General features: G+C 37.7%; 2 protein-coding genes and 2 long non-coding RNA genes across 5 annotated transcripts; 2 read left to right on the top strand and 2 right to left on the bottom strand.

Annotated features, from left to right (window-relative positions):
- Window positions 1-4,229: 4,229 nt before the first annotated feature.
- Window positions 4,230-9,261, top strand: LOC140925000 (ficolin-2-like). Its single transcript, XM_073374962.1, has 5 exons — window positions 4,230-4,296; window positions 4,877-5,215; window positions 5,905-5,949; window positions 7,320-7,724; window positions 8,684-9,261. The coding sequence occupies exons 1-5, from the start codon at window positions 4,230-4,232 to the stop codon at window positions 8,914-8,916; spliced, it is 1,089 nt and encodes a 362-aa protein (XP_073231063.1). The 3' UTR covers window positions 8,917-9,261.
- A 10,585-nt stretch (window positions 9,262-19,846) lies between these two features.
- Window positions 19,847-22,034, top strand: LOC140924401 (uncharacterized). Of its 2 annotated transcripts, none has more exons than XR_012164274.1 (3): window positions 19,847-20,593; window positions 21,018-21,132; window positions 22,016-22,034. It is a non-coding gene; the product is annotated as an uncharacterized lncRNA (long non-coding RNA). The 2 variants fall into 2 exon arrangements; XR_012164273.1 differs by lacking the exon at window positions 22,016-22,034 and adding an exon at window positions 21,571-21,589.
- Window positions 22,035-36,739: 14,705 nt separating this feature from the next.
- LOC140924106 (uncharacterized) lies at window positions 36,740-39,305 on the bottom strand. The gene is made up of 3 exons (XR_012164198.1): window positions 39,193-39,305; window positions 37,498-37,621; window positions 36,740-37,069 (listed from the first exon to the last, which is right to left on the bottom strand). It is a non-coding gene; the product is annotated as an uncharacterized lncRNA (long non-coding RNA).
- A 4,894-nt stretch (window positions 39,306-44,199) lies between these two features.
- LOC140924217 (ectonucleoside triphosphate diphosphohydrolase 5-like) lies at window positions 44,200-57,347 on the bottom strand. Its single transcript, XM_073374253.1, has 13 exons — window positions 56,965-57,347; window positions 55,642-55,721; window positions 54,452-54,595; window positions 53,591-53,705; window positions 52,810-52,898; window positions 52,278-52,357; window positions 51,746-51,813; window positions 51,158-51,245; window positions 50,263-50,342; window positions 49,096-49,167; window positions 48,182-48,238; window positions 46,871-46,977; window positions 44,200-45,192 (listed from the first exon to the last, which is right to left on the bottom strand). Exons 1-13 carry the CDS (start codon window positions 57,323-57,325, stop codon window positions 45,115-45,117), a joined length of 1,419 nt encoding a protein of 472 aa, XP_073230354.1. The 5' UTR covers window positions 57,326-57,347; the 3' UTR covers window positions 44,200-45,114.
- Between the last annotated feature and the right edge of the window lie 2,364 nt (window positions 57,348-59,711).

The raw sequence follows: 59,711 nt of genomic DNA, 5'->3' as shown, positions 1-59,711 counted from the left end.
GATTTATTGTGAAGTGGTTTACTTTAGCTGACTTTTTGTACGCTCGAAGCTATGTTTACCACTACAGAGGAAAACGAGGTCGCTTTGTCACTGTTTTGTGATTTCGGGATTTTCTCGCAAGACCAATTTTGCCTATAAATAGAAGTTAATTTATGGAGAAGAGAGGAGGACAAATATTTTCGAAAATTGTACGTGCCAGCAAGTTAACAAGGCAAAGAACTTTGGAGATAATCAATGCTCACCTTGATCGCAGCCGCTGTTGACAGCATTTGCAAGAAGCGACGAAGAAAACTTTCTCATTCACGGTGAGTTGACAGAAACAAATAAAGCTCTAGATACTTTTCTTCTCAGAATTGGGTAGTAATTTAAATTTTCGGCGTTTTCTTTTAAACCGTTGATGCTAAAGCTTACAAAACTCGATACAAAAGGATGAAAACTATCATTTGCCATGTTTGAAGATACTGTAAAGATCTAACTTTTGCGCATGCACCGTTTACGGCTTCGTGTTCACGCATGAATTCACCCGTCAATCAAACTAATCGTTTTTTAATGGTTTCCTTTCTGATTCTGTTGAGATCACTTCGTGTGAATATACTAAAACAATTATTCACCTCAGGCTCAGTTAATACTGTTGAATAATCCCCTCGACTTCGTCTCGGGGATTATTCAACAATATTAACTTCGCCTTCGGCGAATAATTGTTAAATATTACTAGTGAGATTGAGTGTTCCCTTTTGTCATCGTCAAAGGTCTCCACTCGTATGGGGCAATCACGATGGTCGGTTGCTAAGGAAAATGCTCCCATAAACAAACCTAGGTCACGTGACGACGCGGTATCAAGCATCAGTGTTTGTAGCGCCGGAATATATACAAACCATGTGTAGTCACTTCTCTATCCCCTCCCTCCATGAAAAAACAATTCCCTAGCCTCCCATAGGCAAAACCAATAAAAAGGGGGCCTTGACCACTATCAGGACGGTCGGGCTACCGCGAAACGATTCTTGTTTTGCCAAAATTTTCATTTCAATTGAGGCACTATTTTCGTCATTTTGGAGTTTAAACTCACACTGAGATTGTTTTGAGCAGCATGTTTTTGTTTTGAAGGAAAAAGAAGGTAAAATAAAAGATCTGAATTCGGAAGTCTTCACTTCTTTTGTGCGCTTTACGCTAAAAATGCTCAAAATGGCCGTTTTCACCGTCCCCTAGTGCAATTTCTTCCAGTATCTTCTTGCTTCCCCCTGAAACCAAGGCAGTCCCGAATTCAAATCAAAGTTCATTCATCATGGCGTCCGCTTCGGGAGAACAATGCAGTGAAACAAGGTAAAAAAACGATGTTTAAACCCCCTTTTTGATCGGCAGTCATGCACAGGACGCCATGTTGGATCTTCCCTTTCTAGACCGTTAATTTTCTTTGAATGGATTGCCTTCGATGTTCTATTTTTCACCGTTTTAGTTCGACTCGTCTGTGTGCGAAAAGTAGGAAATGCAGCAAGAAGTACAACCACAGTGGAAGATGCGACTCAAATCGAACTGTTACAAACAGGTTTTGGGTGAATTCTAGGTCACAAGTCTTGAATAAATTGAAGCGTGACTTTAGGGAAAAGGCTGAAAAGAAAGAAGAGGTAATAGCGGAAAAATTTGCCCGCATAAACGAGAAAGAAGAGGATCTTAAAGTAAAAGAAGAGGATCTTAAAGAAAAAGAAGAGGATCTTAATGACAAAGAAAGAGAAGCGACGGAGAAACTATCTCGTATGGAAACTTCATCCGAGGAAATAGGTAAGACTCTCTATCATTTGACAGGGTTGCAATTATGTCATATATATTAAACTGTGCGTTTGGCACAGTATTTTTATTTAGCAATTTGAAAAAGAATCGATTTAAATTAATGGTGTTTACATTAAAAAAAGATTGGCGGCCGGGGGAAGCAGAAATGTGAAACATTTCAAAAAAATAATGATGTATTTTTGATTTACATTAACAGCACAAAAATTGGAGGAAACAAAAGGTCAACAAGAACAGTTGACCAAAGAGATGGAAGAGAAGCAAAAGGCTCTGGATGAGATTAACAGAAAATATGAAAAGCTTAAGGTTTTATTGGAACAGAGAGGATATGCAAGAACAAGAAGGCAGAACGTTGAGACTACTTTTGGAATGATAAATAACAGAACCTCTACTACCAGATTTAGACGTAAACTAGAGACTAAAAATATTCTGCAGTTTATTCATGCTGGGGAAGAAGGCTCACTATATGGTGCTTGGGACTACCTTAGATCTCATGCATCCTCTGAATTAATGGATAAACTTATAAGTGGGTACAAAAGGGGCAAATATTTACAAGGTGTTTTTGGTAGAGCTACAGATAATTTTAATAAATCTGAAGATGCTTTGAAGCAAGCTGTTGCTATGAAATATCATAATCATCTTTCTAGACGAAAATTTGATTTAGTTTGCAAAACACAAAGTTCTGTTTTTGATCCGAAACAAGAGACATGGTTACCCAGGTGTATTAAACATAAAGATGTAGTTATTTCATTACCTAAAATAGTTAGTGATGCTAAAGCATCCAGAGGGGCAATTATTGATCCTAAGCAACTGTCTGTCAAGGACTTAAAAAAAGAGTTGGCGCAAAGGGGGTTACTTGTGACCGGAAGCAAAGATATATTGATTAAAAGGCTTGAAACTGCCCTGAATAAGGAATTATAGTTAAAAAACTTTGCAGACCACACATCATTTCATAAAAAAAAATTAATTTTATTTCAATGTAAGTAATGAGCATATGTTGAAAATCTACTGCTCAAACCAGTGTTAATTCTGTAAATTATATATTCTTAACTTTCATCACTTGACAAATCTGATTTAACAAAAACTATATCCTTATACTGCTGAACACATGGCACAGAAAATTATTTATGTGAAAAAATATTTTTCATATCTACATTTCATGTAAGTGAATCCTTAAACTGCCTTTTCAAAAAAAAATTCTGTAATTAGTTTTACCAAACCAAAATATGTTTTGAATATTACTGTCTTATGTATTGTATATCAATGGGTGAGATTTATGGTAGCACCCCAACCTCCTCCTTTTCCTCACAATATATAAAAATAAAGTGAAATCACATAGCATGATTTACACAGCAGTGGAAATGACCTTTGCATTTTTTGAAATAAAGTAATTAACTAAAGGTACCATATAGTGAGCCTCTTACTGCTGGTTATATTATTGGATTGTATGATTCTGATGATAAACTACTACTTATACTTCTTTTTTTTTACAGATTTAGTAGCATTTCTTAATTATGCAACTGTAAAGGAAATAATCCTGCATGTGCTAATAAAAAGGAAAATTGTTCTTCAAATTTTTGTCTTAAGCTTACTAATCTTAGTTTTTCATTCATTTAATTTGCAAGGTCACAGTCACATTATACTGAATTGTGTCCAGGATTTAATAGGAGAAATAAGATTCATTCTATCCCAAAAAGTCTTATTTACTACCCACCTTGCATTTTATAAAACTCACTGACTCATAAGACTTTGTAGGCTAGAGTCAATCACAAAGTCCTGTGCTGTGTACCGCTGAATGTAGAATGTGACAGTGACCTTTTGATTTTTAAGATTATAATCAAAACAAAAAGGAGTTGTTTGGGAAATAGCCACAGCCGATCTGCCTTTGTAAACAGATCTCATTGTACCGTTATTGTCAGGTTGGCGACTGAAATGTCGCTTCCTTAGGACATCTTGTCCTTCAAAACGAGCTGGCGAAAATATCTTTTCCGCCGTTTCAAGAAGGTTGAACGTAGAGATCACCTTCGATTTTCGATTATCGAAGGTCACTTCAGCGCCGTATCCTCTAAACAGCACTGTAATGTGGCGAAATACAGGCCAAGGTACAAAAAGGATAACAGGGCTAGCCAGAGATGTTGCCTTTGATCGAGTTAACTTCGCAGATACTTGATTACCGATCTCCAAAAGGTAACTGTCAATTAACGGGCCGGTCAGCTCAAGCTTGTTCCCACATATTTCCTCCAGTCCACTATTCATGTTTCCCATGCCGTTCGCTCTCCTGATCGCCTTTATTCCACTCCCGCTCGAAAGTAGATTTATTTCCACCTCGTTTACATTCCAAAACTTTTTCTCCCTTTCCGTATTTTCAGTATTTCCTCTCAAATCGATAACAATTTCTCGAAGATCAGCCGCCATGTTTTTTACTGCTTCTTAGGCAGAGTTCGACAATGGTAATTACCGCTGACGATTTTGCGCCCGCACAAACGGGAGCATTTTCCTTAGCAACTGACCATCGTGAATTGTTATTGTTTATTTTTACTTTTTTTACTACTTTTATAAAACAACGAGTAGTATGCATTATACAGATTAATTCTTTTAAGAGAATCATCATGTAAACTTCGTTTATTCATTGATATATTTGTATTGTCCTTAGCCCAGCCAGTAGAATGTTTAAGCGATGCCGATTTAGACGGTTTTTTTTTTTAAGACAAGAGCACCCGATTGTGTAGTATAGGCCATGGATATATGAAGCTAAAACAATGTGGTGTACAACCAAAAGGACCTTATAACTGAATTATGCTACTAGTTCTTCTCCCTCGCTCTCTCTCTCTTTTTTTTATTAAAACGAACTTAAAATAGCATTAGGGGCTAAATCGAAAACCTCACAGTTCCTTTAGTCTCTAGGCTCCAAATAATTAATTACTATTTCTTGTTGTCCCATTGTCAATTTGTAACTATGTATATAACATGTTTCTTGTAATAATTCTAAGTGTGAGTCAATGAAAGATTGTTATAGTTATTGTTGTTATTATTGTTATTGCTACGTAGACAAAGATACACCTAGGCCTTAATACTCTCTATATCTTGTTTGCAGATCCATATTGCACTGGAACTCAGACTATTCAGCCATCTCCTTCGGTCTGTTCAGTTCTACCTACAACTGACAGTAGCGGCAGCACCAGCAGCAGCAGAAGCAGGAGTAGCACGACTACCACCAGCATCAGTAGCAGTAGTACCAGCAACAGCGGTAGCACCATTACGAGAAGCAGTAGCAGTAGCAGTGGTATCAGCAGTGGTAGCACCATTACCACTAGCAGCAGTACCAGCAGCAGTACCAGCAGCAGTAGCAGTCGCAACAGCATTAGTAGCAGTAGCATCAGCAGCAGTAACAGCTTAAGCCCGACAAGCACAATGCTTCCTTTGCCATGTTCAGGTATCTTCACTCTCACTTTCTTTTCTTTTCTTCACATTCCGGTTCTTTATATTATTTTAGGGAATGTAATCTTTTTGCTATTAAACATACCATGACAGAGATTGGAAAGATTTTACTTTCCTTTGACTTAAGAAAAGTCGTTCCCATTCTATAGTTTGACCTGTGATGTTTGGACAAAGGGGTTCCACTGAGACTTTGAAACCCTGACTGCTTTAGGGCAATTTACAAAGTGCACTCTATATACCATTTCCTTACGAGAACTTTGTACCCCGTTTAGGACTGGTCCACAATTAAATTGTATTCTCTGTGTGAGGTGAGCTGTCCGATTTCTGAGTCCGTTTAGGGCTAACTCACATAAGATTGCATGTCTGACCCCGTTTAGGACTAGCCCACATACAATCCGTATTCCCTACATGGGTGATGTGCGATGCACGCTGGCAATTTTCGACGTGTGGCTCCACGCAGTAATAGCCGACATAAAATTGTATTTTCCGATCAAAATAGATAATTCTCCAAACGGGCCAAAACACACGTGTCCCTTCTCTTCCCTGTACCGAATTTCCAATAATCATCCAGGTGTCAACCCCTCACTCCCTCAATTCGAAAGCTGCCCCTGGGTTTTACAAATTGTAAGCACAGGGCAAACAAATGAACTGAACTTCGTTATCGTTGTGTCTTTTGCCTAACAGCATCCATTCCGGACACATACATGAACGTGAAATCAGGAATACCAGGTAAGAAAAAACCCACAGTCGTAGATTTATGTACTATTTTTCCTTATCTTTACTTATGTCACACTAGTGTCGAGTAGTCAACACTGGTTACTGGATGCGCTGGCTGCTTCATACGGGTCGACATTTTAAGTTTAATGGAGGTAAAAATGACAACTACTCAATCTCTGACGACGTTGTACTGGGAATTACTTATATGCGCTATAGAGGTATGCGCTCAAACAGGGACGGACCCAAGTCAGTTTTTTAAGAGGAGGTCGGTAAAACCAATCGGCCAGGAAACAAAACTGGTTTATTTTAATTTGTCCTATGGCTTTCCTAAAAAGCTGCAATTGAGAAATGATAAATAAGAACGCGTAACAAGGAACATTCTTACAACGCTACAAAATAGAAGAAATACTACAACCCTAAAACCGTGTACTCTTACTACTGAGTACGCATTATCACGCACTGACATGAAAAAAAGGTGCAAACGTTAAAATTTTCTAACAACAAATTACTAGGTTAAAAAGAAGGTTGAATATCCACCGATTCTACCTCCTGTGTATCTCCCCCCCTCTCTCTGGCAAATAAAAGTATAATTTTTTGACCCCCTTTTGGCCTGAAATTAGATGTCCGATGTCTGATGTCCGATGTCTGATGTCCGATGACTGATGTCGTATGTCAGATGTCTGATGTCTGAAGTCTGATGTCTAATGTCCAATGTCCGATGCCTAATATCAGATTTCTATGTCTTATATCTGATGTCGGATGTCTGACGTCCGATGTCCCATATCCAATGTCTACGGTGTAATGTCCGATGTCTGATGTCTTATGTCTTATGTCTTATGTCTTATGTCTGATGTCTGATGCCCGATGTCTGATGTCTGATGTCTGATGTCTGATGTCTGATGTCCGATGTGTGATGTCGGATGTCTGATGTCCGATGTCCGATGTCTGATGTCTGATGTCCGATATCTGATATCCGGTGTCCAATGTCTGATACCGGTGTCCAAAGTCGATATCTGATTCAAATTTCAGTCCGAAACGCCACAAGGAACCACTGATTTTTCCAGGGTTAGTGAAGCATTGAATTAAGTAACTCTCAATAAGTTTATGTCCCTTTTAGTGAATTGTCCGTCTGTTAGAGGCTCTTATTAAGTAAACTGTAAAGTAGGTTTTAGGAAATTTATTTAGAATTCTTGGGGACTAATGTGCTGAGCAACGATTTTAAATAGTTCGAATAGTTGCCTATTTTTTGTGGTTTCAATATAAATTTATATCCCCTATTTCTATTTGAAAAAGAAAAAATTAGAGAAACGAAAATATATAATACTAAAAATATTATAATCTGACTTTCCGGCCCCTTTATGTTTTTATTCTTGCTTCCAAAGTACTTAAAAACTGCAAAGAGCTTCTAGATGCAAATTACGTGGAGAGTGGCAGCTATCGTGTCCATCCTACACCCGACCTTGCGCAGGAAAACGATGAAATGGGTCCCTTTCGCGCATACTGCGACCAAGAGACCGCTGGTGGCGGTTGGACTGTCATAATGCGTCGATTCGACGGCTTTGTGAACTTTTTTCGAAAATACCTCACCTATGTGGAAGGATTCGGAAGTATATCTGGTGAATTTTGGATTGGACTGAAAAAGTTATGGCAACTTTGCGGACAATTTCCCGTCAATCTCAGGGTCGATTTTGAAGCTGAGGACGGCGTACTTACCTATGCGGAGTACAGTGGTTGTTCGATAGGCGATTGGACTACGAAATACAAGCTTATTGTTGGACAATTTATTGGTAAGAGGATTGTAAAATAAATACCACTAGAGCATTGTCCTTGGATCACGGGATGCACTAGGGATTTTAGGTTTCTGGGAAAACTGCCCACCTACCCCTCCCCTAAGCAAACATTAACACTTATTTCTATGTAAGGTCAAATTGTTGGTTTAGGGGAGGGGTAGGTTGGCAGTTTCCAAGAAACCTAAATTGGGCCATGTACTTTTCCAATTTTTTAAGGGATATTTTAGTGGTTCCTACAGCAATTCAATATTTTTATGTCTGAAAGGGCGTCATTCTTCTCATATTCTGGGGAGGGGTGTGCAGATAGATTAAAGCATTCTTAGAAATTATCAGTGATAGGCATTACCCAGTTTTCCTTATTTTTTACTCCGGTGCTAAGACGCTTCCAGTTAGGAGTAGAATCGGGACTTCACTCCCATTTTTTAAATACAGTTGTCTATTATCGGACAAAAACAGCTCAGGTGCTAACGGGGAAATCTTTGGTGGATCTTCCGAAAATTTTCATTATGTAATGTATTGCAATGTAATGTAACATAACGCGATGTTACATAATGTCATGTCATGTCATGTAACGTCGTGTAACATCATGTAATGTAATGTTTTATTCCCGGACGGGGCACTCCGCATATGAAAGGGGTGGGGATGCTCATCGGAAATTTTGAATTAAACTCCTAAAGAAGACCTATCTGGGCGTGGCCCAAGCTTTTTTTGAACCCCTAAATGAGACCATGTTAAAACACAGACAATATAGATATTTATATATTTTTCAGCGTGGAACCCTAAACGAGACCTTCCCGGCTAAATATGATGGCGTTTTGCCCCTAAGTGAGACCAAAATCCGAAATTTATACTCCTAAGCGAGACGACGAGCATCCCCACCCCTTTAATATGCGGAGTCCCCCCCGGGGTTTTACTGTCAGTAATAGACATGAAGCTGTACGTAAATGATTTTTCAGGGGGTGGTGCAGGAGATGCGTTGTCAGCCCTTAATAATGTCAAGTTTGCGGCTCATGACAAACCTAATAATATAGGCTGCTTTTCACAATTACGAGGTGCTTGGTGGGTTAGCAGTTGCGATCAAGACGCGTTTCCAACCGGAAGAGATGCGAATGGTAACTATACGATTCGCTGGGGTACTTGGAATGGTGCTAATCTGACCAAGGTGGAAATAAAGGTAAAGCCAACATAACAGTCAAAGAAATACAGAGAACATCTTCAATTCGCATGTTCGGATGCCCTAGGGATCACTGTTAAGTCTAGCAGTCCGCCTGGATGGAGAGATGAATGGATTTACCCTGCTCCCTGTTTGCCGTCTTCCCAGGCCTTCTCGGTCAATGGCCACGAAATATCTCAGAATAGTGAGGCATGGGTACTAGGCAAGAGTAGTTGCCGGCAAACGAGTAAAAATCGACCATTTATATCTGAGAAAAAGATTCTTTATTCCCATCACGATTTTCATGCCCTATCACGGAGAGCTGGCTCGACTTAACTCAATGACGTTGAGAGATTTTGAGTTACGTTTAGGACAAACGCCAGACGGCAGACTCAAGTTAAGGAATTCTCCCCCCGGGAGTCTTCCAGGGGAATTCTCAAAATTGAATATGGCAGCTAAAACAGTCTAAAACAATTCTTATGTATAAAAATAATGTGAAACTACATATTTTTCAGTGTGGACGTAAAGAAAGGTTAAAGATAAGTTAAGGGAAAACTTGGTCACTCGGCACAAATTCACGTTTGCCATTTGCCGTAAACCGATGCAAATTGAACTGAAAGACTTAGAGTGAGATTCCAAATAAAAATAACCAACCTCTTCTCTGTTTTGTGCCATTTACTGTCTTCTAGCTTCTAAAGCAATTTGAATTGGGAGCAGATCATAATTAAAACTCGCCATAAAGACTCTGCGGGTAAACCCCTTTGGAAAAATTCAAACTTGGAGACTACCGTATTTCCTCGAATAATAGCCAGGGTCGATTATTCGAGGGAGGCGATTATTTCAACTTTTGCTCACTGGAAGTCGTGCCCTAAATATTTTGTTTATTTTCCCCAGTAAATCAAACATTAATCACATCAAATAAACTGAACATGGGCTTTTTAAGTGTTCCAAATTTAATTCCTTGATTAATTTTCAGAGCTTGAATCGTCACTGACCAGTTTTGCTGGATCACATTGCACTTCAAGTTGACAAGGAGGTTAGAAAAGGAAGAGAAGATGGAGAAAGGGTTGGGGGGGGGGCGATTATTCGAGGGAGGCGATTATTATTTCCGTTAAAGGAAATTCGAGGGAGGTGATTAATCGGTGATTAATCGATTAAGGTGATTAATCGAGGGACCGCTATTATTCGAGGAAATACGGTATATCCAAGCGATATTTTTTCATCTAGAAATGCTTCTTTCCATTTGAAACATATCTGAACATTCTTCTATACCTTTTTGCCCAAAAACAAACAATGAAAAAATTCAAGAGTTTTGACCAAAATCAAGGGCTAACCTCTCGCAAAAATTCAAATTTAGCAACTACATAAAATCGCTGAAATCTTTATAGTCTAGAAAGGCTCCTTCCTATATAAAACATCTATGTATATTACACCCGTAAAACAAGCAATGAAAAAACTCAACGTTTTCGACCAAAATTGTCTACCCCTCAAATACCCTTGATAGAATCCTACGTCAAAGAAATGCCGATTAATATTGACCGTCAAAAAGTACCAAGGTATCTCAAATCTCACTATTTCAGCTGATCTTCACGGGCGTCAGGCTCCCGCAGAATCTCTAAACTGGAAAACTCAGTTCCCACGTTCTCAAAAACACACTCAACTTGCTTTATATTTGAAAATACAGTATTTCGAAATTTTCGTAGCAAAAGGCCAGGACAACCTCCAAAACACAAAAGTTAATATTAACTTAAAGTAGACAAATTAAATTCTGCAAGCATAACACTGCAATGCTGATCGTACTACGTGAAAATTAACTCTGCAAGACATCAACACGACACCGAAAGAACTCAAAACAGAGCGGGATTGTAGCCATAGACAGCTGTTGATATTTTCTTAAACTCTGAAACTAAATTTCCACTTAATAATCGTCAACCGTCAAAAGCTCTAAAATTTTAAAATCGTCTCCCGTGAAATTGGAAAAAATTAACCCTTAACCGTCAAAGTTACCACCCCCCATCGAGACCCTCAACCCCTCCCCTCCCCTCGACTAACTCTATGCTGCCTCGACCTCCTGCAGGAAGTTAAGGCTGAGCTGCCGCAGCCTCCTCCTCAGGCGCTTCGTTTTTAGCACGGCAGAGGCGAGCGCGAAACGAGTGACTGGTGATGAACCGCAAGGAACCATGGGAAGGGTCATTCCTTCCCGCCTTCCTTTGCGCGCACATTTTCATCAAAAGAGAGACGTCTGGGTACGAGGCCAGAGCTGCCGCACATGTAGCTACATTTTTTCAGATTTAGGACAAGAACGGATAAGAAGACATCATCATTCACTGATTCTTGTTTTTTTTCGCCTATCAAACGGTAAGAATGCACACGGAATCTGTTGCCGAACGTTTTGAAAGTATTTTGCTGGATGGACTGAGTTTTAATTGCATTTTCCCCGCGAAATTTGATTTTGACAGATATTTGACAGTGACAGGTAAAGAAAACTCCATTCGTGAAGTACCAGAACCCCAACGAGGTAAGCCTTTATACACTGGTTGTCTTAACACTAGGCTGTTAAGTAAGACGTAAGAGCTGCTAAGTTTTACTTAACCAAAAATGCGTGTGTGAAGGCCTAAGTAAAATCGCAAGTAACTTTACTTTGCATCTCATTAAAGTCGGAACGTTGAAACGATTCAAGAGAGTTTCAGGTGACTTGAAAACCATTCTTAAAACCGACTTAGCGAACTTGCGCTTTCTAAGCTTTGAGAAGAGCGAAGCATGTCAATCAATCTTAATTATGTTGCGTGGGAAAATAGGCTTAAGTAAACCTGAAGTAAAAAATATAGGTTATGCGTGAAGCTTTTTTTTACTTGAAGAATTTAAAATTTACTTGTCTTGAAATATTTCTTAGCTTCTTTGGGCTCTAGTGTAAAGACTACCACTTTTAGGTAGTGAAACCTATAAATATGAGCTTTTCATTACGACCATGGCCCTTAATGTGCGGACCATAAGCACTCATTGGCACTTCTGCAAAGCCTTGGATAAACTTAACCTGGATAGTTTTTCCCAATGATTCAGTGTCCAGTGACACACTAACCTGAGATCAGGCATTATTATTATTATTTTTTTGCTTCTTTGCTTCTTTGGCTCGAGAGGGAAAAAAAATAGCACCTGATACATTCATTTAACAAGCCATCAACCACCCCCTAATTTGCATAATCTAACGTTTGCTGGACCTGTCATGTTATTAGCCAATCAGCATTTATTTAATACCAGACGGGAATCAAATTTTGGCGGGAATATTGTCTCTTTCGAAATCAGTTGCAGGAAAAAGGAAATTTTTCAGTACGTTCAGATGGCGGTTCCTAAAAAAAATTTTTAACGTTTTTCTTTTGTGATAAAATACTGCTAGCTGGAGCTGCCGTACCTTTATTGAACAGGTACAAGTAATAAAGAATTTACTGATAAAAGCTTGTTGACTTCGTTCTGTGCCGAAAGCAGTGGGCTGAAGCACCATATTTCATGAACTGAAAAGTGTTGTGGAAGTGAAGATCGCTCAGATTAATTCTCAGGTTTCAGAAGGAGGAATTACAGTCAAACCAGGTCAAGATTCCATTCATGAATTGATTATTTGAAAAGTGAACCCATTTGTCGCTTCTGTAACTTGTAGCCAGTATCAAATTGCATTCAAATGATCGGTGAATTTTTGACTGCATTTTTTAGTATACGATGAAATGGAAAATATTTCAAAGGAGGCCGTGTGTAAAAACAACATATCGCTAATTAAATTAATTGTCAATCGAAATTTATGTCTCTTAATTTTCCCTTAAATAAATTAGGGGATGTCAATAGCCGCACCACCAGAGTCAAGCTCTTCCATAACACACTTCTGCTGTAAGAAATACTTCTTTTATAAAATTCAGTACGGGGTTGTGGAACAGTGAGCTTGTATTCATTCTTTCTAAGGTTATAACTAGTTAAATCACAGCGACTAACAAAAGGCAAAGTCATCATTATTGCTTTATTAACTGCGCGTTGATGAACAAGTTTCGACCACTTTAAATTTTGAAATAATTCACCAGTACTGCTGTCATAATTAGAGAAAGTTAGAATGGAGCAATTTAGAAGATAGGTTGTTAGAACAGTTTCCCCATACTACATTACAGTAATCAAAGTGTGGCTGTACCAGAGAATTGTATACGTTAAGTAGAATCTCAAAAGGGAGAAAATACCTAATACGCTTATTCGCACTTATGCCAGAAGCAATCTTCTCAGCGATTTCGTTAACGTGACACTCTCAAGAAAGATTTCCATCGATGTGAACACCTAGGGATTTTGAAGTCGACACTTGTTTAATCAGAAACTGGTTAATTTCAATTATGGGATTCCTTTCTAGCATTGGCAGTCTTTGCCTAGACCCAATTAATAAAAATTCTGTCTTAGTCGTGTTTAGTGTAAGTGTGTTCGCTGCAAGCCATATACGAATTCTATCTAAATCTATGTTAACACAACGCTCTATTTCTTCAACATCATTGCTTGCATAGGTGATACTAGTATCGTCAGCATACATTCTAGGTTGTGAATGCATGAGGCAATTCTGAAGCTCATTTATATTATAGTAAAAACAAAAGAGGCCCCAAAATCATTCCCTGCGGGACACCACAGGGTAGGTACGTTTCAGATGACTTGTTGCAATTAACAAGACACATTTGCATAGGAATGCTCAAATAAGAACAGAACCATTGATTAGCTGGATCATGGATACCATACGCTTGAAGTTTTGAAAGAAGAACAGCATGGTTTACCGTGTCGATGAAGTGAAATGAGATTTGGTTATACACCAGTCAATGTAAATTAACCCTCCCCCCCCCCCACCTCCCCACCCCCAAACCCGAGTTTAGGAAGGGACAAAAACTGTAGGCTGGAGAAAGTGAGTTATGTCTTCACTTGTCCCCACCTTCCAAGGAAATGGCTAACTGCACTAGGGAAGACAGGTCACTCATATTCACTGGTTTGGAAACCTTTGAAAACCTTTTACACAAGGCACTTAAGAGAAGATATCTTTCAGAGATTTTACATTTACAACTTGTACTAAAGGTGGATTTTCTTTTCAGTGCTTGTAGCTCTTTTGTAGTGGACAAGAAATGACTAGGTACAGTCTATTTATATTGGCAAAATGTGTTTGTAATTTTAGCACCTTTTGTAACAGACAATTTGTTCAGGTCAGCGTATTTCTGTCCAGTTGGTTGTCGGTTTTTCTCGTCTGAAAATGGCGTTTAATGAATTTAATAGTCTTCAAAAAACCTTCAATATTAAAATCATGACTTTTCTCCTAGCATCAGAAACATTAGGTCGCAATGGCATGAAGTAAGAACTGACAAAAAGGAGCGATCCTTGGAAAAGCAAGAGGTTTCAAATTGGATGTGACATTACTTTTGCCAGTTTGTAGCATTTTCTATCTTGCTACAAACATAAATGGTACACTCGGAGGTTTCTTTTATTATCTACGCCACCCTAATTTTTGCTGTACGTTTTGTAGTATCTTTTGAAAGGCTCGCAAAAACATTACAGGTTTTGAAAATGATTTGCGGCAGCTGTTCAAGATCATATTTCAATCTCTTTTTAATTTACGCGGTCGTGCATGACACACGTAAATACAAACCTTCACAAATATAAAAAAACAGTTTTGACTTTTCAAAAGATAAACTTGATACAAAAATATTGAGTCATGTTAACCTACAACTTAATTATAGAAATTGCAGTTGCCCGCTGGGGCTACAAGGATCCTAAACTTAGTTACCCGGATGAAATTTTTAGCTACCCTGGGCAAGCAGGCAGCCGTTAATGTCAAGCCCTGAATGGTCGAGAGGATTGTAAATAAGATACTTAATAGGCCTTTACTTTGGTCCAATTTGATTTTTTTTTTTTCAATTGTGCTCATGTCTCTTAGTTGGGTCCCATGTTTCATGCCGGAAAAATTATTTTCTAACTTCAGTGTGTTATAAGGAAGTGTCCAAACTTGTTGCCTGCTTTTGTTAGTTACACATGATTATTATTTATGAAGCAGCTTGCAAAGAGATGCAATTTTTCTTGACCGCAGTGTTTTAAATGTGCAACATGGCTGATCAGAGCTGCTCATGAGCTGGGTTGTAAACTAGTGTTTTGCTGCAAGTTTTGAGGCAAGTCAAGGTAACTTCACAGTACAGAGCTTTCAGCAATAGTTGTGCTTTGTTTACAAGGAACTTTGAATTTAAGTTGTTGAACTGACTGTAATATTTAAACAAAGGGCAACGTTATGATATGTGAATCTGTTTATTCAGGTATGAATGGTCATATTTACAAGCTCAATTGAATAGATTAGTTTAGTTAAATTTGACACTTTCTCCTGTTAATAAATAATGACAACTTATGTTCTCACTTGGCAAAAGTGGTGTTAGTAAGTAACTTTATTTATCGTTGTCTCCAGAGCCATGGAGCTCATGTATAAAATGCTCAAACAAAGGGGAAAAAAAGAATTAAAACAACTAACAGTGTCACCTTACTTGGTTTATTCTTCAGTGTATATTGTTGGTTGAGATTTTATAAGTTACAGTTTTTGTGACGGTCCCTTGTAATTTCAGTACCAAAGAACCAAATAATAGCGGAGCTCCACGCGCCGCGCATGGGCGGAGCCCCATAGCTAAGGAAATGTGGTAATCTACCCATCCGAGAAAATTTGGTAATCACATGACCGTACACCAACCGACCGTCCGTCCGCACCACAGGCATACCGAAAAATAACTCAATCAACAGGTATGGCGACCCAAATGCAACTCAAGGTTTTATTTGGAAGGAAATCACATGGCCGCCCGGATTTTTAGAAAGAAAAAAACAACAACAAAGTCATGTTTTTTTCGGCGTTATTTTTTATGTTTACACGAACGTGGATAACAGAGAAAGAGCTAGAGCGAGCTATTGAAAACAAAGGAGACGAATTTTGTAGGAAGAAAAACATGGAAATTCAAAGCGGTGGTGAGAAAATGAGCGGCCAGCAAGGTGAAAATGAGGGGCAGTGAAAAATTAATTAAAGTGAACATGAAAACAGGAAACAAAACATTGGGTAAGCACATACGACAATTCCTCCATAAAAATAATGTGTAACTAGGAAGTTTGACGTTTTAGTTGTACAAAACAAAGTTGTAGTCGTGCAAAACAATGGTAAGGAAAAGACAAAAAGGCATGCTGCACGTGCAAATTTGTTTTTTGCTAATTAGAAGAAAAAGTGTGCTGCACGTGCATGCAATTTGGTTTTTTGCTAATTGGATCTATTAGTCTTGAAGCCATTTTCATTGTCGTCCCCTTTTAGCATTACACAATTTAATTTTTTTTACACGTATTATTAACCAGAGCTTCGCTTTTAGCCCTGCCTAAATCTATATATTAAAAAATGGGACAAAAACAGAAAAGAAGGTTTGATGATATTTTTATTTATTTCTTTGCTTCGCCTGTGATTTCTACAAATTATGAGACTGGCAAATATATTGCAATTATTCACTGACCACCACACAATGTGACTACTTTGCTGGTGACGTGTGAACATCCTTTCTCTGTTGCAGACCATTTGAAAGGCAAAACAGTTCTTCCCTCCTCTGGTGCTGTCCCTTGACGTGGTGGGGAGGCTTGCGTGACCTTGTGTCTCCAAGAGCTATGACGGTGGGAGCCTATTGCCCCTGGCTTGTTCAACTGTGCCAGAGGACCTAAGTGCCGCTCATTTGGAAAGAATCAAGTGAGTGAGTTGAAGATCCTCTGTAAAATGAGATTGAAACTAAAGCAACAACAAATAACCACACATGAGAAATTTCCATTCTCTGTGCAGCTGACAAAAAAAACATGTCACAACTACATGTAACTAACAAAAGATTACATACATGTAAGAACTGAATGCAGACAGGAGATCAGAAATGGTTCTACATATTCTACATGTACATGCCTGCCCATTTTGCTGTGGTTTCAACCTGCAAATCAAAGGAACCTGCCATCCAAAACCAGGAAATCCTAGCATACTCAACACACCTACTCAGTCAGTACTCATACTGACTGTTCCTCTACTTTTGTTGTGATCATGGATCCACAACTGCATCCCTGATACCTGCCCCATACATTCCAGATATCTGACTTGAAACTTGTGGAAGGTACTACTTGTATGAAACTGGATTCCTAACAGTGTGAGTGGCTGGATGCTTTTGTATGGCTGGATTCCAATGAAAGCTGAACTTGTGAACGGTGTAGTGGTGTTTGGCGGACGAACTGTTATGGTAGAAGCCGTTGTCACTTACGGTGCCTTCCTTTGGGATGATCAGGATTAGGATCAGAGATCTGAGATCACTCGGATCATGGTAAATCAAATAAAGCGATGAATTTTTGTCCAGAGTGGAGTCATCAGTTCATTTGATCTACTATGATCCAAGTGATCTCAGATCACTTATCCTCATCCAGGTCATCTCAAATGAACCCACTCTTAATCTACATCTCACGAGAGATCAGCTAACATAGAAGCAGTCAACCAATAAACCAGTAAGTATGGAAAACAGAAACTCATACTGATTAGGGTTAAGCCCTGAGAATAGTGATTGGGGTTAAGTACTGACTTGGAAAACGGTGAACTTTTATTTAGGGTTAGGGTTGTTGCTATATAGCTCCAAATCAAACCAGCGGTCGTCAGCAAATTATAGAAAGTTCAAAAATTTCAGCTCGGCCAGATTCTAGCATGACATTTCTCAACAAAGCTGGCAAAATTTATGGGATTATGATCGCCCAAATGCTATGTGGGATGTTCTTAGAATGTATTGAAAAGCATGCCCCTTTACGTACTAAATGCATTTGCTCAAGCAATTCATAATGGATGTATCGAATATGAATTATCGAATGCCTTTAACAATCACTTTTCTGATATTAGCCCCAGGCTAGCAAATGAGATTAACTTGAGTGAAAACAGTCCTTCTCATGTGGATTATTTGTGTGGGATTACGGGGGGTGACAGCTCTAACAAGGGCTGTTTTGGGAGAAAAACAAATTTATTCTGGGAATCTGGAGATTTTGCCGGGAATCGGGAAACATGGGAAATTTTTCGGGAAATATGAGATATTTTCGGGACAGTGAGCAAAGATTTGATATTACATGTTATCAAACAATATACATGCAGTGATATGCACCCAGTGTATGCGCTGTATTCTATGTATTTTGACACTTGAAAATGGCTGAACTCCCATGATATGAAAAGACCAATCAGCAACGTTTCCAACTAAAATAGCATGAAGTTCGAGTGCGATTGGCCACGTCCAATCCCCAGCGGATTGACTCAAGAACCGTACCGGTGCAAGGCACATACTATCAGTTCACACCAGATCCCATCATTTATTAGTTCAGGGGTATTTTATGCTGCACGTTAACGAGTTTTAAGAGCACATTCCACTGATTGCATACTGGAAAACTTGAAAGAAGTACGTAAGAAGTATGTAAGAAAAAAACGAAACTTATTTAACCTTGTTAAACACAAATGAGGCCATAAAAAGTAGTATGTCTGTGAAGACTCTTTAACTATCCTGATCTCGTCGGGGTCCTTCCGATTTTGCTCAAAAATCCCGAATCTCGATCAATATGCGTTAAGGATAGGAAAATTTCAGATTTTGACAGTTGTTCTGAAATTTTCAAATGAATTCTTATGATACTCCTACAATGACACCACACAGAGTATACTTAGCTGAAAATGATATCCAGAGCAATTTCAAAAACCGCACAACTTGTATAAAATAAAATTGACTACTTCTACGCGAAGTCACACCAGTAAAAATAAGCATAAAAAGGACAATTGATTTAGAGAACATTTTGGACAGAATTTGTCCTCTCAGAACACTAGAAATGGCATTTCAGAGCACTAAGATTTCAAAATTTTCTGGGGGAGCATGCCCCCAGACCCCGGCCCCCTAGTGGTTGGCCCCTTCACTGCTCGCCTGATTCATCAGTGATTGAAAGACAAAAAAATACGATTTTATATACTTAAAAAGTTTGACAGTCTTTCTGTGTTAACATGATACCCTCTAAACGAAAAAATAACGAAGGTTAGATAATTAACAGGTTACATAATTAACAAGAAGCTGCAAAAAATCTCTAATCAAAATTTTAATTATAATTGTTAAAAAAAATTTGGGAAGTTAAACATTTATGGGGAATGCCACCGAAAAATTCGGGAGGGTCGACGAAATTTCCGGGAGGACATAAAGTTATTCATAGGACTGCCCAAACAGCCTTTGTTAGAGTTGTCACCCCCCTTTGGGATTTATGACTGCATATTCGAACTGAAAACTACATGTGTTATCCACAGTTTTCTTGCTTTTATTATAAACTATCCAAAACAAAGCAACAGGTTTGGGCAACATATCTTCAAGTCATACAGGATTGCATTTATCTAATTGCCAGTCCTCTGTGTGTAATCTTCCATCAGTCTATCATTTCTGGTGTCTTTCCAGTTGAATGGAAACTATCAAAGTTATACCTTTGCTCACATGTGCTTTAAACATGGCAAACGCTTTAATTTAATCTACTATCATTTTATTTCGATTGTTCCAGTCGTAGCTAAAGTTTTCAAGAAAATCCTTTACAACCAACTCTATAGTTATATTACAGAATATTACCTTATTTCGAGTTGTCAGTCAGGTTTTAGATCACTTCATTCTACTGCTGCCACTTTGCTTGAAGCTACAGACAACTGGGCATACAATTAATATTGATCAAGGCAATAAAGGTCTTAAGATAAGAAAGCTTTTGACATCATCTATCACAATATTCTCTTATCAAAGTTGAATTTCTATGGTATTGATGCTGTTTCACATACCGGTAGCTGGTTTATATCTTGCTTAGATTGTTGATTGATCAAATTGTTTATACTCAATCCAAAGGTAGGGTGAAAGACTGTAAAGCTTTAAAAAAAACTTCCCTCCCCTGGTGCTGTGCCTTGTCGTGGCGGGGAGGCTTGCGTGCCCTTGTGACCCTGAGAGCTATGATGGCGGGAGCTTATGCTCCTGGCATGTTAGACTATGCCAGATTGCTCTATGGACAAAGGGCCAGACTAAACAGCACCCTGGTGCTCCAGGCTGGAGCACCACATTAGGCACAAGATGATCAGCTGAAGACTGAGCTACAGACGCAGCAACAAAGCTCCACCACTCTCATTGAACAGGCAACCAAGTAATTAAACACACGTGAGGAATGGTGGATATTCGATACCTCTACTCAGTCATTACTCATACTGACTGTTCCTCTTCACTTGTTGTGATCATGGATCCACAACTGCATCCCTGATGCCTGCCCCATACATTCCAGATATCTGACTGGAAACTTGTGGAAGATACTACTTGTATGAAATTGGATTCCTTATGGTGGCTGGATGCTTGTGTATGGCCGGATTCCAATGAAAGCTGAACTTGTGGATATGGTGTAGTGGTGTTTGGCTGATGAACTGTTTCGGCAGAAACCAGTGTCACTGGGGGTGGGTTGACCTTTGGAATGATAAGGATTTACTAGGATCGGAGATCCCAGACCACTTGGATCTTGGTAGATCAATTCGTTTGATCTATCATGATCCGAGTGATCTCAGACCACTTATCCTCATTCAGATCGTCTCAAAGAGCCCACTCTTAATAATCTACATGCCATGAGAGATCAGCAAACATAGAACCGGTCAACCTATAAACCAGTAAGTATGGAAACCAGAAACTCATACTAACTGTTCTTCCCTATTTGTAGTGTTCAACTACAAAGGCATCCCTTGTGCTTGCCCTTATTGCTGTGGTGTGGACCTGGTAAAGCCAGGATACCCAAATAAGTTGGTACTCAAACTGACCGTTTCTCTACTCCTGTTGTGACTGTTGTCACTGCATGACCATTTACCTGTCTTTCTTTTGATTATGGCTATCATTATCACTCTTGCACAAATCCTTGAAGGAACACAGTTTGCAGCAGTCAAGATACAGCATATTTATAAGTGGGATTAAGAGACTCTTGATCAATGGCAGCTGTTGTTTTTTCAAATTCAGTACACTTTATGCCATGAAACATTGATTTGAATTTAAATATTGACTCTTTGTACTTGTTATCATATTTCATATATCATTTCTTAGAAGGAGTGTGGTGGCAAGATTTCTCGCCTGTCATGTGGAAGAAAGCAGAGCTGGCATGGAGGCCGAGCTGCTGTTGATTTTTCCCTCCACCATGTACCCTGGATTTGTTGATCAGGTATGTGACTTAATTCAAGTTTTTGGATTAATAACTGTCTAATACCTTTCCTTGAGAATTAACATTACGTGGTTTTCAATTTGAAAAGGCACAAAGAATAAAAAGAGTGACTTGTTAAACAAGTAATTGGTGATACATTGTGATGCTGATTGCTCTCAGCTGGACCTCCTAAACACCTGATTTGATAAAAGTAGCTTCTTTTTTTTCATTTTATCATCTAAAAAAGTCGATTTTGAGATCTCTGGACCTGCTAAACACCTGATTTGATAAAAATACTATTTATCATCTAAAAAAGCCAATTTTGAGCTCTCTGGACCTCCTAAACACCTGATTTAATAACACGCCCACTCAGTCAGTTCTCATACTGACTGTTCCTCTTTACTTGTTGTTATCATGGATCCACAACTGCATCCCTGATGCCTGCCCCATGCATTCCAGATATCTGACTGGAAACTTGTGGAAGATACTACTTGTATGAAACTGGATTCTTTATCGTGGCTGGATGCTTGTGTATGACCGGATTCCAATGAAAGCTGAACTTGTGGAAGGTGTAGTGGTGTTATGTGGCCGATGAACTGTTTCGGCAGAAGCCGGTGTCACTTAATCTACATAACACAAGAGATCAGAGATCATAGAACCGGTCAACCAATAAACCAGTAAGTATGGAAACCAGAAACTCATACTAACTGTTCTTCCCTATATTTTATCATCTGTTTATCATCTAAAAACATCGAAAAAAGCCAATTTTGAGCTCTCTGGACCTCCTAAACACCTGATTTAGTAACACATCCACTCAGTCAGTTCTCATACTGACTGTTCCTCTTCACTTATTGTGATCATGGATATACAACTGCGTCCCTGATGCCTGCCCCATGCATTCCAGATATCTGACTGGAAACTTGTGGAAGATACTACTTGTATGAAACTGGATTCTTTATGGTGGCTGGATGCTTGTGTTTGACCGGATTCCAATGAAAGCTGAACTTGTGGAAGGTGTAGTGGTGTTATGTGGCCGATGAACTGTTTCGGCAGAAACCGGTGTCACTTAATCTACATAACACAAGAGATCAGAGATCATAGAACCGGTCAACCAATAAACCAGTAAGTATGGAAACCAGAAACTCATACTAACTGTTCTTCCCTATATTTTATCATCTGTTTATCATCTAAAAACATCGAAAAGAGCCAATTTTGAGCTCTCTGGACCTCCTAAACACCTGATTTAGTAACACATCCACTCAGTCAGTTCTCATGCTGACTGTTCCTCTTCACTTATTGTGATCATGGATCCACAACTGCATCCCTGATGCCTGCCCCATGCCTTCCAGATATCTGACTGGAAACTTGTGGAAGATACTACTTGTATGAAACTGGATTCTTTATAGTGGCTGGATGCTTGTGTTTGACCGGATTCCAATGAAAGCGGAACTTGTGGAAGGTGTAGTGGTGTTATGTGGCCGATGAACTGTTTCGGCAGAAGCCGGTGTCACTTAATCTACATAACACAAGAGATCAGAGATCATAGAACCGGTCAACCAATAAACCAGCAAGTATGGAAACCAGAAACTCATACTAACTGTTCTTCCCTATATTTTATCATCTGTTTATCATCTAAAAACATCGAAAAAAGCCAATTTTGAGCTCTCTGGACCTCCTAAACACCTGATTTAGTAACACATCCACTCAGTCAGTTCTCATACTGACTGTTCCTCTTCACTTATTGTGATCATGGATCCACAACTGCATCCCTGATGCCTGCCCCATACATTCCAGATATCTGACTGGAAACTTGTGGAAGATACTACTTGTATGAAATTGGACTCCTTACGGTGGCTGGATGCTTGTGTATGACCGGATTCCAATGAAAGCTGAACTTGTGGAAGGTGTAGTGGTGTTATGTGGCCGATGAACTGTTTCGGCAGAAGCCGGTGTCACTTAATCTACATAACACAAGAGATCAGAGATCATAGAACCGGTCAACCAATAAACCAGTAAGTATGGTAACCAGAAACTCATACTAACTGTTCTTCCCTATATTTTATCATCTGTTTATCATCTAAAAACATCGAAAAAAGCCAATTTTGAGCTCTCTGGACCTCCTAAACACCTGATTTAGTAACACATCCACTCAGTCAGTTCTCATACTGACTGTTCCTCTTCACTTATTGTGATCATGGATCCACAACTGCATCCCTGATACCTGCCCCATACATTCCAGATATCTGACTGGAAACTTGTGGAAGATACTACTTGTATGAAATTGGACTCCTTACGGTGGCTGGATGCTTGTGTATGACCGGATTCCAATGAAAGCTGAACTTGTGGAAGGTGTAGTGGTGTTATGTGGCCGATGAACTGTTTCGGCAGAAACCGGTGTCACTTAATCTACATAACACAAGAGATCAGAGATCATAGAACCGGTCAACCAATAAACCAGTAAGTATGGTAACCAGAAACTCATACTAACTGTTCTTCCCTATTTATGATCTGTTTATCATCTAAAAAAGCCAATTTTGAAATCTCTGGACCTCCTAAACACCTAATTTAATAACACGTCCACTCAGTCAGTTCTTATACTGACTGTTCCTCTTCACTTATTGTGATCATGGATCCACAACTGCATCCCTGATGCCTACCCTATACATTCCAGATATCTGACTGGAAACTTGTGGAAGGTACTACTTGTATGGATTTGGATTCCTTATGGTGGCTGGATGCTTGTGTATGACCGGATTCCAATGAAAGCTGAACTTGTGGAAGGTGTAGTGGTGTTATGTGGCCGATGAACTGTTTCGGCAGAAGCCGGTGTCACTTAATCTACATAACACAAGAGATCAGAGATCATAGAATCAGTCAACCAATAAACCAGTAAGTATGGAAACCAGAAACTCGTACTAACTGTTCTTCCCTATTTGTAGTGTTCAACTACAAAGGCATCCCTTGTGCTTGCCCTTATTGCTGTGGTGTGGACCTGGTAAAGCCAGGATATCCAAATAAGTTGGTGCTCAAACTGACCGTTTCTCTACTCCTGTTGTGACTGTGGTCACTGCATGACCATTTACCTGTCTTTATTTGATTATGGCTATCATTATCACTCTTGCACAAATCGTTGAGTGAACACAGTTTCTACAGCAGTCAACATACTGCAGATTTATAAGTGGGATTAAGGGACTCTTGATCAATGGCGGTTTCTTGTGATATATGTTTTGTCAATTTTATTGCACTTTATGCAATGAAACATTGACTTGAATTTAAATAGTGGCTCTTTGTTCTTGCTATCATATTTTATATCTTTCAGTTAGAAGGAGTGTGCTGGCAAACTTTCTCGTCTGTCATGACGATGAGAGCAGAGCTGGCATGGAGGCCGAGCCATCCTGTACACTGGATTTGTCGATCAGGTATGTGACTTAATTCAATTTTTTGGATTAATAACTGTCTTATACCTTTCCTTGAGAATTAACATTACGTGATTTTAAGTTGAAAAAAGCACAGCATAACAAGAGTGACTTGTTTAACAAGTATTTGGTGATACATTGTGATGCTGATTTTATCAAACTTGTCATTTCAGGTCTTGATCTGCCGAACCTGTCGGACATTATTCTGCCACATCACTTTTAATTGGAGTTACCTCACCTGATAATTGAATACAAAGACAGAAAATCCTGCCAAGTTTCCATTTTACCGAATTCTTTTGGTGGAATCTACCTTGTGCTGGCCAGAGCAGCTTTCAGAGAAGGATGTTTTAGTAGGTGAACGGAGTTCATATCGCCAGAAATCCTCAGACGGGACACTATAATTTTAAAGTTAAACGATGTACCAAGTACGAGAGAAACATGAAAAGAGTTCAAGATCCATAAAAGTTTGAAGGATTCATTGAATCAAGCAAATAGGCCAACGTACTGATGCAGCATCTAAATTACAACAGGGGCACCCAACGAGAATATAGTTCAAAACCACTTAAACATAGCATTGTTAAGCGTGTTTTAGTATTTAAACGGTGAATATGGGCATATTTTTATCCCCTATAAATTTTTCATCTGTTCGGATTTCCTAGCTGAAAGTCTAGTGATCCGAAAATTATAGGGATCACAACTTACCTGTTCGAAAATTTCAGCCAGAAAAAAGGCTCCCGAAAATTCTAGGTGACCTTTTTAGTGTAAAAATCCGTCAAGAAAATGGGCAATTTTACCATTTTTTAGATGTTCGAAAATCCTAGGAGAGGCAGGCAAGCAAGTAATTTTACAACAAATGTTCCGAAAACTCTAGATCTCAAATCGTCTTCCGAACAGATATTTTTCCGAAAATTGTCGTTGGGTGCCCCTGCTACAACACAAGTTGTTATTTGCTGCGGTTCTAAGAATAGCAGCAAATTATCTCTTTCACGGTTCCAACATATTGATAGCTGTCATGGAGACTCGAGTATAAAAAGGCGGGATTTTACTGAGGTGATCATTCTAAGCTGACATCGCTGCATGAGTTTCGTTTGTCAATGCTTTTTTCTCTTTGTTTCATTTGAATTGATTGTAGTTCGTCGTTGATGTACTCATAATTTTGTATTCTAGTTCAACCTCTCTCCCTCGAGGTTCCTGTTAGGTGTCTGGCTCTGCTTTCGGGAGGGTCCAGGTTTCCTCCTCCGCTAAGGGGGTTTTTCCTGACGGGCAGCAGACACTATATCATTTTTATTACATTATCGATCAAACAACTTTACTTAGAGCTTGTTACATTTTTGCTGGTTCACTACCTTTGCAGTACTTAAGTGTTTTATTTGTATAAATAAACGGGGACTTATGTTCGCATTACGCTGGGCTTTTATTCAGTGCAGCAGGGAGTTTTTCTATTTTTATTTTCACTGTTCACCGTTTCAACAATAGGGAATAGGGAAAACCCAACAAACAACAAAAGTTAAAAGAAATTACAATCCGACTACCTAAAAACGACAACAGCAATGAACGAACGTTGATTGTATACAATCAGTCACTTATATTTACTTAAATACAAGATTTACAATTCTTTCAATTTCTTGGTATTTGACCGTCAGGGGAAAGGAAACAATCGATATCAAGAGCTGTATTAAGAGCTATCTGTAAGAAGTTCCATTTTTTTAATATAATAGATAGATATAATTTTTCAATATAATAGATCTTGAATTAACTAGGCATAGAAAATTTGCAAAATTAGGCGATATTTCATCCATTTTGGCTTGCCAAATATGAAACCGCGCTAACAGGAGACAATAGTTTAATTGACACGAGTATTCTGTAGAATGAGGCTCCTGTCTCAAGCCCAGTGCAGTAATGTTCAGTAAGTTGTATTTACCGATTAACGGAACAGCGTTTTGAAACTAGGAAGTCAGTTACACTTTTTCAAAATGACGATGTAACATGGCAAGACCAAAAAAGATGAATTAGCGTCTCTGAGGAATGTTGCAAAAGGGACAGTTGTCATTTACTTTTCGTCCTGTTTTAAGTAAGAAGTCATTGGTTAGTATGCGCCTAGTTATAGTTTAAATTGGAACTCTATCAGTTTGGTTCTTTTCCTACACCATTGCGCCATAAGATAGGCAAGTTCCCAATAGGCCACCTGCACTAAGAGGTCACGTGACCAATGCTTCCTTCAAACAATGAGTTGGAATCCTGCTGATGCCAAAAATTGACAGAGCACATAAAAATTATCTTGCACCCGAAATTTGAGAGGAAAAGCATTTAAGGGCGATATTTTATGGCACTTTGATTTTTCAACAAAGTGGTATGATTTGTATTGGCCGCCATGTTAGAGGGCATACTCTTGCCCTCCAACATGGCGGCCAAAACTACTTTTTGCTTACATCTTGTAAAACTGTTGATAGTTACGTTTAGATGTGCTGTAAACGTTACCACATCATTTTTTCAACATTTTCCTTAAAGTTTAAGTGCAAAATTTTTGTTCAGAAAGAGGTAATTCGTAATTTTCAAAATCACATTTTCAGGTGACCAGCCACGAACTTACTCATTTTAAGAAAATGTTGCGGGTTTGAAAAACAAAATCACTTTTATTTTGTTTAGGATATGACTCGCTAATCGTTTTTCGAAGGCAAAATCATATAACTTTCATTTTCATAAAAACGATGTCACATGACTTCTTAGTGCAAATGGCCTATTAATTGTTCTTTCTTCGTCTGAGAAATTACAGTCTTAAAGCCATTTTAGTTGGCTTTTATGTGGGGTTAAACTTTTGGTTCTGATCAGTTTTTGGTAAATTAATGGACCTGTCTTTTCCCTCCTAACAAGACGAAGAGAAATTTCTTATCTCCAAGCGGCCATGTAATGTTCTATTTATTACATAAACACCATTGAAATACCAAACCATTTCCTTTAACAATTTTTTGGTGTGAAAGGCGCGATTTATTATCTAGCCATAGCAACGGTGATATTTTTAGATGTGAATTTTGACATGTGAATATATCAAGTTTTCGCGGGAAAGTTCACCTGGTATTTCATTGGTGTTTATAAAATATAATAAGAGTGGTATCATCAGCGTATTGGCTTATCTTAACTTCGTCAATACCTAGAGAAAAACCTCTTATGCTCTTATTGTTTCGGACGGTCTTGGCCAAGACCTCCGCAGCAAGAATAAACAAGTGTGGGAAATGGGGAGGTGGTCTAAGAGACTTACTAACATTTTTTAGTTTTCTTTGGCTCAAGATATCTGTCGGCTATTTTCTCATTATAAAATGTGGACCGCTAAATAATAATGCCATTTTCTTATTACGATAATCTTTTTGTAAGTTTCTCTCATATTTATAGCTGGATTAATAAACTAAAAGTAAATGTGCTTTGGTTATAAGATTTTTTTTCAGAGGGTAACACAATCCTTGTTTGGACATCGGGATATAACCATAGGAAGAACCTACAAATTTTAAAAAGTTCCAAAGGCGTTAACACATGATTTTGGTAAAAAATTTGGAAAATTTTTCCCTTTTCACTTTTGCTCAAGAAAGGCCTAAATTGTTTTGATGTTCCTGATATAAAATACGCCTTCCCAAGCTATAAAGATATACTTTTGAAAGAAATCGCTATTTTGGATTTATTACAAAGGGGTTAAACCATGATTTTGGTCCCAAAATTGGAAAACTCCTCTCTTCATTTTTCCCCAAAATATACTTTTAAATAATGTTTGGTTATATTCTTGATATAAAATAAGCATTTTCTTGCTATAAAAATATCTTCTTTAAGTCACCATTTTGGATTTTTTGCAAAGGGGTTAAACCATGATTTTAGTCGAAAAAATTGGAAAATTCCTGAAAACACCTGATTTGATATCAACAGCTGTTTTCAATCTAAAATAGACGATTTTGGGCTCTCTGGACCTCCTAAACACCTGATTTCATAAAAACAGCTGTTTTCTACCTAAGATTGCCGATTTTTTCTAAGATTGCTGATTTTAAGCTCTCTGGACCTCCTAAACAACTGATTTCATAAAAATAAAGTGCGGTTTTTCATCTAACATTGCGGATTTTGAGCTCTATGGACCTCCTAACCACCTGATTTTATAAAAACAGCTGTTTTCCATCTAAAATAGCCCACTAAGAGCTCTCTGGACCTCCTGAACACCTGATTTTATAAAAACAGCTGTTTTCCATTTAAGATTGCCGATTTCGAGCTCTCTGGACCTCCCAAACACCTGATTTTATAAAAACAGCTGTTTTCCATTTAAGATTGCCGATTTTGAGCTCTCTGGACCTCCTAAATACCTGATTTTATAAAACAGCTGTTTTCCATTTAAGATTGCTGATTTTAAGCTCCCTGGACCTCCTAAACACCTGATTTCATAAAAAATAGCGGTTTTTCATCTAAGATTGCCGATTTTGAGCTCTATGGACCTCCTAAACACCTGATTTTATAAAAACAGCTCTTTTCGATCTAAAATGGCCGATTTTGAGCTCTCTGGACCTCCTCAACACCTGATTTCATAAAAACAGCTCATCCACAAACGCCGATTTTGAGCTCTATGGACCTCTTAAGAACCTGTTTTTGTAAAAATAGCCGATTTTAAGCTCTCTGGACCTCCTAAATACCTAATTCTATAAAAACAGCTGTTTTCCATCTAAAATAACCCATTTCAAGAACTCTGGACGTCCTAAACAACTGATTTCATAAAAACAGCTGTTTCCCATCTAAAAATCATTCACTCATTGATTCTTTTATTCATTTCTTTTCCGATTGACCACGTAACAAAACAGCAACAATAAATTAATAATGCTTTATTAAAAAAGATAATACACACTCTTCTAAAAAACTATTTACAAAATAAAAACTAAATTTACAAAATTTGCATTCCGTCAAAATAATTCACGATAAAAAAGAGACTATTTCCGAAAATCGCATTTTTCCCAAAGGGGTTAACCTATGCTTTTGGTCAAAAAAGTAATTTTTTATTTATTTGTTTTCCGTCAAAATAAGACTAGAAATAATGTTCAATAATGTTCTAGATAGAAAAGAAACCTTTTTTGGCCATAAAAAAAAATTCAATCTTTCAAAGTCCCAAAAATCGCATTTTTCCAAAGGGGTTAACCCATGCTTTTGGTCCAAAAATGTAGTTTTTTTCTTTATTTGTTTTCCCTCAAAGTAAGACTAGAAATAATGTTCAATAATGTTCTAGATAAAAAAGAAACCTTTTTCGGCCATAAAAAATTTAGTCTTTCAAAGACCCAAAAATCGCATTTTTCCAAAGGGGTTAACCCATGCTTTTCGCCAAAAACTGTAGTTTTTTTCTCTATTTGTTTTCCCTCAAAATAAGACTAGAAATAATGTTTAATAATGTTCTAGATAGAAAAGAAACCTTTTTTGGCCATAAAAACTTCACTCTCTCAAAGTCCCAAAAATCGCATTTTTTGAGAGGGGTTAACCCATGCTTTTGGTCAAAAACTGTAATTTTTTTCTTTATTTGTTTTCCCTCAAAATAAGACTAGAAATAATGTTTAATAATGTTCTAGATAGAAAAGAAACCTTTTTTGGCCATAAAAACTTCACTCTCTCAAAGTCCCAAAAATCGCATTTTTTGAGAGGGGTTAACCCATGCTTTTGGTCAAAAACTGTAATTTTTTTCTTTATTTGTTTTCCCTCAAAATAAGACTAGAAATAATGTTTAATAATGTTCTAGATAGAAAAGAAACCTTTTTTGGCCATAAAAACTTCACTCTCTCAAAGTCCCAAAAATCGCATTTTTTGAGAGGGGTTAATCCATGCTTTTGGTCAAAAACTGTAATTTTTTTCTTTATTTGTTTTCCCTCAAAATAAGACTAGAAATAATGTTTAATAATGTTCTAGATAGAAAAGAAACCTTTTTTGGCCATAAAAACTTCACTCTCTCAAAGTCCCAAAAATCGCATTTTTTGAGAGGGGTTAACCCATGCTTTTGGTCAAAAACTGTAATTTTTTTCTTTATTTGTTTTCCCTCAAAATAAGACTAGAAATAATGTTTAATAATGTTCTAGATAGAAAAGAAAACTTTTTTGGCCGTAAAAACTTCAATCTCTCAAAGCCCCAAAAATCGCATATTTCGAAAGGGGTTAACCCATGTTTTTGATCGAAAAATGTAACTTTTTTCTTTATTTATTTTTCCTCAAAATAAGACTATAAATAATGTTTAATAATGTTCTAGATAGAAAAGAAACCTTTTTTGGCCGTAAAAACTTCAATCTCTCAAAGCCCCAAAAATCGCATATTTCCAAAGGGGTTAACCCATGTTTATGATCGAAAAATGTAACTTTTTTCTTTATTTACTTTTCCTCAAAATAAGACTAGAAATAACGTTTAATAATGTTCTAGATAGAAAAGAAAGCTTTTTTGGCCGTAAAAACTTCAATCTCTCAAAGTCCCAAAAATCGCATGTTTTCAAAGGGGTTAACCCATGCTTTTGGTCAAAAAATGTAATTTTTTTCTTTATTTGTTTTCCCTCAAAATAAGACTATAAATAATGTTTAATAATATTCTAGATAGAAAAGAAACCTTTTTTGGCCGTAAAAACTTCAATCTCTCAAAGCCCCAAAAATCGCATATTTCGAAAGGGGTTAACCCATGTTTTTGATCGAAAAATGTAACTTTTTTCTTTAATTGTTTTCCCTCAAAATAAGACTAGAAATAATGTTCAATAATGTTCGCATTTTTTCAAAGGGGTTAACCCATGCTTTTGGTCTTTATTTATTTTTCTTCAAATTAAGACTAGAAATAATGTTTAATAATGTTCTAGATAGAAAAGAAACCTTTTTTGGCCATAAAAACTTCACTCTCTCAAAGTCCCAAAAATCGCATGTTTTCAAAGGGGTTAACCCATGCTTTTGGTCAAAAAATGTAATTTTTTTCTTTATTTGTTTTCCCTCAAAATAAGACTAGAAATAATGTTTAATAATGTTCTAGATAGAAAAGAAACCTTTTTTGGCCGTAAAAACTTCAATCTCTCAAAGCCCCAAAAATCGCATATTTCCAAAGGGGTTAACCCATGTTTTTGATCGAAAAATGTAACTTTTTTCTTTATTTATTTTTCCTCAAAATAAGACTAGAAATAACGTTTAATAATGTTCTAGATAGAAAAGAAAGCTTTTTTGACAATAAAAACTTCAATCTTTTAAAGTAGCAAAAATCGCATTTTTTTAAAGGGGTTAACCCATGCTTTTGGTCAAAAACTGTAATTTTTTTCTTTATTTGTTTTCCCTCAAAGTAAGACTAGAAATAATGTTCAATGTTCTAGATAGAAAATAAACATTTTTGGCCATAAAACATTAAGTCTTCCAAAGACCCAAAAATCGCATTTTTCCAAAGGGGTTAACCCATGCTTTTGGTCAAAAACTGTAATTTTTTTCTTTATTTATTTTTCCACAAAATAAGACTAGAAATAATGTTTAATAATGTTCTAGATAGAAAATAAACCTTTTTTGGCCATAAAAAATTTAGTCTTTCAAAGACCCAAAAATCGCATTTTTTCAAAGGGGTTAACCCATGCTTTTGGTCAAAAAATGTGATTTTTTTCTTTATTTATTTTTCCTCAAAATAAGACTAGAAATAATGTTTAATAATGTTCTAGATAGAAAAGAAAGCTCTTTTGGAAATAAAAACTTCAATCTTTTAAAGTCGCAAAAATCGTTTTTTTTGAAAGGGGTTAACCCATGCTTTTGGTCAAAAACTGTAATTTTTTTCTTTATTTGTTTTCCCTCAAAGTAAGACTAGAAATAATGTTCAATAATGTTCTAGATAGAAAATAAACATTTTTGGTCATAAAAAATTTAGTCTTCCAAAGACCCAAAAATCGCATTTTTCCTATTTGGCCCCGTTTTTTACCTTTTTCCGAGACTGAGTCAAAAAATGTAATTTTTTTCTTTATTTGTTTTCCCTCAAAATAAGACTAGAAAAAATTCCATCTCTCAAAGTCCCAAAAGCCGCATTTTTCCAAAGTGGTGAACCCATGCTTTTGGTCAAAAACTGTAATTTATTTCTTTATTTGTTTTCCCTCAAAGTAAGACTAGAAATAATGTTCAATGTTCTAGATAGAAAAGAAATCTTTTTTCAATCTTTTTCAGTTCCAAAAATCGCATTTTTCCGAAGGGGTTAACGCATGCTTTTGGTCAAAAAATGTAGACCAAAAACAAAGAAAGATCAATTTTAATTTTTCAACTTAAACCATGGATTAACCCCTTTGGAAAAATCACTAGTATGTGACTCTGTGAAATGGACATTTTTATAGTCTGGAAAGACTTTCTTTCGATCTAGAACATCAACAAACATTAATTCTAGGTATGTGTTGACCAAAACCAAAGAAAGATCAAATTTTGAATTTTCAACTCAACCATGAGTTAACCCCTTGGGAAAAATCGTTAATATGGCAACTCTGTAAAATGGACGTTCTTCTTAGTCTGGAAAGCCTTTCTTTCTATGTAGAACATCAGAAAACAATATTTCTAGGTCTATTTTGTCCAAAAACAAGCAAAGATCAAATTTTAATTTTTCAACTTAAACCATGGGTTAACCCCTACTATGGTGACTCTGGAAAATGGACATTTTTATAGTCTGGAAAGCCTTGTCTTTTATTTAGAACATCAGCAAACAATATTTGTAGCTCTATTTTGACCAAAAACAAAGAAAAGTCAGATTTCAAATTTTCAGCTTAAACCATGGGTTAACCCCTTTGGAAAAATCACTAATACGACGACTCTGTACAATAGACATTTTTAGAGTCTGGAAAGCCTTTCCTTCTATCAAGAACATCATTAAACAATGTTTCTAGCTCTATTTTGACCAAAAACAAAGAAATATCAAATTTCAATTTTTTGACTTAAACCATGGATTAACCCCTTTGGAAAAATCACTAATATGGCAACTCTGTAAAATGGACATTCTTCTTAGTCTGGAAAGCCTTTCTTTTTATCCAGCACATCAGAAAGCAATATTTGTAGGTCTATTTTGATCAAAAGCAAAGAAAGATCAAATTTCATTTTTCAACTTAAACCATGGGTTAACCCCTTTGAAAAATCACTAGTATGGTATCTGTGTAAAATGGACATTTTTTAGTCTGGAAAACCTTTCTTTCCATCTAGAACACCAGCAAACAATATTTCTTGGTCAATTTTGACCAAAAACAAAGAAAGATCAAATTTCAATTTTTCAATGTAAACCAGGGGGAACCCGTTCGGAAAAATCACTAATATGGCAATTCTGTAATAATTATGGAGATTCGTCTGGTCTGGAAAGCCTTTGTTTCTATCTAGAACATCAGCAAACAATATTTCTAGGTCTATTTTACCCTCTTTTGACGAAAAACAAGTACAGGTCAAATTCGAAATTTTCAACTTGAACCACAGTTAACCCAAGAGCCATTATGGGCCAGAGAGGGTTCTTAAGGCGTCGGCCAGGATATGTTAATTTCACTAAAGTTTGTTTAGAGGTTGTAATTACATGGAAGTCCAAACTATAAAACTAGAGGATACAACAGTTCGACCAAAAGCAGACGTCTGTGGTCAGTCAGGATTCAGGATTTCAAATCTCCACCTAATAATTTTAGCTCCAATTATGCACATCTTCACTTTGACCTGGATGGACTCAATAAAAGTCAAAGCCTACAAAGCCCAGTGTTGTGGTCGATCTTAAACAACAACACTAGAGACAATGAAGGAAAAAGGTTAGAAATCTCAGAATAAAATGTGCTCAACCATCACCTGTAGAAATAAAAAGAAACTAGAAAGTTAGAAATTATAGGTTTTTGCTTTCAAAAGAATCTCAATGAGAGGGGTATCTTATGGTTATTATATCTCCAGAATGAGTTTCCAATTTGAAAAGTACCAAAATTGGGAGTGGTATCCCTATGTTTCTCTGCTCCCTGATTTATTGTGTAAATTCGGTTTGAGTGTCAGCAGTTTACGCAAAATACGTTTCAATGCCTATACACCCCGTCAAATTTCCACAAAAATCAGTTCCCAAACAAACCAGGATTCCCGTTGTCCACATTAATAATTTTGGATTGGTATCCCTACGTTTCTCTGTTAACTGATTTATTGTGTAAATTCGGTTTGAGTGTCAGCGGTTTACGCAAAATACGTTTCAACGCCTATACACTCCGTCGAATTTCCACAAAAAATCAGTTCCCAAACAAACCAGGATTCCCGTTGTCCACATTAATAATTTTGGATTGGTATCCCTACGTTTCTCTGTTAACTGATTTACTGTGTAAATTCGGTTTGAGTGTCAGCAGTTTACGCAAAATACGTTTCAACACCTATACACCCCTTTGAATTTCCACAAAAAAATCAATTCCCAAAGAAACCAGGATTCCCCTTGTCTGTGCTGATAATTTTAGATCAGAGTAAAGTGGACCTCCTTCTCTTTAAAAAAGGAAAGCGGAAAAATAGAATCATGGTCAATAGAGTTTGCTTGGCAATCCCAAAACTTCCTACTATCACCTGTAGAGATAGGAACAAACTAAGAAGTTAGCATAAGGTTACAATTTGAAAAGCACCTGAATTAGCATGGTATCCCTACGTTTCTCTGTTCCCTGATTTATTGTGTAAATTCGGTTTGAGTGTCAGCGGTTTACGCAAAATACGTTTCAACGCCTATACACCCTATCAAATTTCCACAAAAAATCAGTTCCCAAACAAACCAGGATTCCCATTGTCCACGTTAATAATTCTGGATTGGTATCCCTACGTTTCTCTGTTAACTGATTTATTGTGGAAATTCCGTTTGAGTGTCAGCGGTTTACGCAAAATACGTTTCAACACCTATACACCCCGTCGAATTTCCACAAAAAATCAGTTCCCAAACAAACCAGGATTCCCATTGTCCACGTTAATAATTTGGATTGGTATCCCTACGTTTCTCTGTTAACTGATTTATTGTGTAAATTCGGTTTGAGTGTCAGCGGTTTACGCAAAATACGTTTCAACACCTATACACCCCTTCAAATTTCCACAAAAAAATCAATTCCCAAAGAAACCAGGATTCCCATTGTCCACTCTGATAATTTTAGATCGGTGTAAAGTGGACCTCCTTCTCTTTAAAAAAGGAAAGCGGAAAAATAGAATCATGGTCGATAGAGTTTGCTTGGCAATCCCAAAGCGTCCTACCATCACCTGTAGAGATAGGAACAAACTAAGAAGTTAGCATAAGGTTACAATTTGAAAAGCACCTGAATTAGCATGGTATCCCTACGTTTCTCTGTTCCCTGATTTATTGTGTAAATTCGGTTTGAGTGTCAGCGGTTTACGCAAAATACGTTTCAACGCCTATACACCCCGTCGAATTTCCACAAAAAATCAGTTCCCAAACAAACCAAGATTCCCATTGTCCAAGTTAATAATTCTGGATTGGTATCCCTACGCAGGGTGCAAAGAAAATCATTTTTACAGCTCGCCATTTGGGCAAGCTGAAGCTAACATTTACTAGCCCAAGTGTCATTTCAACTAGCCCCAAAAGCTTTTTGAAGCAGAAGTGATCTCACAGTTCTTCTGTTATTCGAATTCCTAAAGGAAGATCACTTGCCCGTCGGGCAAGTTAAAAACAGAATTCACTAGCCCGATAGCAAAATCCACTAGCCCGATAGCAAAATCCACTAGCCCTGGGCTATCGGACACTACCTTCTTTGTACATTGCTACGTTTCTCTGTTACCTGATTTATTGTGTAAATTCGGTTGGAGTGTCAGCAGTTTACGCAAAATACGTTTCAACACCTATACACCCCATTGAATTTCCACAAAAAATCAGTTCCCAAACAAACCAGGATTCCCGTTGTCCACGTTAATAATTTTGGATTGGTATCCCTACGTTTCTCTGTTAACTGATTTATTGTGTAAATTCGGTTTGAGTGTCAGCGGTTTACGCAAAATACGTTTCAACACCTATACACCCCTTCGAATTTCCACAAAAAAATCAATTCCCAAAGAAACCAGGATTCCCATTGTCCGCTCTGATAATTTTAGATTGGAGTAAAGTGGACCTCCTTCTCTTTAAAAAAAGAAAGCGGAAAAAATAGAATCGTGGTCAATAGAGTTTTCTTGGCAATCCCAAAGCGTGCTACCATCACCTGTAGAGATAGAAAGAAACTAAAATGTTAGCATAAGGTTCCAATTTGAAAAGCACCCGAATTAGCGTGGTATCCCTACATTTTCTGTTCCCTGATTTATTGTGTAATATCGGTTTGAGTGTCAGTGGTTTACGCAAAATACGTCTCAACGCCTATACACTCAGTCAAATTTCCACAAAAAAATCAGTTCCTAAACAAACCAGGACTCTCATTGTCTGCATTGATAATTTTAGATTGGGGTATAAAGCTAAAAAGGCCAGAAATCTAGGAATCTGAAGACCTGCAAACTCAAAGCACTCACTTGTTGATGCCGAGAGTGAAATTCCTGCTAAGACCTCCCAGGAATAGAAGCTTTGATATCAATTCCCGCAGTTTGGCAGCGACAGGAACTCTGAAATAATAACGAAAAGTTGATTGTATTGGTGTTGGTGTTTTTTTTGTTAAAATAGATGCTAATCGGGGTTTAAAGGATTTTCTGTAGCAGTCGATGATTTTTCACTCCAGAGATAATTGTCTGTTGCATCATTTCCTACGCAGTACTAACAATGTACATGGCAGATAATACTGAGATCAGTATTAGGTATGTAAGTTTACTTAATTACACATTCTACCCTCTACACGATCTGCTACACAAATTACCCACGACTTGCTCCATGCAGGGTTCACAGCATAATCAGTAGAGCAACAGCAGATCCAACTTGGAGATCGTCCGTGGGTGCGAATCATGCCGAGGTCAAAACACTTTCTCTTTGCCTTGTGTGGTCCCCAAATTCCCTTTACTTGGCGTAACGTTTATTGGGGCTTCCGGGTTGAACCTACCAGAAGTTGGAAAGTTATTAGTTCCTTCCATCCCTGTCAAGCTTTCTCATATGGACATCTCGGTTGAAATCTGATACAACTTTCAACTGGACATGTATCATTTCCCTTTCCCAGCATTTTACTCCTACAAAAAAAGACAGTATAACATGAACGTTATCCTGGAGAATTAATGGTTACCAAAATCAGTAGTACTGTTTACTGAATCAGTAGCCAATATGAGATTTGCATTTGTCTTTTTTATAACAAGGTTGCTTTGCTTGAAGAATTTTAAAACTCTTTTATCCCTCTACGGCCTCCCTTTGGCAAGTGTAATGTGTAGTTGCAGAAAATATCCATAATCCCTCACAAAGGGCAATGGAAATTCCGAGGGGAGGGGAGGGGGGTGTCAAAAAGGAGGCAATTTCCAAGGGAGTCGGGGGTTGCTTACAGAGGTCTTTTTCCAGGGGGGTTTGAGTAAGATCGGTCAGTTAATAATAAATAGCAGGTTCTCTGTTGAGAATGCTACCAGTTATTTACTGTTACCAGTGTTTCAAAACAAGTATTATTGTTAGCACTGATTTTGTTTTACCTACGGTCGGCTAAATGCTTTTTTCAATAATTTAATTCAATAATAATTTCTTTAATACAATAATTGTCATCGGCTCATGAATAAACCTTCAGGTGTTGTTTAGCCTGCGAGCAAGTTATCCAAGTTAGGCGAAGCGAGCTTTGCGAGAGAGAACGCGCGAGCGAGGGGCGGTGCAATCTCGCTAGGCTCACTTCACTTGCCCAATTAGAAGAGCATGTTCATAAGCTAGCGGTTGCTTTATAACACCATTGATTCACCGTAATTTGGTTGTATTCTAAGCCTTCTTGAAACCAATCTAACTAAAATGAAGTAATGAAACTTCACGTGGTGTTTAGTTTGAATGTAACTTGTTGTTTTGTAGATGACATCTTTCGTGTAGTCCGTAGTATAAGGTTTCGCCTGTATGGCTTATCATTAGGTAAGGACATCCTTGAGAATATTAACCACCTTATTAACATGAATGATATGATCTTTTCACATTTTCTTGCAGAAAAAATTAATAATTAATTTTTTTCTGCATAAAAAAACATAGTGCAACAAATACAACATTTTTGACACAAATATACTTCCCAGAGGGTACTCAACCAAATTCCAGAGGGTGGGGGACTATAACAAGCAACCCCTACAGTGTAAAATGGAAATTCCAGGGGGGGGGGGGGGTGGGGGAACAAAAGTAAAAGTTCCCTCCATGGGGGGTATGGATATTTTTCCTGGAACTGCACAATAATAGATGTGTTCAGTATTTTACTGACTGCTTCAGTGTACGTGGTGTCTTGAGTGATGGCTTCTTGGAAGGTTCCTTTGGATGTGCATGTATATGTGGTAGTTATTTTTTTTATCTCAGGTAATTTTTATTTTACAGCTTCATTAGCAACATTACTATACCCAAAAACAAAAGAAAAACAAAATTTACCTGAGATATATAAAAAATTAACTACAACAAATACATAAATTAGTTTACATGTATTTCACTGTTTATTAAAGAGTGAATGGTTTTAAAACATTTGCATCATGCATTCTGCTTGGTATTGAGGCAACAACAACAAATTTGTCTTCAAGATAACAGAATAGTTATGTAGTAACAGCTGTGGGGGGAGGGGGGGGGGGTCTCTTGCATTGTTACCTACCTGTTCAGATGATTAAGGCAAGCTTTCGGTTCAGGTTTTCATGCCCCCAGGTGGCCTCTGAGAATTACAATGAGTGCTTTATGTTCAATTTGCCATCCACAGACATTTTTCTGTAAAATTAAATGTGTTTTACTACCAGACAATAACTTCTACTTACACTGCAGTAGTAAGTTACAATGACTAACAGTACTATAATAATATAATACGTTTTAAGGCAACTTAGGTTTCTGTGTTGCATTTGTTCTGTTTATCAAGAGAATTACTGTAGCTGATTGATTTGTTGCTAAAAATAATACTATTAATTGTTTGAAAGTTGGTTATCCAGGGAAGGAAAAAAATTAAAACCCACTTGTCCAGTGGACAATAAAATTTCAATTTTTAATTAACCCCCTCTTAGTAATATTACTTGCACAAAGGTAACACAATGCCTTTTCATCTGTACAAAGTAATGCGGTTCTAACTACATTGTTGTCAATATTAAGTCATACCTGTAAATATTTTGAGCAAAATTAAAAGATTAATAATTTAATGAGGGTAATTGCACAGTGGAACCACAGGTAATCCAGGCTCACTATTTGTGTCACATATGGGTTTCATCTAGCACAAGTAAATATGGACTACATACAGGGCAAAGTTTAGGTCTGGAAATTTGTTAGAAATGGAAATAAAAATCAACAAAACTTACCATGTGGCGAGTTGTTGTTGTCCTTTATATGCACATGAAGTTTCGGGAAAAATAGTCTCCTTCATCTTTCCTACATAGTATAGTGACAAGGTAGGAGGCTGACAACAACGTTGGGACTCCGATCAACCCCAAACAAGCACGATTTTTTTTTTCGTGAAAATCGAATCCAGTTGACAACTGGTCCAATTAAAAGATGGCACTGAGCTCGAGGTGCCTGGTGACAAGATTAAGTATAATAATTAAGTTCCCATGGAGGGAAGGGTGCAGTCAGATGCTGAGTGGTACTCCCTCCCCTCCATGGAGACTCATTATACTCGTCACCAGGCATCCCGAGCTCAGTTAGACCAGTTGTGATTCTAATGGCTTCTGGCTGTCATTTTAATAGGTAAACATATAAGTTCTACAGAAACTACTGGCTTTGCATTGCTAGCTGGAGTCAGGTTTTAGAGAAATTCATGTTCCACGAGCCTGGTGTGTTTATTAAGCAACTGGATTCGCTTTTCGCGAAAAAAATCATGCTGGTTTGGGGTCCATCAGAGCCCCAGCGCTGCCGTCAGCAACCTACCTTGTCACTATACTATGTAGAAAAGATGAAGGAGACTATTTTTTCCGAAACTTCGTGTGCATACAAAGGACAACAACAACTCACCATTGATTTTTATTTCCATTTTCTAACAAATTTCCAAACCTAAACTTCGCCCCATATGCTCTCTCATGAATCTCAAAGATATTTTCTCTAAAAATAAACCTGCTTAATAAACGTGAGCACAATTACTTGCACCACACACACTGTGCATGTTTTACTAAGGAATAGTGAAAAAAGCTCGACGGATGGTTTTTACCATTTCACCTCACATATGTGTAAGGCACATGGGGAAAATGAGCAAAGAAAGACAAAAATTGGTAAAAAATAAGAAGGTAAAAACAATGCTTGAAAACTTATTTCACTGCAATGATTACAAGCTCAAAACCTTTTAATTTTATAGCACGTTTACCCCATAAGGGAAAGTTCATTTAATACGCCAAGGGGGGGGGATGAAGATACTGAAACTCGAAGCTTGAAATTTTAGCAGCCCCCCTCGCTAGCGGTTCAATTTTTTAGGAGCCCCCTCCTTGGTAGTCGAAAAAATTTCAGAGCCCCCCTCCCCCCCTCCTCCTTCAATTCCTTTGCTCCCCTGAAAAAAGATCGCTAGACTGTATTAAATATATTTACTGTTATTGTCTTTAATGGTTTATACTATGACAAACTTGAGATACAGTTGTGATACAATTTTCTGAGGGATATTTGGGATGAACAAGAGTGTATATAATAATTACTGAGACTACAATTGTTATATCTTTAAACCACGTGATATAGCTGAGTTGCACAGGTCATTAAATTGTTGAGTTGAAAACCATCCGATCTGTATGATGATGTCATGTGTTGGTTTTGAAGTATACAAATTTTCGGAGCCCACCCTCCTATCGCAACAATTTTTTCAGAGCCCCCCCTTCAGGTGTCTAAAAATTTTGGGAGCCCCCCCTCAATATCTTCAGCTCCCCCCCGCCCCCTTGTCATATTAAATGAACTTTCCCTAAGCTTAATTAATTTAACCATTAAATATGATGTCGCATTCGTTTGGCTTTTGTCTTTGTTAGTCAAATGCCAGTTTAGACCTCTTACTTTAACCTTACCTGCTTACATGGCCCAGGTAGTTGTCGCTCTGTGGCTAAACTGGACACAGAATTAACGTGAAGTACTGAAAAAGCAAATAACAAATAACTTATGTTGAAAAACTGTCCCGTTTCTCAAACCCCACATGAAACATTTCAAGTGTTAAACCGTTTTTGCGGTTAATTAAGCACCTTTTTTAATTGTGCGTTTCCCTTTTGAAGGGTAGACCTGTATCCCTACAAAAACCTCTGTAAAAAATACGAAACCTTTTCCATCCACCCACTTCTCCGCCATGTTTGCTTGTTCTTGGTTTGTACCACGTGTACGGCGTTTTCACAGGATCTCTTCGTTTGGACCACGTGACCCGAGACGCTCTGACCGAGAGTTAGCCGAGAGCCGGCCGAGAGTTTCACGACAAGGATACTACAACACCTCCCAAAGGTTTATGTCCCAAAAGGTGAAAAAAGGAGGGAGGGGTAGAATACCATGACAAAAATTAATCTTTGCCTAGCATGAGGTTGTAAGGCTGTCACATACGGCGTTTTTCTGGTATGTGAGTTTGTCTTCTGAGAACTCTCGCAAACACAACGGTAGTAAGCCGCAAAATACGTCGAGCAAGATTTCCCCTGCAGAAGTCAACTTATCGTACTCTTTAATATCCATGGACAAAACATAACTGAAAAGTGGAAACGCAACAAAGATTACTAACTCGAGCCCTGAATAGAGCTGAACACTGCTTAACTGAAGTATATATAATATTGCGTTTTAGCCTGGGTCCAGGCTCAGCATTGTCGGAAAAAGCTCGCTCGCCGATAATTTTCCTTTTTGCTATTTGACCCCGTTTTTTACCTTTTTCCCAGATTGAGTCAAAAAATGTAATTTTTCTGTTTTGGTTTTCCCTCAAAATAACACTAGAATCGCATTTTTCCAAAGGGGTTAACCCATGCTTTTGGTCAAAAAATGTAATTTTTTTCTTTATTTGTTTTCCCTAAAAATAAGACTAGAAATAATGTTTAATAATGTTCTAGATAGAAAAGAAACCTTTTTGGCCATAAAAAAATTCCATCTTTCAAAGTCCTAAAAATCGCATTTTTCCAAAGGGGTTAACCCATGCTTTTGGTCAAAGAATGTAATTTTTTTCTTTATTTGTTATCCTCAAAATAAGACCAGAAATAATGTTTAATAATGTTCTAGATAGAAAAGAAACCTTTTTTGGCCATAAAAACGTCAATCTCTCAAAGTCCCAGAAATCGCATTTTTCCAAAGGGGTTAAAAAAAGAAGAAAAACAAGCCTTTGTAGACTGCAAAGTGGTTATTTTAAAAGAGTCCAAAAATTTTTTTATTTTCGCAAAGGGGTTAACCCACGATTTTGGTCAAAAATTTGAAATTTCTTGCAGGTGTTTTTTACTATAAAATAGGCCTGATATACTGTTTAAAAATGTTTTAAAAGAAGAACAAGCTTTTCTAGTCTACAAACTGCTCATTTTAAAAAAGTCGAAAAATTTGCATTTTTCCAAAGGGGTTAACCCACGATTTTGTTCAAAAATTTGAAATTCCTTGCATGTGTAGTGTTCTGTTGAATTGGCCAGGATATGCTGTTGAACAATGTTTGAGAGAGAAAACAAGTCTTTCTGGACTATAAGAAAAAAATTAACATTTTTTACCATACTCATGGATTAACCCTTTTGAAAATTTTCAAACTCACCATTATAAGAAATCGATATTTTCAGTCTTGAAAGGCTTCTTTTCTATTTAAAACATATCTAAAGGCTTCTTTACTATATTAAAGAACTCTAAATATTTTCGCTCGGTCTAGTTTGCCCAAAAACGAACAATGAAAAAATTCAACATTTTTGACCAAAATGATGGGTTAACCTCTTTGCAAAAATTTAAATTCGGTGACTATACAAAATCGATATTTTTATAGTCTAGAAAGACTTTTATTCTTTTTAAAACATATCTAAACATTTTGCTAGGTCTTTTTTGCCCCGAAACAAACAATGAAAGAATTCAACATTTGTGACCAAAATCCTGGGTTAACACCTTTGAAAAATTCAAAATTTAGCGACTTTATAAAATTGGTATGTTTTTGTAGTCTAGAAAGGCTTTTTTCTAACTTAAAGAACTCTAAACATTTTTTCTAGGTCTAGTTTGCCCAAAAACAAACGATGACAAAATTCAATATTTTTGACCAAAATGATGGGTTAAACCTTTTGCGAAAATTTTAAATTCGGTGACTATACAAAATCGACATTTTTATAGTCTAAAAAGTCTTCTTTTCTATTTAAAACATATCTAAACATTTTGCTTGGTCTTTTTTGCCCTGAAATAAACAAGGAAAGAATGCAACAGTTTCAATCAAAATCCTGGGTTAACCCCTTTACAAAAATTCAAATTTGGTGACAATATAAAATCAATATTTTTCTACCCTAGACAACTCTAAACAATTTTTTTCTAGGTCTATTTTGCCCAAAACAAACAATGAAAAAAATTGCAAAAAATTTGCAGGTGATTATTGATTAATTGGAATATAGAAGGTGGATGGTATTGGTATGAAGATTCACACATTTCATGCAAAAAGAAGTTCACTTGTATGCAAAAAAACGAAGGATAAGGTGTTTCAATTCGCAATGTTGTAAAAAAAGATTAAGTAGAGTACACAGAAGACTGTGGTATACAATTTTATTTATGGGAAACAATGATATTTAGACAAATTATCTCCTTAACCATTGTTATTGCACACAGTTAATAAGGCCATCTGAATTAAATGTTTCGTTTCCCATCACCCTGTCTCTTGTGACGGTGGGTGGGTCAGTCAGTCGGGCAAAAAAAAAAAGAATGAACACTTGAAGGGGTCTGGGTTCCAGAGAAAGCCGGGCTGCTAAGTAAGAAAGCCTGGTTAAGTCAACTCGAAAACGTGGCCTTTACGACTATCAAATGTCTAAACAGCCTTTAAAAAATGGAGGTTGACGTTAAAGACAAGGACATCACATCATACCAATTGTTGTTAATAAAACAAGATTGTGTGCTTGTAAATTAAGGTACTTGCTTCTTTGGCTAGTCAATCTGGAATTTTTTTTTTACTTTTCGAAAAAAATGGGTCGGTGGGGCGACGGGAAATGAAACATTTTATTGGGATGGTCTAAGGCACTTAAAAAGAGTACTTACAATCATAGAAAAAACCTTTAAAAAATCACCCTGTTGACCTTTAAGGACATGGTAGTATAGAATCACTCCTAGCATCAATGAAAGATAATAATATCAAATTCTCTCTCTTCAGGGTTTATACACAAACTCTTGTTTTACAGCTATCTGATAGCTTATGTGTACAACAGCCTTGTTGGAGGAGCAAAACAATAAAACAATTCTCCATTGGAAAAAAGTTTTATTTTCATGCAAATATTTTAGTGTTGTTGTTTACTCCTTCAACATGGCCACCATGTACAGACGTCATTAAAATCCACTCACTGGAGTTTTGCATAAGTAAGTTTCTCCATTAAAAGAAACAAGATATTTTCCATTGCGGTGTAAGTTATTTCACCATATCGGCTTGGAACTGATCCTCTCCAGTGCTATGCTAATGTTACGTCATCTTTTCAAACAGATCAAGTGTTGCACCTAACGCCCAGCTGATTTCAACATCATTTATTTTCATTTGAAGCTGCAATAAAAACAAAACAACCTCAGCTATCTGCTTGCACATGTATAAACACAGTGGAGAAAAAACTAAATGGCGGAAATTAAAAATTTCCTTACGCAATCCTCTTTGATGACATTGGCAGTGAAGATGGTGCTGGTGGTAGAGGCAGCAGTGAAGATGGTGGTACTGGTGATAGTATTTTTGGAAGTGATGGAGTTGATGGTGGTGGAAGTGAAGGAGTTAGCAGTAGTGGTAAAAAGGAGCAGTGAAAGAAATGATAGTGGAGGTGAAGATAGTGTTAGTGGTAGTAGTCATGAAGGTGTTGGTGGTGGTGGTAGTGAATGTGGTGGTGTTGGTAGTGACAGTTGTGGTGGTATTAAAGGCAGTGGTCTTGGTTGTACTGAAAGTGGTGGTGGTGGTGGCGATAACGCTGGTAGTGGTAATGAAGGCAGTGGTCTTGGTGGTAGTAAAGGTAGTGGTGGTGGTGGTGGCAGTGGGAGTGAAGATAGTGGTTGTGGTAGTAAAAGTGGTGGTGGTGTTAGTGACAGTGGTGATGGTGGTGGTGGTAGTGAAGGTGGTGGTGGTGGTAGTGAAAGTGTTGGTGGTGGTGGTGGTAGTGAAAGTGGTGGTGGTGGTGGTGGTTGTAGTAGTGGAGGTGGTGGTGGTGGTAGTGGCAGTGGTGATGTTGATGGTGGTGGTGGTAGTAGTGGAGGTGGTGGTGGTGGTAGTGACAGTAGTGATGGTGATGGTGGTAGTACAGGTGGTGGTGGTGGTGGTGGTGGCGGTAGTGGCAATGGTAGTAGTGGAGGTGGTGTGGTGGTAGTGACAGTAGTGATGGTGATGGTAGTAGTACAGGTGGTGGAGGTGGTGGTGGTAGTGACAGTGGTGATGGTGCTGGTGATAGTGATGGCGGTGGTGGTAGTAGTAGTGGAGGTGGTGGTGATGGTAGTGACAGTAGTGATGGTGATGGTGGCAGTACAGGTGGTGGAGGTGGTGGTGGTAGTGACAGTGGTGATGGTGATGGTGATGGTGGTAGTACAGGTGGTGGTGGTGGTGGTGGTAGTGGCGATGGTGATGGTGGTGGTGAAGGTGGTAGATGGGGAAAGGAGGACCAAAAGGCATGCTAGTGGTGGTGGTAGTAGTGGAGGTGGTGGTGACAGTAGTGATGGCGATGGTGGTAGTACAGGTGGTGGTGGTGGTAGTGACAGTGGTGATGGTGATGGTGCTGGTGGTGGTGAAGGTGGTGGTGGCAGTGGTAGTGGTAGTAGGGAAGGTGGTGGTAGTGGTAGTGGTAGTGACAGTGGTGATGGTGGTAGTGAAGGTGGTGGTACTGGTTTTGGTGGTGGTAGTGACAGTGATGTTAGTGAAGGAAGTGGTGGTGGTAGTGACAGTGGTAGTGGTGGTAATGAAGGTAGTGATTGTGGTAGTAGTGAACAGGTTTTTATGTGGTAGTGGTAGTGATAGACATGATCAATGTGGTTGTGAAGGTGGTTGTGGTGCTCACAGTGGTAGTAATAGTAAATGTGACATGGTGAGGTGATGGTAGTGAATAAAGTCATCATGGTGTTATAGTGGTAGTGGTACAACCCTTGAAGTCAAATTTCATATCAGCTAACAAACCCTGCATATATCAGCTCTGCTAATGGGGCAAATTCTTGATAAATATTGGTAAATGAATAAATGAATTCTGGACGCTTACTGTAAGTTTTCTGTCCTCTGTGAAGCCATACCCCTCTTTAAGTAAAACAGCTATATAAGTTGCATCAAGGCAGAGATAAGGTAAAGAATCATCTTTCTTTGAACAAACTGTTAAAACAATGTCAGAACCCACATTTAGATGAAGTCTAACATTTACTCGTAACCCTTTACTCCACAGATGGATTATTCACCACTTTAGAAATGAGCAGGAAACTATGTGTTCCTGATGCATAAAAATCCCTAACAATGCAAAATAATTTGTGGTATGCGTCCCGTAGGACGCAAAGATCAATTGATCGATCTGCAAATGATTTTTGTAGAATATCCTGTTTGTGTGATTTCTGTGGCTGCTCTTGTGGCTGTTGTTAAATGATGCTTATTTCTGTTAGTCTTTGTTGTGCTTTACAATAGAAAGAGTATACTTTTTTTGAGTAAACTGTGATAAAGAGTTTTGGAGTCTGTCGTCACATTAACTTTGTGGTTACAAAAGACCCAGAGACTCGCTGTTTTTTGAACAGGGACTTAATGGCTCTTGACTGGGACTCATGATTTTTCACGAGATAAGTCCCACGACTCACCATAACTATTTGTAACAAAATCACTGCTAGGCAGAGTTGGCTTTCACAAAGACTTCTGGTATTGTTACTAGGGTTCGAGGTGCCGGGCAGCTATTGGCCAATATTTTCCCTTGTCCCCAGTAACAGTCGCAGATGTCTTTGCAAGGTTAACTCAGCCCAGGTTTCCCTCTTGTTTCTGAACTGGTAAAATGGAGATGTGAAGATTACATTTTTTAGACCTCCTGTGTTTGAGCATAAAATCTTGTGGTACAACCGTTGACAAAGAACCCAGTAGGGAGCTTTAGCAACGATGACAGCGACGGCAACCAGGACATCAAAAAAGCAATAGGTTTGTTATGCAAAATAACAACTTTGCACGTGCATCATGCTTTTTTGTACATTTCTTTACCGTCCTTGCACAACTACGACGTGAAAATGCCTGATTGCAAGTTTTATGAAGGGCGTAAACAAGCGACGACTAATCTCTTTTTTCTCTCTCTAAACTTGAGTGTGGTCCTCAAGAAAACAACTCCAGGGAAATTCGCCTACACTTGCCATTTTCAGCAAATTGGCATAAACGTGACAAAGATTGAATAAACAGGAATTAATTTTAAAACTGACATTTTCGCTGCCATTACCATCGTCGATGCTAAAGTTCCCTAGTATCCCAGTGCAGGCTTGACATCAGAAAAATCAAAATGTAAAAAAAGGAAAGCAAATTACTTTCTTAACATCATACAAAATTAAACCTATACCTTCTGTTGCTCCATTTATAAAATCTCCCACAGTAATGGTACCACCTTTTTCTTTATCTGAAACCAAAAGCATCTTGTTTCATAACAGAACAACATAACATAACATACATAGAGGATATTACAGAACCCTGTGGAGATACAAAATTTCTCTTCAAGTGTTAAAAAATATTTCACTTGTTTACTGTGCTCACTTGTGAAATATTTTTTCAACACGAGAAGAGAAATTTAATATTTCCCAGTGGCCACGTCATGTTCTATCTATTATATAAACACCAATGAAATACCAAACCTTTTCACTTTTATTAATAGTTTTTTCTTGTGAAAGGCGCAATTTATTATGTAGCCACAGCGACAGTGATATTTCACGTGTGAAGATAACATGTTACTTTCACATGTGAAGATATCATGTTTTCGCCCAAAAGCTTGTATATATTTATTTACATCTATGTTTAGCTTAAGGGGGAAGGGTGTTAAAACAACCTATGCTATATTAGTGTTCAAATGAATGAACGGTATTGTTGTATTTAAATGTTTACATGAATATTTCCAGAAACCCCCTATGGAAGGAAATAACAATCGCAAAGAATGCTGCTAGGAAAGAAAATTTTTTTTGCAAACTTCAGCTCAAACTAGCAAAAGAAGGCTCCCAACATTGCCTGAGTACTAAAATAACAGTGACGTGCCAAAATTCAGCACTTTTGAAGCACTTTCAAAAATAACCAAAAAACCCTGAGGACTTTCTTGCACTGAGCCCTTCATTATTTATTGTTCTATGATCCCCCTCACCTGTGGAAATTCCAATTTGGCTTGCTCTTGAATTGGGACCCTACCCCCCTGGATTTTCTATTCCTTTTTGTGGTGGTGGGGGAGGAGGGAAGTATGGATATTCACTAGAACTACAGAATAGGTCTTACCTATTAATCCCATATCTACAGCTCTGTCAGAAAAATATGAGAAGGCATACATCTCAATTGACTGAATACCCACTAATAAGGATCAGGAAAAAAAAACTGTTATCCTTAAATGACAACATTTACACCTTTATGCTATAGTGTTGAACCTATTGAAAACAACCACCCAAAGTGCAATGATTTAACCCAGTGGATCACTTCTGAGAAGAGGTCCAGACACGCCTACTTTTTGGCAGAGAGTTTATTGAATGCAATTTCTAAGTTACATATTGGCCGACCTGCACCTATTCCAAACAAGGTTTGTGATTGGCTGGGAAAACATTAGGGATGGTGACATAACAATGCCCCTATCACTGAAAACAATAGGTAGTGCAGGTTATAGGGATCAATGAAATAAGAGCTTTGGATGGGTGCAGGTCAATCGTTACATTTGGTGTAGTTCCATGTTGATACTGAATGTTCTTTATAACGTCCAAGTGGTGTAGTACATACAGCAAACGAAGAGACCAGACTATGACCTGTCAAAAAAATGGTTGCTTTCAAGAGGTTAAAAACAATGGAAAACTATAAAACCATCGAGCCAAAAAGTTGTTGCAAGTGCTTATGAGACATGTTCTTTATGAGAGGTTCTTATATCATTAACGGCTTTGGGAAAATTTTCTGTGTTTTGGATCAGTGGTAGCGTTATGGGAGGAGGACGCTTACTAGAGGTAATTGCAGATGGAGTTTAGACTGTATTAGAAACTATTACAATGTTTATACTTCTACAAGAGAAATTTCTGCAATTTGATTGGCTTAGAGCAGTGGTATTTCAGCTTAATTTGAAACACCTATATATGAAAATTCCAACCTTTTGCAGTTAGTAGTATAAACAAATAATAGCATGATTTGTATGTGACATTTGGCATAAATACTACTCTTGATACTTCAAAATTGTCTCAAATTTCACTTGCCTAACGACTTTTGAAATTACGTATAACAATTTTGAAACATCTCTTGTGGTATTTATGCCAAATATCACTACAAATCATGCCATTACCTACACTAATGCTCTTGAAATATCGACACAATTGAACACAAACAAAACAAAAAGGAAGTTATTACACAGTCTTTTCTAAAGAGGTGGAAAATTAATCTTTCATTCAGAGAACCACTTCTACCTTTCCTTACCTGGTTTATGAACTTTTGAATCAGAAATAACTCTCATGGCCTGTTCCTTACAAGCACTGAATCCATAACTATCGAGACCCCTATGAGGCAATGTCAATTTAAAATACAACGTATATTACTAAAGTATATTTTTCAGGGAAAAAAAAAACATTACTAAAGGTTGATTTCCACTGACGTGTTTTTGGCTACACACGTTAACGCATGTAAATTTTGATCACGTAAATAAAATAGAGGCAAGATAAGAGTGCTAAGTTTAAATGAGAAGTTGAGCGAGGTTCAACTTAAACGCTTACAAGCCACCTTTCATGCATTGCCTCTGTTTTATGTGTGAACGTAAATTTTATGCCCGTATGCATGTAAAAATTACGCGACACTGGAAATCACAACCCTAAATAGTGATATCTAAAACTGTGCATCATATAATGCTCAAGGCCCTGCCAGGGGAGGGTCCCATGTCGCCCGTCTGAATTTTAAAACGTCTCTTGTCAGTGTTTATAAATGCTTGTCACTTATTGACGGCTTTGCCTTCACCGGTGCAATTTGGCCGAGGGAGGTTGTCTCTTGTCACGATTTCATTTTACGCGCTGTTGCTACTTTTTGGGCCATGTCGCTTGTAGGAATTTACCCTGGCAGGGCCTCTATAATTCTCTTTCATAAAACATTACAACTTCTTAAAAAAACAGCTGATGGAGGTAAAATTGTTTGGATGGTGTACTAGAATACCAAGTAGTACCAAGTTTTTTCTTATACAGTCCTTGAATTTGAAGGGCAGCATTTAGCGGTAATTTTGCTTCCATCTGTGGCATTAAGTGTATTTGAGTATTGCGTGGACACTTTGTGATAATAATCAAAAATTATTGTGGCCCTCAATAGCACCTTGATTCAACACACTTACCCTATAGAGATGCTTTTGCCTCCAAATTTCCACATTTCACTAAAACTGCTATGTATACAAGGACTCAATTTCATGTCTTCACCATTCGCTAGTAGAGAAAAAACATGAAAGAAACCAAAGAACCGCATAGAAATTGTATGTGGGTATTGGGACTTAAAGGGAGCCCACTTAAAAAAATGGTTTCGGCATATTACATATCGGTGTCAGAGACCATTAACAGGAATGATAGATTACACATAAAAATTTAAACAGATCATTTGATGACAAATTTAATTGGCAGTAAATGCATTTTTTTTGTGAAGTTAAGAGCCACCCTTATTTGAAGAAAACTAAGGTGGCTCTGAAACACATCAACAATAAGCCTGATTTAAAGAAATAAACAATAACAGGGTGTCCATTGGGCATCAGAGATTGGAGAATTCTCTGTTTACTACCAAGAATTCTCCTACTAATGTTCAGTAGCTTACAACTATTTTTTATTCAGACGTGAAGCCTCGGTCTTTCAAAATATTCTCCTGCAACGTCACACCTTTCTCCTGCTACTAGGTCATTCTTAAAGGAAACCAGTGCAATAATATAAGCACTCACCATCCTTTCCATTATTTCCTAATTGAAGTATAGATGTCCTTGCAGCCATTAGCCCAAGACCTAAATAACTGAATGTTAAAACAAATATTCTAAGAAACATATATGATATAAGTCATGGATTTATGATTTAAACCTCTGCAATAGAATCTGTGGTATCAGGCGAAAGCTCTTTGACATTTCTTTTGTTGGATGTCATTTTGGTAATTTATGTGTTTGTTTGTTTTTTTTGTGTTTTGAACTCTTAGAAATTAAGGAGCATTTCCTTATATTATCATATTACAACTAGAAAATTTGATATGAATAATTTGTTTTTCTTAACGTTGTGACATGCAATAAAAACAAGACAAGAACATTAAAATCTTCACTAATTTCCACACCAAAGGGATTCATACCCCTTGGTACCACTTGTAATTTACAGCTTATACAAGGCCATAACCCCACCCTATCCCACCAAGGCATGTACACATACTGGTATTTAATTTTGATTTCTCATTTACATGATATAATTATAACATCATGGATAAGTTATTACCTGTGTGTATAAAGTGTAAATTGGCTGCCAGCAATGTTTAAATGTCTAGAGAAACCTTCTGGTGAATCTCTTAAAGTTTCCTTTAAAGAAAGAATGAATAATGTAAATTTCTAGGCAACTGCATGCATTACCAAAAGTGTTTTCTGGAGGTGAGGATCAAGGAGCTTGACATTTTGGATTGTATGTACATGTATATGGTTTTTTGGCTTGGGAAAGAACAACAGGAGCCAATATATTACTGAGAGTGAGCAAATCTGAGAAAAGAAAGAGAAGTGGCATTAGATGATAAAACTGCCATTTTTTAGTTTGTACTTTTTGCTGGCCATCAGGTAAGTGGAAGTTAATTTTGGTCCAGATTCATGCCAAAATCATCTCAAAATAAACTGCTACATGAAAATGCTATTATGCAAGTACAAAAATAACAAGGAAGCTGTTCTCTCCAAGTAAAACCAGAAGACGGTTAGGGTCAGGGTTAGTATATTTTGAAAAAACTTGACATTTACATGTACTCTTTGAGTAATTAAGTACAAACCGGATCAACTGGATTGAGGGTGATTTGCGTTGATCCTCCACCAAGGTCTAATGTACCAAACATCCCTGAACTGTCCCTTGTTAGGCCTCCTGTTGATAGAAACAGCACATAAATGTTTGTTGTGAGTGACAAGATGAGCCTGCTATCTTAACATCCAGGTTGCTATCATGCATGCTTGGCTCTAATGTAACCAGCACTTGACAGGACCTCTACTACTAATGAAATAATGGAATGCATAGATCATAGTCTGATCAAGCACGTTTGTACCTCCTACCACTAATCTGATCACACACATTTTGCACTTCTATCACTAAAAACGTATGCAAATTAGCACCAGTGACTTGAAACTTGCCCACATTCCCTAACCTTTGGTTATAAACAGTAAAAAAAACATAAATATAGTCAAAGCTCTCATGAATGACCACGCGCACCTTGGGAGATCATGAAAGTGTTCCCTACTAGAGCTGGCCATCCAAATAAGCACCCATGTCACAAACATATTAATTAAGGGCCATCACTTATGAAAGATTGGTGCACATGGTTTATGTATCGAAGTTGCTTCTGGGAGTGGTCCCTGGCCTTATGAGAGCTTTTCATCACAGAGACTAAGTCACACTTTAAATAGAGCTTCACATTGCTGGACATGACTAATAATAATAATATTAAGTGAGCAGCTGTTTTTAAGTGTCGTCACACAACGCTCTTCCCTGCAGTCTGAGGAGAGGAGCATTGTGTGATGACACTAAAAACAGCTGAGAGAGAGACTATATGTGACATTAACCTAATAAAAAATTGACAGTAATCCAGGCAAATAGTCCCTCATCTGGCCCATCCATAATGTTGACTGCGTTTTGGCCGGGAAGAAAAAATGGTGAATCTCTAAATAACCTATCAACCTGAAAGCAAAAAGTATAAACGTACATAAACAAAGTGTAAATTAATGCAGACTCTGATAAATTCACCTGGATGTCACTTAAGACATAATGAGGTTATTTGTCCCCTCAACACTTAAATCTTTGATGAAATACCATCAGGGAGCCAAGATTTTCTTTTTTTTGTTTGACACCTTTTCACATAAAATATTGTTATACAACAACAGGGGGTGAACCTGGCAGGGTGAGCTGGGGAGAGCCCGGGGGGGGGGGGGGGGTGAGCCAGGGGAGGTACACTCCCTATAATGGCCTAGACGGGGAGGCTCCACCCGAAAGGGGTACCATTTTCAGGCTTCAGATATAGAAAGGGTTCGGGTTTCACTAGTTGCAGTATATGAAAAGGCAGGGAAATTCGTCATAGTGATCTGTGAAAGAACCTAGATGGGCTATTGTGGGCATTTTATGGCTGTGAAAAAAGACAAAAACTATCTGGTGTACTGATTTATCCACATACAGTGCATTTACAACAGTTAAAAGGGATGCAGCATTCCAATTAGTATGTGAAAGGGGTATCCTTTGTCAAAAAAAGGTATATGAATTGAAAGGGGCATTATTAGTACGTGAAAGGGGTAACCTCTGTCAAGAAAAAGGTATATGAATCGAAAGGGGTACCTTTTCTGTAAAACATGGTACATAAAAGGTTAAGCAGTTGGACCTCAGGGCAGAGCCTAGCTTAACCATGGTCTTTAAGGAATGAATGACACTCCTACCTCACTAAGTAATTGCTCAGAAGAGTTTGATGGCAGCATTCTAAGACCAGCAGTGGCTTTCAGAGAGACAGGAGTAGATTCCCATCTCGCCTTAGGTATGATTTCTTTTGACTTCTGAAGTAATTTCTCTATTGAATGAGCCCCCTACAAAATTGAACAGTCAGACAAATATGACAAAACATAATTTGGTGAATGTTTTGTCACTAGATGACAATGAAATTTAGAATAAAATGATTTCAAAATTGTTTGATTTCTGATAGCTTAAAAATCTCTTATTCCTTACTCAGCGTTTGTCTTTTAAACTACTGGCCCAGGTTGTTCAAAAGCTGGAAAGCGCTATCCACCGGATAAATCACTATTCAGCGGATACGTATTACGGGAAACAATTGCGTTATCCGCCGGATAGTGATTTATCCGCTGGATAGCGCTATCCAACGTTTGAACAACCGGGGCCAGATTCTTTGGTTAAGCACAAAGTCAAGCTAGAGGTGTAAATAAAAAAATATCAACCCCTTAACCCTTTAAGTCCCAATATCAACATACAAATTCTCCAAACTGATCTCCAAACATTTCCTTTAAGAATTAGTTGAGAGAATTTAATGTAAGATCAAGGCCTTTTCTCTTGGGTGATCATTTTATTAATTCTCATGACTTATCTCTTGACAGTGTATGGATATTGTTAGGAGAAAATTGGTTTTGGTCACTACTGGGACTTAAAGGGTTAAGATTCAATGACAGCATTCAACTTAAAATGTAGATACATGTAACTGTCTTTCATTTCTAAAGAAAAGATGAGAGAACGTAGGCAAAATAAATATAACAATATAATACAGAGAAAGCTTGTTTTATGAGCCAGATGAGTAAATGAGTCACAATGTCAAGTTAGGGATCAGGTCTGGGTTAAGCAGCGGAAATAGTGATTAGGGTTACACACTAACAATAGTGATTTGGAATAAATGCAAAGAAGATCATCACAGCTAAAGACACAACTTACATGTTTGGATCAGTATATAATATAGTTGTGAAAAAAAGGCTGACAAAATTCAAGCTTGCCAGGATTTGAACCCTGACTTCTGAGATACTGATTCAGTGCTCTAATCAAGCCAACTGGGAGCTAGTCATAACATTGCTTCATAAAAGAATGCCATTCTTTCCTGGTTGTAATCTGATTATCAACATTTCTTACTAACCTGTTTGGGATCACTAGCATATGCCGAAAGACCTGGTTTTACTTGATAAAAGTATTCCTTCGTGAGCTTCAGCTGCCTTCCTTTACACAAAACAAGATAGCGGTCAATTAGGAATAAATTATTAAAAGAGGCCAAATGACCCCCATGCCAGTCAGTCAATTGACATATAATTTATACAGATAAAGATATTGGATCATCTCATCCACAGTCTCTACTGGCAATTGTTAAATTACCAAGGGATCTTACAACATATTGTGAGTTGACATTGTGTGCTTTGCATACAGTCCCCTTTGTTTTTATACTGTTGAATCGAGCAAACTATCATTCAGTCCTATAAACCTGGTAAAATATTATCCAATCGTCTGGAAAACAGCTGAAGGTAATGACTATGGAATAACAGAAGATATAATGCAGAGAAAAAGGATACCTTTAAAAAATCATGAGTAAGTGGATAAATCGGCACCATTTTCCACAGCTGATACCATTAGAACAATACAAAAATGTCTTTTTTCACTTTCAGAGAAAATTTGATTATTGACTTTGTTTAAACTGACAGCATTCAACTTAAATCCGTTTGTGTAGTACATGTAATTCGATACAATGAATGTTCCAAAGAACAGCAGCCCTTGGCTTCTGAGTAACTGCTCCTCCTCCTTGCCGCTCTGGGGACATTTCCCAACGAGGGTAGCCCGCGAAAACAGCTGACATTTTGCGACATCACCACTGGTTTCTCCACCAAATGACGTCTGAGAAACGAGTGCAGAAATTCCATACTGATTACGTGACACTACCCAGATCTGGGTAGTGCTTCTGATTGGTTGAATTAAATTTCCCATGCGGCACAACCAATCAGAAGCACTACCCAGATCTGCGTAGTGACGCGTCATCAGTATGGAATTTCTGGGCTTGTTTCTCAGACGTCATTTGGTGGGGAAACCAGTGCTAGTGTCGCCAAATGTCGGCTGTTTCCTCATGCTAGAGGAGGGAAAATACAAAACGTTCCCAGATCGTCAAGGAATGTGGAGTCGAGGGCTGGCCTGTTGCTGGTTCGCAAGTTCCGGTAAGAATTCCGTATAACCCCATACAGTCATTATGTATGCAGCAGTGTCATACTATATTTTCACACAACAAGTTTATAAGAAAAGAGTGCTAACATGCATGCATAACAAATGTATGGGGTTATACGGAAATCTTACCCAAGTTCCTTCAGAAGATCCCTGGAGAATTTCCCCGAATAGATAAGGAATAGAGCAGTCAATGTTTTTTTACGCCCGATAAAGCCACGAGGTGTATAACTGAGTGCAACAATGAAGGCAGGCTTACCTTCCGTCCGGACGAATGTAAAAACGTGAATTCTGCTACCTGTGCTACCCGCATCAAACATAATTCCATAAATAGTTGATGTTGATTGCGATCCTGGTACCAAATATAATGTCTTTAAAATATTCTCACCATAAAATAGAGTCAAAAACAACGTAAATGCCACAGAGAGGAACAATGTCACCGCGCGACAACGAATGCTATAGATTTTGCCACATGGAAAACAAGTCATTGTTAACTTTTTCTTCGATGTCTGACTTGCAAAAAGGTGCAGTTTAGGCTTGATGACTGAGTGCATACAACCAAATAAATAAGACGAGTAGATGATCGCGAACGCGCCCTTGTTTTTTGACAATCTTTCCATCCACGTATTACATGTATCTCCTATGATGGTGCCGGCCTGTGCAATGTAACCAGGCCACTCGCGAGGAACCTGAAACATCGCGCGAGAACGGTGGTATTCCTACTGATCAGCTGACAAATACACTGTACAATTCTGAAACTAAAGGTACCCCCCACCCCCGAAAAAACAGCTAACTTTTTACCTTCCTATTAAAGGAACTGTGTCACGAAATTCAGCCAAATTAGGAAATTACAAAGTGCCCGTTAAATTAAGAGAAACATAAAAATAACCGCTTAAAGCATATTTTAAGGAAGGTTAAAATAACACAACAGAAACAACAGATGCCACGGATGGGCAAAACTGAAGAAGATTGAAACGGATTGAAATTAGGGTTTTTGAAAACTGTTTAACCTAACAGTCTTTCAGAGTTGATCCCTGCTGCTTGCAACTTCAAAAATAATGCTCAGGAGACATATTTGTTTGTCTCAGTTCTCTGATTTTGTCATTTACATGTAATTTCTTTGCTTAAAGTTCCATAGCGATTGAGGGCAAGTAATTGGCAACATTAAACAAAATGAACTCTACTGCCATGACACAGCCCCTTTAAATCCCAAAAGTAACGGCCTACCCAAAAGTAGCAGCCCTTCGTAAATTATCACTCAACTACACGTAAATAAAGTGTACAGACTCTCACTAATGAGGACACTAACTTAAGGTCCCCACAGTGACAATTATAAAGGACGTTGACTGTAATAATTTTCGCTATATAGAAAAAATATTGTAAATATTCCTGAAACCTCGAGCCTGTTTGTTTCTCTAGGCTATAGTCTTTTACTAAAGGTATTTCAAATTACCCCGAACTTGCAAAAAAATATTCAGGATGTCAATATTCTCGGTGACCCATTTATATCGGTGCAGTTTAAAACTTATTGCATCATTCCACCTTTCACACATACACTGTTTACAGGTAGCCATTATGATACCTGAAGGATGATGATGAGGTTATCCCTAGAATAAGATCTCTCCTTACAGATAGCCCACCCAACAGTTTTTTAAGGCAGTAACGGAACAAGAGGCTTTGACTTGGGAAAAAGATAATTTTAATGAAATTCACTTCTCCCAAAGGCGAGACCCGCATTTCCCTTTTTGTCCGATCATCCACTCTGGACTACTTTGATCCCCTGTAATCGGCAGAAAACCTATTTACAAGTACCTCATTGGTACTTAGGGCCTGTTTACAAGGAGAGAGGGTTACCCTTGTGCTACGGTTACCCTAGCAAGCATGTTAAAGTTAGCTCTGGTTTACAAGCAAATTTCACAGGTGGGGTTACCCTATCCCCTCAGGTCAACTTCACCAGCTTTACTGATGCGTTTTGCCCAGATATTGGATTAACTCCGTTCAAATTGTCAAGATTACTGGTCATGCATGGCAGAGGAAAGTTGCTCCGGGTAAGCGAGTTATCCCTAGCAGAGGGTTTAAAAGGTAGGTAGGGTGACCCTCTTGCTAGGGTAACCCTAGCACTCAGGTAGGGTTAACCTAGCACTAGGGTGACCCTACCTACATTGTAAACACATCGTGTACAAAAAAAAGAAATGTGCAAGTGCTGGGGCAACCTTCTTGCTAGGGTAACCCTAGCACCATGGTTACCCTCCCTCCTTGTTAACAGGGCCTCAATTTCGTATATTTCATGATTATAAAAACATTGTGACATTTCAGACCTGTGAATAAAAAGCTGTGCAAAACTTTAACTCACGAAATTTGGTACCCATAAAGAAATTCAAAGCACAGAAAAATAATATTGATTACATGTTATAACAACAACATATACAATGATACCCACATTACCTGACCCCCGTAGTGAAATAAGGTTCACCTGCAAAGATTTCATATAAGGAGTAGAGAATCTAGCTATCATCTTCCAGTCTGAATCATTAGATTCATGCAAAAAATAATAATTACATGTTTTCTCATTTTCTTGACAAGCATCGACATTCTTTTCATTAGGAAGTTCCCCCTCCTTTGGGAAATGTGGTCAGGAAATGGCCAAATCTATATTAGACACAAAATTATATTAGACAAAAATTTGTCTAGGAATAGGATGAATAAATATTATCCGTCCACGATGGATAAATCATCTAGATAGAAATTTGGTTCAAATTTTGGGCCCATTGAAATTTGTCTGCACTTGATTCGTCTGATGTGCTGACAAATTTGGGGTCAAAACTGGTCTAAATACCGGATTTATATCTAGAAGATTTATCCATCTCAGGCCAATATTTCTTCTTAGATGGATAATTCATCCATAAATTCGGCCAATTGCAGAAGTCACACTAAACTAATTGGATGACTTTGGCTTATGTTATCAAACACAAACAAAACACTACCCACTTCAAATCAGAACAATGC

The sequence above is a fragment of the Porites lutea genome, chromosome 14, assembly GCF_958299795.1.
Source record: "Porites lutea chromosome 14, jaPorLute2.1, whole genome shotgun sequence".
In the NCBI taxonomy this organism is placed as follows: domain Eukaryota; kingdom Metazoa; phylum Cnidaria; class Anthozoa; order Scleractinia; family Poritidae; genus Porites; species Porites lutea.
This window is presented reverse-complemented; position numbering and strand designations above follow the sequence as displayed.

Bases quoted from the DNA above. Each gene is read 5' to 3' on its own strand.
- LOC140925000 (XM_073374962.1), top strand. From the start codon at position 4,230: ATGGTAATTACCGCTGACGATTTTGCGCCCGCACAAACGGGAGCATTT. The intron at 4,297-4,876 runs GTGAATTGTTAT...TCTTGTTTGCAG, and splicing joins TTCCTTAGCAACTGACCATC to ATCCATATTGCACTGGAACT. The intron at 5,950-7,319 runs GTAAGAAAAAAC...TTGCTTCCAAAG, and splicing joins CGTGAAATCAGGAATACCAG to TACTTAAAAACTGCAAAGAG.
- LOC140924217 (XM_073374253.1), bottom strand. From the start codon at position 57,325: ATGGAAAGATTGTCAAAAAACAAGGGCGCGTTCGCGATCATCTACTCG. The intron at 52,899-53,590 runs GTTAATGTCACA...TTCTATCAACAG, and splicing joins TACTGTCAATTTTTTATTAG to GAGGCCTAACAAGGGACAGT. The intron at 45,193-46,870 runs GTAAGCGTCCAG...TTTTTATTGCAG, and splicing joins CAGAGGACAGAAAACTTACA to CTTCAAATGAAAATAAATGA.